This window comes from Lathyrus oleraceus, chromosome 4, assembly GCF_024323335.1.
Source record: "Lathyrus oleraceus cultivar Zhongwan6 chromosome 4, CAAS_Psat_ZW6_1.0, whole genome shotgun sequence".
NCBI lineage: Eukaryota > Viridiplantae > Streptophyta > Magnoliopsida > Fabales > Fabaceae > Lathyrus > Lathyrus oleraceus.
The window spans coordinates 458,684,944-458,757,032 of record NC_066582.1 but is presented as its reverse complement, the minus strand read 5'-3'; the positions used below and the strand labels follow the sequence as shown (position 1 = coordinate 458,757,032).

The 72,089-nt window shown below is 38.4% G+C and overlaps 2 protein-coding genes across 2 annotated transcripts; both read left to right on the top strand.

Moving 5' to 3' along the window:
• Positions 1-34,798: 34,798 nt before the first annotated feature.
• LOC127135656 (uncharacterized) lies at positions 34,799-38,957 on the top strand. The gene is made up of 2 exons (XM_051062313.1): positions 34,799-35,134; positions 37,311-38,957. Exon 2 carries the CDS (start codon positions 37,316-37,318, stop codon positions 38,816-38,818), a length of 1,503 nt encoding a protein of 500 aa, XP_050918270.1. The 5' UTR covers positions 34,799-35,134; positions 37,311-37,315; the 3' UTR covers positions 38,819-38,957.
• Positions 38,958-40,493: 1,536 nt separating this feature from the next.
• Positions 40,494-43,427, top strand: LOC127135655 (uncharacterized; the record flags this gene model as incomplete). The annotated part of the gene is made up of 1 exon (XM_051062311.1): positions 40,494-43,427. A coding segment is annotated over exon 1 (2,934 nt), but the record flags the coding sequence as incomplete, so codon positions are not given.
• Between the last annotated feature and the right edge of the window lie 28,662 nt (positions 43,428-72,089).

Here is a 72,089-nt window from a genome sequence, read left to right as displayed (position 1 = left end):
ATTGATTTTTGACGAGACCGATCATATCAACTGAGAATCAAAGGGTTTGTTGTGAGTCACGAGCATGGAGTTGGGTTAAGAACCATCCCTAAAGGAGTGTACTATGGATCAAAACCTGCAGAGCATGTTCTAAAAAGTTTCTAGAGTCGTGATCCCATCTATCGGATACCATAGGTTTGGATGATTGACTCATTAACCCTTAATATTCTCAAGAGAAACTCGTTTGAGTGTAGTATCGTGTAACAACTGTTATCAAGTCCACACTTGAACAGTCTTCGCACTACGTCCTAAAATAGGCCAAGTTGGGTTATATGTTCTACGGTCCTCATCTTCTCGGACTCCTAGGTCGGAAAAAGAAATGTCTATCTACGACTGACTCATATGACATCAGTAATTCCATGGGGGTCTCCATTGAGTAGATGGGTCTCAAGTTAACTCATTAAGGACTACTCCCCACGAGTCGAACATGACTATAGCATCCGCATATCTTAATTAAACTCAAGTTCAGGTTAGAACTTATCTCACCACTCAGAGATCACCAAGCACAAAAGACATATTATATCACACAAACAATATATTCAAACAAGCAAACATCAAATATCAACAAAATATTGCACATACAAAAGTAGGCTAAACCCACTAAGGACTACTCCCCAGCAGAGTCGCCTCTTTATTTCTGTAGCGGTGCATTCGTGAAAAATCAGAGTCGCCACCGCGCCTTATTTGTTTCCAAAGGAAAAGGGAAAAGTACGATCAAAACCCAAAGATAAGAAGTTTTCAAATCAAAACTAAAAAAATTCTAGAGATTATAGTGTAGCGGGAAATTCATGATCATCAAGCTATTGACAAGCTAGAGATCAATTAACAAGAGTCGCCACCGCGCTTTTATTGTTTCCAAGGGAAAAGGGAAAAAGTACAAATAAAACCTAAATAGTAAGAAGTCTTCAAATAAAAACTAATAAAAGTCAGAGATCACAGGTAAGGGGGTTGGTTACACAGAGGGAAGGTGTTAGCACCCAAAGTGTCCTAGGTACTCCTAGGGAGCCCTTTTTGTGTGCATATGTATTTTGTACAAAGTGATGTTTACAAACAAATAGAATGGGGGGATGAGAAAAGAATTCATTAATTATATTTTTGTGTTTGACAAAACCTTCGGACTTGTGCCTACGTACCAACATAAAAATGAGGGATCAAAACCTCGTAGTTCGTGCTACAAATTTCAAAATGAGTGTGTTGATTTTAACAAAATTTAAGTTTGAAAGGCACAAGGCCTAAAATGATTTGAATGGGTTAGTTCTTTTTGGTTTTTTGAAAGTTTAAGTCAAGTATAGTTAGGTTTATTTACAAGTTTGATTTAAGAAAATATGTTTGAAAATACAATGGCATAAGGCCAAAGTTTTTACCTTTTTTGCAAAAGTGGTCAAAGTTTAGAACAAAAGTAGTTCACACAAAGAAGATTTTGAAAAATGGAGGGGGGAGATTTTGAAATTAAATAAATAGGGATAAGATGAAGATACTATCCTATGCACAAAATTAAATGTTTAGAGTTTTAAAGATCTGACCAAATGGGTAGCAATCCAATAGACAAACATGTCAATAGAAACCCAGAATTCCCTTGGACTTTTAGAATCAAACAACACACAAATGCACACTTATATTACCTTGAAGAGCAAGGCAGCAAATAAAGATGGCCTCATCCAAGCTTATCCACTTCATGATCTTCTTCAAAGTAGCCCATGCAACAGATGAATTCCACAAGTCATAGGTTCAAAATAACAGCTACACCATGATCATGTTGCAGATGAATCTTAGAGAGATCTTCAAAGATGTATCAGATGAATTTCAAATTGCAAGCATTGGGTTCTTCAACAAATTGGCATTGGCCAAGTCCATTAAAATAGGAAGGTTTCCTAGACTCTAAGTCCATTTGCTCAAAATCAAACTAACAGTCCACTCAAAAGTTTTTTAGGGTTTTTTGTTTTTATTATGTACATTAATGGTCAAAGACCACACAAATAAACAAAGTAACACAACCAAAAATATATCACACAATATGGTCCAAATGGAAAACGTGAAAATTACATTAACATAAACAATTAGAATGATATGTACAATGGCAAATGAAATAAAGTGCTAAAAGTAAATTGCATTAAAGTAAAAGCTTGAAATTAAAAGTTAATAGTTAGTAGGTTAGAGGTTAGTTTTGGTTTGCTTTTCAATTCAAGACATTCTTTGGAGAACACTCAACCCACTTATCACAAGCATGGATCCTTGGACCAAAACATCTTCCAAAGGAAGGAAAGAAGGCCAAGTTTCCACACAATACCATGAAAGATGGGAGACTTACAATCTCACTAACTAGAATGCTTATGCCTTTTGGTGTCACAAATTTAGCACTATGTTAAGCAATCGTAATTGGACTTATGTAGAATTCACAACTATTTGAGGTCGGGCAATAGACTTTTGGGGTTAATGCATGTTGGAGACATAGTATTATGAACTATACTCATGAAAGATACCACACACAAAAAATATGTAAAAGGTGTGGCCTAATCTCATCCATACTCATGTCAATTTTTCAATCAACTAGCGTTAGGACTTTGAGATGTCATAGACCAAATGGAAATGAATGGATGAAGAATGGGAATTTGATGAATAGGGAATGGGATGAATGAGATCACAAATTGGTCAAAGGAGGACTTTTACCAAATTAATATCATTCATTCATTTTGGGAGATGGAATGTGCATTCCATCAATCCCCTAAATCCAATGATATTAACTTAAGAAAGTCAAGTCAATCTTAGCCAAGGCCCAACAACAAACACGCAAACTCATATAAGTTAATACAAATGGTCAACACAATTTAAATGGCATTTATTCAATTGTAAATAATAAAATAATGCATTTAATTCAAATATGTTTTGTCCAATTCCTAAAATCTCATCAAAACACCAAAGAAGTAGCCATGAGATTTATCATAGGTCAAACAAGGTCAAAGGACCTTGGAGAAAAATTTCATAATTTTTGGACACTTAAAAATATTTTTAAACAATTAAAAACAAATGCAAAATCAATTAATTCATGAAAAATATTAATAATGATCCAAAAAATAATTTTAATTCAGAATATGAAAGAGAAAAACATTTGAAATTTTTTGGTGAAAGTCCCATATTTTTTGGATCAATATTAAATTTAATATGAATTATTGAAGAAAATGCAATTAAAATAAAATTTCAGAAATTCAAAAATACGTGGACCATCAGATCACCCTCATTAATTGAGGTGGCAGATCAGATGATCCAAAACGCACGTTCCACATGTTTTCTATTCAACCGCCTGGCAAATGAGGTAATCACAAGGGACGATCAAGATTAGAACATGAGACATGGATCCTATGGTTCAGAGGTTGGCCAAGTCATCGCCGGAGCCAGAGCTCCGGTCATCTTCCTCGGTGAACCTCACCGGACTGGTCAACATAAACCATCACAAAAAAACACACAAGGACATGATCTTAAAGAGAAAATGGGACTGAGCTCGAATCTGACCTCCATCCATTCCAATTCCAAATATATTGAGAGATATGTGGAATTGAAATCTGAGGTACATTAACTGAGTTGCTTCGATTTGACCTTAAAGCAACTCAATCTTCTTGCCTACGTTGGTAGGACTTCAGATAACCAAAGAATCAATGGAATTGAGCAAGAATTTAAGAGAATCGAAGAGTTTAAAATTTCTTCAAATTACCTTCAATGGAGGTCTGAACACGATGGATCTTGATTTGGCTTGTGCTTGGACTCACTTCAATTGCTTGCAGGAAGAGAATGGAAAGTTTAGAAGCAATGTATTCCTGGAGAATTGAATTCCAAAACTGTGGAGATTCAAGCTCAAATTCAAAAGAATTTATCAGGTTTATCCTATGAGAGTGAAGGGTTTTCAATGGGGGGATCAAAGTTGGCACAATGGTGTTCTCAATTCAGAGCAATTGAAGCTCTAATATATAGTTGAATCATGTGATATTTCCACACTCTCTTTCACTTTCCAAAATTGGCAAATGATGATGCAATGCTGCATGGGCGTGCATAGGCCCATGAAATGATGGTTTGAAGGTCCAAATGGAAGATCAGATGTGTTGAAGTAGGCTTGGATTGCAAGGAACATGTACATTAGTGTTTGAAGATTGATCCATGCCAAACGATATCAGCATGTTTAAGCCATGTGCAGCCTATGCATTTCAAGTTCAAAATGAATGAATTTGAGCTCTTTGGAAAGGTGAGATTAAGAGGAACAATTTTGATGTCCAACACTTTTTCATTTGGAGCTTCGAACTTGGAGAATTTTGAGGTGGAAGTTAGGAAAATTTTGACATATCAAAATTTTTCTAAGTGTCAAGCCATATGTCTCAATATTCCACCTTGCTTAAATTTTTATAGGAGCTTCAAATGAGAAAAGTGTCTTCATCGAAGTTGTAGATCTCTAAAAGCCATTCAAAATGGTCACATATTTCATATCATTTGGATTTGAAATGATAGAGTTATGCATTTTTGATGTTTGGAAAAATCACTTGATCAATGGTATAGGTCAAAAGTGACCTATAATGTAGCCTCATATCACATGCTCAAAAAAGTTTAATTAGCTCCCACTCCAAACATGAAAGTTGAAGAAGTCACATTGAAATTGATTTTGAAGCTTGGAAATATTTCATCTCATAAAAATTGAGCATGTTATGGACTTGGGAAGTTGACTTTCAAATTAGGGCTTAGACAAAATGACTTATAATGTTTCAACATAGAAAATGATCTTCCAAGAAAAACTGGCTCTAGGTAGCAACATTAAAGTTGTTTATAATGTCATTTAGAGTAAGTTTGATCTTGGAATAATTTCCATATGGTGAAAATTGTAGGAGATAGGATCTAGGGAGACCCAGTTTTGATCAGATGAATTCATCTGGCCAACCGCCATCAACCAACTTGCTAATTTCCAATTCTATTGACATTCTTGGCTCATGGTAGATCATATATGCATAAGATGATGAATTTGAAGTGTCCCTTGAGAAATTTGATTAATTGGTGAGATAGCTTGTTGGAGAAGTTACTCAAGATGCCCAGTGAAACTAGGGTTTCCAAGGCAAATCACCCTCAAACTCTTGAAGAAAACTTGATCAATATAACATGTAGGAGTCAATGAAACTCATATATGATGTTCATAACCATTCATGAATCAATTCTCGGTTGTGCTCTTTGTTCATGAGGGTCTCAAACCCTAGATGTGAACTTGATGAATCAATGAGATCATGCCCTACCTGCAAAAGAGTTAGACAAATACAAAGACATATTTTTGGGTAGTTTGGTTAGTGAAATGATAAGATACAAGTATGATATAATCACAAAATTCTTGGTGATCTCTACCAAAACAAACCCAATGAAAGAGGGGTAAAGAAGATGCCAAGACATGATCCCAATGCTAATGCTTATGATGGAATTGCATAAGGGATCTTAGGGTCAAAATTGGGGTCTTACAGCTGCCCCTATTTAAGGACATTCTAACTGAGGAGGCGAAGGTTAAAATCTTCATGTCAACTCAGTAGAATGGGCTTAAATAACAACATATATAAACAAATTTTGGTCCCTAAGAGACCTCATGATGCATATGGTATGAATGCAAAAGTTAACGCTCTGTGGGGAAATATTGCCACAAAGGAAAAAGAAATCAGAGAGACCGAAAATCTGTAGGAGCATAATGCATTCCGTAAGGAAAACTCGCTGGGGAGACAAAGACTCTGAGGGGATAAAAAGGAGTTATGCGTAGGCCAGACTACGACTTAGAACTGCTGGGGGACTAGAGGGATTCCACATAAAATGGAAGGACTCAGCCGAGGAAACAACAACATCTGCAGGGGATACAAATAAGTCAGGATAAGACTGAGGTAATCGACTCATGCTAGAGAGAAAAAAAAATTCACTAAGGAAATGCGCACTCAACTCAACTGGGGAGAAAACAATATTCAACACAAGAGGAGCAGAAATCTATTATCTACTACATGTTACTGAGTAAGGAGATAATAAAAGTCCGACAGATAGAACATCCGTCATCGGTTAGGATGAACATATCAAGGATGACTCGCTGAGGACCGCCAGGAGGGAGTATTCATTACAGGTTACTGGGTAAGAATAACCTTGCTGGGGAAAACTACAGAAAATAGGATTTACAACTACCAGTTACTGGGAAGAAGACCAAAGGGTGAGAGTATTCGTCATCGATTAGGATGAACATATCAAGGATAAACTCACCAGGGAAGAAAATCTGTCACCGGTTAAGATGAACATATCAAGGATTAACTTTCCTGGGGATGTTAAGGAGGATATCTATCATCGGTTAGGATGAACATATCAAGGATATACCAACTGAACAAAAAGGGTAATTACATCTATCGAAAACTGGATAGAAAACCGTCGAAAAGAGAATCCGTCATCGGTTAGGATAAACATATCAAGGATTAACTCTGCGAGGGGACAAAGCAGGATTTATAACTACCGCTTACTGGGTAGAAGACCAAACAAAGAGAAAATATGTCACCGGTTAAGATGAACATATCAAGGATTGACTCTGAAAAGGGGACACAATAGGGATTACATCTATCAGTTACTGGATAGAATACCAAAGAAGAGAATATCCGTCACTGGTGAAAGTGAACATATCAAGGATAGACTCCACGCAGGGGAAAAAGTAGGATTTACAACTACCGGTTACTAGGTAGAAGACCACAAGGAGAAGAAAACTTGTCATCGACTAAGGTGAACATATCAAGGATTAACGCTTTGGGGAACAAAATGGGGATTACAACTACCTTTTTATTGGGTAGAAAACCAAGGAAGAGAATACCCGTCCCTAGCGAAAGTGAACATATCAAGGATAGACTCATGTGGGGGAAAAAAAGATATTCGTCACTTGTTAAGGTGAACATATCAAGGATATACTTTCAGGGGACTCCACTTAGGAGACCAAAGAGTACTTTTGTTGGGTATTGGGCAAAAAGTAAGAAACTGCAAACTAAGAAGAATATTACTAGTTACTGGGTAATAGACTCTTAGGGGACCAAAGCATCTATATATGTATATATGATGATTATGCTGATAAGACGATCACAAAGGATACAAATGTGGCGCCAAGAAATTGAACCACCGGTACAATCCTCGATCAATCCACAAAATATAGAGACAAACTGCTGGAGAAAAGAGAGACCAACATCCCAAGGGCTCAACCCTGGCTGGGGAAAGAGGAGATCTATTGAGGATAGAACAATATCAACTTTGTGGGGAATTTTAGGTCAACATCATAAAAATGGGAAACAACCCTACATAGAAAATAACAAAAGCTGCTCAGAAACCAGGAGGAAACTCTGACTGGGAGCAAAGATACATGGCGATTGGTAGGGACACCAAAGCGATCCACTGGGTAAGATCAACCATCTCTGATGAAGATCGACCTGTTGAGGAAATACGAACTCCGCTGGGGAAGGCTGAAACTTTGTTGGGGACAAGGACACGCCGTAACTCAGCTGGGGATAAAGAAAGGAGCTCCACTGGGGATCAAATACTCCACCGAGGAACTGAATCAACACAAACTCCTAGGGATACCCGAAGAGTTAACTGCTTAGGGAACCTCTGATGCTTCACACTTAAGGACTTGCTATTTACTGAAATGTTGTTGATATTCTTTTTACTTGCTTTGGGAAAGTTCTTGCTTTCATATTTTAAAGAAAACTTGTTTTTGGTTAAAAAAATTAATTTCAAAATGATCATAATAAAATTTAAAACTATTAGATGAAGTAAAATAAGAGTAGAAACAATTGGATAAAAGCTTAACTTTATTTAATAGAATGGTAGTCTATAAATGACGAGACTCCATAGATTTTACAAAGTTGAAAATGGTAATTTACATAGAAAAGGATTACATTGAATACAAATGATCCTTAATCCCTCTACCAAATCTTGATATCCACTGTGCTCTTGGCCGCTGCTGGAGATGAACTAATGTCAACCCTTGTGCTCAAACAAGTCTTCAAAACACTGAAGATCAGTAGAATGCAGTTACTTGCCATAATCCCTAATTTTTGAATAAGTTGCCCCAAGCTGGGGTACTCAACTTATCGGGAAATTCTTTCTGTTTTTTTATGTCACTAATTTTTGCCTGGATCGCCCTTTCGGGTTTTCAATCCACCGAGACGCTCATTTTTCCCTAAGCCACCCTTTTGGGTTTTCAACTTAGCGAGTTGTTCTTTTCTTTTTTTAGGCGAAGTATTTCTTGACTGCATCTGCATTCACAGGACGAGTGAACTCTTCACCATCCATAGTTGTAAGAATCAATGCACCGCCTGAAAAGGCTCTCTTAACAACATATAGGCCTTCATAATTGGGAGTCCATTTCCCTCTAGAATCTGGCTTAAACGTCAAAATCTTCTTGAGCACAAGGTCACCTTCTCTGAACACACGAGGTTTGACCTTCTTATCAAAAGCTTTCTCCATCCTCTGCTGATACAACTAACCATGACACATGGCAGTTAATCTCTTCTCTTCAATCAAATTCAACTGATCAAACCTGGTCTGGCACCATTCAGCTTCAGTCAACTTGGCTTCCATGAGCACTCTCAATGAAGGAATCTCAACCTCTACGTGGAGTACTGCTTCCATACCATATACAAGAGAGAAAGGGGTTGCCCCTGTTGAAGTGTAGATGGATGTACGATACCCATGCAACGCAAATGGGTGCATCTCATGCCAATCCTTATACGTCACAACCATCTTTTGGATTATCTTCTTGATGTTCTTATTCGCAGCATCAACAACCCCATTCATCTTGGGCCTATAGGGAGAAGAATTATTGTGTGAAATCTTGAAGTCTTTGCAAAGAGCTTCCACCATATTATTATTCAAGTTAGATCCATTATCAGTAATGATCTTACTTGGCACACCATAACGGCATATGATCTGATTCTTGATAAACCTTACAACAACTTGTTTGGTTACATTTGCAAACGATGTCGCTTCAACCCATTTTGTGAAGTAATCAATTGCCACTAAAATGAAACGATGTCCATTCGAAGCTTTGGGTTCAATCATCCCAATCATATCAATTCCCCACATGGAGAAAGGCCATGGGGAAGAGATAACATTCAATAGTGTCAGAGGAACATGAATCTTATCAGCATAAAGTTGACACTTGTGGCACTTCTTCATAAATTTGCAACAGTCAGATTCCATTGTCAGCCAATAGTAACCTGCTCGCAACATCTTCTTCACCATTGCGTGTCCATTGGAATGAGTACCAAAGGAACCTTCATGCACTTCGGTCATCAACAAGTTTGCTTCGTATCTATCCACGCATCTGAGAAAAACCATGTCGAAGTTTCTCTTGTACAGTACATCACCATTCAAGTAGAAGTTACCGACTAATCTTCTCAAAGTCTTCTTATCTTTCAATGATGCCCCAGGCGGGTAAATCTGACTTTGAAGGAAACATTTGATGTCGTAATACCACGGCTTCTCATCTTTGATCTCTTCAACAACAAATACATGAGCTAGCCTATCAAGACGCATCACAGATAAATTGGGAACTTCGTTCCAATACTTTACTACAATCATTTATGCCAATGTTGCAAGACCATCTGCCATCTGGTTCTCATCTCGAGGGATATGATGAAACTCAACCTTTGTAAAGAAAGTTGAAATCCTCATCGCATAATCTCTATAGGGTTTCAAGCCGGGTTGATTCGTCTCTCATTCTACTTTGATTTGATTCACAACCAAAGTCGAATCACCGAAGACATCCGAATACTTGATTCTAAGATTCATGGCCTCTTGAAGCCCCATAATGCAAGCTTCATATTCTGCCATGTTCTTTGTACATTTGAAAGTCAACCTAGCTGTAAATTGTAAGTGCGTGCCTTGAGGAGTAATAATCGCTGCCCCATTGCCATTTCTATATTGATTAACAGCTCCATCAAATACCATGCCCCAACAGGAACCAGGTTCTGGCCCTTCTTCTAGCAATGGTTCATCACAATCTTTTATTTTCAAGTACAAAATCTCTTCATCAGGAAAATCATACTCTACTGACTTATAATCTTCAATTGGTTGGTGGGCCAAATGGTCAGCCAAGATACTACCTTTGAATGCTTTCTGAGACCGGTATTCAATATCATACTCTAATAACAACATCTCCCAACGGGAAATTCTCCCAGTTAAAGCAGGCTTCTCAAATATATACTTGATTGGATCCATCTTGGATATCAGCCAAGTGGTATGATTCAACATATACTGGCGCAGACCCTTAGGAGCCCAAGCCAATGCACAATAAGTCTTCTTAAGCATAGAATACCGAGTCTCACAGTCGGTGAACTTCTTACTGAGGTAGTAAATTGCAAATTCTTTCTTCCCAGTCTCATCTTGCTGGCCAAGAACACAACCCATACTATCTTCGAGCACAGTCAAATACATGATCAACAGTCTTCCTTCAACAGGTGGAGACAAAATCGGAGGCTCAAGCAAATATTCTTTGATACTATCAAATGCTTTCTCGCAATCTTCGGTCCAATCAGAAGACTGATCTTTCCGAAGAAGCTTGAATATAGGCGCCCATGTGGCAGTCATGTGGGAAATGAATCTAGCAATATAATTCAAGCGGCCGAGAAAACCTCTGACTTGCTTCTCAGTTTTGGGCGCAGGCATCTCTTGTATTGCTTTGACCTTGGCAAGATCAACTTCAATACCCTTCTCGCTGACAATAAAGCCCAACAACTTACTAGAACGAACACCAAAAGTACACTTATTGGGATTCAAGCGGAGTTTATACTTCCTCAAACGCTGGAATAACTTCAACAAATGCTCAACATGTTCCTCTTCATCAATTGATTTAACAATCATGTCATCGACATACACTTCAATCTCTTTATGCATCATATCATGAAAAAGAGTAGCCATTGCTCTCTGGTAAGTTGCACCAGCATTCTTTAGACCGAAAGGCATCACTCAATAACAGAATGTTCCCTAGGGTGTAATGAATGTGGTCTCTCCATATCCTCGGGTGCCATCTTGATCTGATTATATCCAGAAAATCCATCCATAAACGAAAAGACTTTGAATTTAGAAGTATTGCCTACCAACATATCAATGTGTGGCAGAGGGAAATCATCTAGATGCGGATACTCAACAGTCACAAGTAAACCGACATCAATCTGCTTTTGCACTTTCTCTTTGATCTTCACAGCCATATCTAGATGCGTTCTTTTCAACTTCTGCTTGACTAGAGGGCATTCTGGCTTCAACGGCAATTTGTGCTCCACAATCTCAGAATCCAATCCAGACATGTCTTAATAGGACTTAACAAACACATCTGAATACTCTCGAAGAAGATCAATCAACCCCATCTTAGCATCTGGACACAATCGAGACCCAATCTTGACTTCCTCAACATCATCATCGGAACCCAAGTTGACTAGCTCAAGTTGTTCTTCAAACGGTTGAATAATCTTTTCATCTTGCTCAAGAAGACAAGACAATTCATCACTCATTTCTACATCACTTTCCTCCTCGGCCTCAAACACAGGGAATTCAAAATTTGGAGAAGGAGAAGGATCATTGTATTCAATGGGGTTAGGAACCAACCTGCATAATGATTTGATATTTTGATTTTAGAGAAGTGAATTTGTGACCAAATATTATGCAGATGGACAATTATATTATTTATTTATGTTTTTTATGATTACCATTTTTAAAATAAAGCAAAAAGTGAAAATAAACATCAAAGATGTGGATGAATAGAACTAATTTTATTGATGATCAATTTAAAATGCCCAACAATGTTCACTTCTCCCTTAGGCATAGGAGAAGGATTTTAAAATATAAAAGCAATTACTTAGATCGATGCAAAATAACAGGAATATCAACATCAGTCCAATTGTCACAATCCTTTCCATGTGTCACAAAATTGATGCAGTCTTCCTCTTCGTCATCCTCTAGCACAACAACTAAGTGTTGTTCATTGCCATGAATGAACCCTCCGCTACGGAAGCTGAGTTGCCTATCTTCAGATCTAACAGTTGACGAGCCTTTCTGGAACCCCAAACCGGTTCTTCCTTTGTTGTATGAGACCTCTACCGTGCGCCCCCACTGATCAACAGGACCTTCTTCTAGAATCTTCTGAGCATCTTTCAACGAGGACATAGGTGCCCCAACTCTCTTCTCAGCAGCAATAGATAAGGCTTGGAACAGAGTCCCAACCTCATCCTTAGATTCCACATACGATAAAGATGACAAATGGCTAAGCAACAGTGCGTTTTCTCCTCCCCCAATCAATAGCTTGCCATTCTTGACAAATTTGAGCTTCTTGTGCAGAGTGGAGGTAATAGCCCCTGCCTCATGAATCCATGGCCTTCCAAATAAACAGCTGTACACCAGGTGGATATCCATTACTTGGAAAGTAATCTGAAAATCACTCGGACCTATCTTAATTGGAAGGTCCACTTCACCAATAACTGTTTCGCGTGAGCCATCAAAGGCTTTGACAATCACACCATTGTACCTCATGGGAGCTCCTTGGTGAGATAACTTTGACAAAGTTGACTTCGGAAGCACATTGAATGACAAACCGGTGTCAACAAGCACATTTGACAAAGCATCTTCCTTACAGTTAATTGAAATATGCAAAGCCAGATTATGATTTCTTCCCTCTTCAGGGAGTTCTTCGTCGCAAAAGCTCAGATTATTGCATGAAGTGATGTTAGCCACGATGTGATCAAACTGATCCACAGTAACATCCTGCTCCACATATGCCTATTCAAGAACTAACTGCAGTGCTTCTCTGTGTGCTTCGGAATTCAAAAGCAGAGACAACACGGAAATATTTGAGGGAGTCTGGAGCAGCTGCTCAACCACATTAAATTCACTCCTTTTAATCAATCGGAGTACCTCATCGTCATCATTGGCTTTCAAGTTGCTGGATTCACCAGACTTATCCTTCGAACACCCAACTGGATCTACATTAGGCACCTCCTCCTTCTTACCACCAATCAATTCTTCTTTACTTTCTGGGGCGACTGGCCCAAACACACGACCACTGAGGGTCACCTTCGTAACATCAACAATGCTCACCACTGAACTAGTCGTAGGTAACGGGACCTCTTGACCATTCTTCAACATTGTAGCATTATACTGGTACGGTACAGCCTTATCATATGAATACGAGACTGGGCCCGCTAACCATATTACCAACTGCGATACTGATCTCTGACCGACGTTCTTGTTACTGCTGCTATCATATTGAATTACCAACCGCTCTTGTTTTTTGAAAACCGGCACTATGACATTGACGTCGTCATCTACATGACGGGATTGAACAATCTGGATCATGCCTTCATCCATCAGACGTTGGATGTCCCTTTTCATCATATCACACCCTCTTGGGTTCACACTACAAACAACACAACCATCATGGTCATGTACACAGTCACTCACCATACAAATATCTTTGTGCATCTGCACCAAAGATATTCGAATAAACCGGACATCAAAAACCATGAATTCACCTGGACAATCGTCCACCATATTCACTGAAGAGTTCCCATGAGCGGGTAAAGGGTTAGCTTTCACATTAGGCGCACGGTCCTCAAAGGACACCATACCACTCTTCATAAGCTTTTGCACCTCATATCTCAATGGATAACAGTTTTCAATATCATGCCCAAGTGCACCCTGATGAAAAGCACATCGAAGCTCAGGTTTATACCACCATGGAAGAGGTTCTGGGATCTGCGGTAGATTCCTCGGTGGAATCAAATTCTTGAGAACTAGCGAGGGATATAACTCTGCATACGAGATAGGAATTGGGTCAAAAATGACCTTCTTCCTCTCGAAATTTTGCTATTGATAATTGTTGTTGCTATTGTTGTTGTTGTAGGTGTTTGTTCTTTGTTGCGGTTGTTGTTGTTGGCGTTGATTTTGTTGTTATTGTTGAATTGGTGTTGTTTGTTGATTAGAAAATACTGGAATAACGGAAGATACTTGATGATGATGATGTTGACGGGGTGGTGGATTTCTTCTTATCTAAGGCCTCCTCTTCCTCCCACTGGAAATTTCATTTGCTTCATTGTCCTTCCTCTTGCTGAAACTACTGCCATACTTCTAGCTCGTTGACGCCTCATCTTTTGACAAACGTCCTTCACGGACCCCCTCTTCAGGTCTCATCTCCGTGTTTACCATTTCGGTAAAATCATTGGGGGCACTGGCGATCATGCGTTCATAATAAAATGAACTTACGGTTTTCAGAAAGATTTTTGTCATCTCTTTCTCCTCCAAAGGAGGAGTGATCTGGGTAGCCAACTCCCTTCATCATTGCGCATACTCCTTGAATATCTCTTTGTCTTTCTGAGACATGGACCTCAACTGGTCTCTATCCGGTGCCATATCCACATTGTACTTTTATTTCTACACAAAAGCCTCACCTAGGTCATTGAAAGCGCGGATGCTTGCACTATTCAACCCCATATACAAATGGAGTGCAACATCAGTCAAGCTATCCTGGAAGTAGTGAATAAGCAATTGGTCATTATCTATCTGAGTTGACATCTTGCGGGCATACATCACAAGATGACTGAGCGGACAAGAGTTTGTAGCACCTCAAATTTGCACCTCCCATTTGTATATACATTTTCATGTTTAGGTCATTAACATTGCATTGTCATTACATAGTCCATCATGTCATCAGTCAAGACTGGTTAGAAGATTCAACTGTGCAAGGCAACAAGAGCATTGTCCATGAGACCAAAGCCTTAGAGTTCGTACATTGGGTTCACATGATTCAAGGATCATTTTGAAGTAGTTTGGGCAAGTATTGGAGGTTCAGAGATCATCAGTCCATGTGCAATTCATCTGAGACCTTGAAAAGTCAACAGAAGTCAACTGTCAATTCAAATATGGATTTGGAGGTGGGAAATGATCAGTAATGCCTCATTCATGTTCAAACAAGTCTCATTTGACATCTTAAACATCAACATTGAAGAATTTGAAGTCAGATCAAGACTTTCCAAAAATAGCAGGTGACCTGTAATTTGAACTTTCCAAAAATGGAAAGGTTTTTGACCAACTTCAACTCAAGATTACATCATCAAGAAAGCTTCAAATGAAATTTTGTCCAACATGAAAGTTGAATATCGTTTTCTCCCATTTCCAAAAAGTCCAAGATCATGAATTTCTCATGTGTGGTTGAGGAGATATGGTCCAATCATGGCAAAGTGTGGTTTAAACTTCAAATAAGCATAACTTTCAAACCAAAAGGCCAATTTGAGTGGTTCTTTTTGCATATTGATCCTTATAACATGTATTTTCCAAGCATATCATCATTTGACATGAATTCTCATTTGCATGGCATTGGCTCATTCATGAAGATTTTGGGAAGAAATTGCATAACTTCATTTTGGTTGAACATATGCATACCAAATCAATTCCAACATGTGCATGAAACCATTTTAAGGCATTTTTGACATTGAACATACACTGTTCACGTGCATGAGGGTGCATGGAGAGAAAATTTCATTTTTGCATAAACATCACAAAGTGATTAAGTTCATTTGCATTTGCCCTAATCCTTGCCTAAACATGATTAGCATTGAGTATAAAGCCTTAATCATAACTGTTTTCATCACAATTACCAATTCTAGATCTAGATTTCACAAATTCTTCAAATTCTTCTCTCACTTTTTCTGCAAAAATCATGCAAACACAAGCACTTTTCCTTGATCCATTCATCATCATGGAGCATATTTGAACACATTTGGACGTGTAAGCAAGAGGAATTGTGGCTGTTTGAGTTGGGCGCAAAGGTCGAAGCATCCATGGCAACTGAAGATTGAGCTTGTTTCGTGCATTGTTGAGCTTCCATTTCCTCATCATTCATCTCAAGAAGTATATTGGAGAAGATCTGAAACATCAAGGACCTTGGAAACACGTCATTTCAGTTGCTGCTCATCAAGAGGTAGGTTTTTTGACCTCCTTAATTCTCCAATTCATTATGCCTATCTTGTAGATCTTTGAATGGTGATAAATCTGAGCTTTGAATGGAGTGAAATGGTGCATTGTACACAAAGATCCATGTGATTAAAGTTTGGATGATGATTTTTATTTCCTTCGATCCATGCGTTTGATGTTGTTTTTGCATAAAATATTCATGGATTCTTGTTGTATGTGACCTGATGAGTGGATTGATATGCTTGATTTTCATTTCTGGATGTTTTGAATTTTTTTGGAAAAATTGGATGAAGATCTTCATCGTGTTCATCATGTTCATGCATTTTCCAGTTTTGCTGGAGATTTTCCTGCGAATTCTGTTGCAAAACGCATAAGGTTTCCTGCAGAACGCATGCATGTTACCTGCGGATTTTTTTGAATCCATGTGAGCGTGCGTTAGGGTTTGTGTGCTGATACTACGTCGTTTTGAGTTGGCGCGCATGTAGTTTCAAATGTGCACATGGATCGATCCTTGGCCAGAACATTTTCCCATTGCCTTTTCATCATTCCATTCATTTCATACCTTTGCTTCATATTTTCTTTTTCAATTTTTCTCAACTTCTAAATTTCACAATAAATTGAAAATTCAACCAAATTCATCCCAATTTTTTGCATTGTGATCCTCATTCTATCTAGTTTTTTATGATCATTAATTTCAAAGTTGTGCCTGGCCTGGAAAATATTTTGCCTAAGGAGTTTGCACATGTATGTATGCTTGACATTGCCTTGTTCATTTGATCATGAAATGCTTGATTCTTATCCAATGAGTGTGAAATTTTGCATGATGAAATTAGACACATTGCTTGACATTTTGGTGTTGATTTGGTATTTTTATCACTTACCATTTCTGTTTTATGATCATGCTAAGTTGGTGTGACAATTTCTGTCACACCTTGTGATGTTCAAATTGAATGATGTGTTTTCCATGCCAAATGATATCCTATGCTCCTGATTTTTTATGTGATGCATGTTATAGATGTTTTGATTGCTCATGATTTTTGTTGGAATTATTGGGATCTTTTCTGATTTAATTGAGATTTTTCATTCTGGTTGGTCACATTTGAGCTTTAAAATTGCCTTGAACTTCATTTGATCATGAAATGCTTGTTCCTTATCTAATGCTTCTGAATTTTTGCGTACAATTTCTAGACATTTTGAGTGTTGTTTTGGCTTTGGTTTGAGGTTTTTACCAATTACCATTTCTGTTTTATTCCTATGCTAACTTGGTGTGACAATTTGTGTCACACATGGGCTTGTTGTGCTTGTCTTGACTTATGCTATGTGATTGCCATGCTTAATGATGTCCAATGCATCTAATTTTTTGTGTGATGATCATGTTGTATGTCCTGTTTACTCATGAATTTTGGCAACATTATTTGAATCATTTTTGATTTAATGTGCATTTATTTCTTCTGATGTCACAATGTGGCCACAATTTGCATACCTTGCCATGTTTGGTTCATGAAATGCTTTTGGTTAATGATATTAATATGGGACCTTTTGAGTTGTGTTCTTGATTGGATAAGGATGATTCATGTTAAATTTCATGTTCTGTTTTGAATGTTTGACTCTCTTTTGACCCTAGGCTTTGACCTAGTGGTTTGGACTCACTGTTTGGATTGTGGATTTCAGGTTAAGAAGCACATTGCCATGGTTGGATTGGTCCACTCATTTGAGTTGATTAATTGGTTGATGATTGGCTAACCTTATGTTGTATTGTAGGTTGATGCCAAGTCATTTATGTTGTGCCTATTGGCTTATGGCTTGCACATTGTTGCCTAATGCCTTATCTGTCTAATTATGTGATTGACTGTTGTCTGTCTAATTGTTTGAAATGTAAACTGATTGGTTTAGATTTTTTCAGGTACCTAAGTTGCTTTGAGTTCTTTTGAACTTGCTTTTGCTTTGCTTGGTTGCTTAACCATTGAGGTATAACTCTCTCACTTCATGTAGTCTGGAAGACCTGTCCTATTATGTGGGCAGGCACCTGTCTGAAGCCCTCCTTAAGAGGCAATGCTTGCGTTTGTTTATCTTTGTGCCAAGCAGGAAAAGTCCTCTTATGAGGCAATTGGCAGATAAAAGAGATGTGTAATTCATCTCCTGCTATTCAGTGTGTCATCCACTTTGCTCACACCATGTGTTAATGCATTGTGGATAATAGCCCAAGATCTTTGTTGTGTCAGTCATCTGTGGAGAAGAGTTCCTACATTCTGAACTCCCATACTTTCATTGTTTGAAGCTCTCCCAGGCCAGGGATAAGAGCTGTGAGGTTTTACCCTCACTTCCCATTTCATCTGCTTCACCCTAACTCTCAATGTTAGGGTTAATAGCTAACTACACCCGATTCCAGTTGGCTTGTGTTGCACAGCCTAACCTTGTATGAGCCCATTTGTTTGCATATAGTGTGTGTGATTGCTTTTCGTGCTTGTATGACTTCCCTTGTGCTGTTTAGGATCTCTTGCTTCCTGTGCAAGTTAGATAGAAACCTTAACATAGGGATGGTATGCATGACAACTTCTAGGCTCAAGTCGTAGTCTCCCTAGTAGTTTGTGTCTCCCTTTGTCTCTGGTTAGGTTAGAAGTTCTTTCCCTGTGTAGGGGAACTACGTCGCCCTGATCCTCATACCAGATGAGGTACGTAGGCAGGAGATGAGCTGATCTCTCTGGGCAACCTTTTTATTTTGTTTGTGTGAGTTGTTTCTCCCTTTCTGGTAGGAGTCTGACGTAAGTCCAGCGATTGGCAGTTGGTTTCCTGTGTCTTGCTTGTTTGTTGGAGTCTGACGTAAGTCCAGCGATTGGCAGTTGGTTTCCTGTGTGTGTTTGTTGGTTCGGAGTCTGACGTAAGTCCAGCGATTGGCATTCGGTTTCCATGTTTTCCTGTTTGTGTGGAGTCTGACGTAAGTCCAGCGATTGGCAGTCGATTTCCTGTCTTTGTTTTGTTTGGTGTGCGTTAGCCGAGCTACGAGTGCTCTGATTCTTCTCCGGTCAGAGAAGATACGTATGCATAGGGTGCGACATCCTAGCGAGCACGTTTCCCCTGTCCCGAACTACGTCGACTCTGATGTCTGTGCCTGACAGACTACGTAGGCCCAGGATGCGATATCCTGCCGAGTTAGTTTCTTTTGTCCGTCTGTGTTTCCTTCCAGCCTTGTGTGGTGTTTGAGCAGTTTCTAGCAACCTTTCTTCTATTCTTTATGAGCGTGGATCCCGTCGAGTACGACGGATGCATAGGGGTGCTAATACCTTTCCTTCGCATAACCGACTCCCGATCCCATCTTTCTCTGGTCGCGAGACCATATCTTTTCCAGGTTTACTTCGAGCGTTTCCTTTCCCTCTTTTGGGATAAATAACGCACGGTGGCGGCTCTGTTGTTTCGTTTTCTCGCCGGTTTTTCGCGTAATGCGACAGAGTTCCCCTTATATTTTTCAAAGTCAGGCACATTGAACTTCACCGGGATTTTAGCATTGGGTACCAAGCACAATTCGGCAGTACTCTTCCCAAACAGATCTTTACCTCTCAGCGTTTTCAATTCCTTGCACAGATCAAGAAATTGGTCTTTCATCTCGTCCATCTTTTCATATACGTCTGGGCCATCAAACAGCTTGGAATGATAGATGGTGTCCTCTACGCGAGGCAAAGTGTGCACAACGGGAGGTGGCACGGACATGACCGGGCTAGATGCCGGCATGGAAGCAAAGGTAGGTGCAAAACCTTATGGCACAAAGTTAGGCGGCATTCCCCACGGGAATCCCACAGGCAGGTTCGGTGTGAAGTGGGCGGTGGCAGCAGGCACGATAGAGGTAACCACTTCTGAAATGACTGTCCTCGCGGCAGGATTTGCAGGCATTGAGGAAGCTTGGTTTTGAGCCGCAAGAACTGACTCCATCATGGCAGTCAGTTGGGAAATTTCGTCCTTCAGCTCTTGGTTCTCTTGCTCAAGGTGTTCCATAATTTTCTGATGATTGGCCCTGATGTTGTACTGGTGAGTCAGCTTGGCTAAAGCACAGAAGAACATCAATCAAACACCTGGCAAAAACCTACTTATGCAAATGATGCATGAAATGCAATGCTTGATTATTTTATTTTTATTTTCAAGGAACTTACTATATCATTTGCAAATATATAATATTTAAATGGCAATTACAACAATTTGATATGACCAAAAATTTCTTTTTATTTATATAAACTGGAAGGATTACACTGAGTACAATTTCAGAAACCAAAATAAAAGATACAAGAGAAAAGGAGACTAGTCATCCTAAGGATCCCTAACAACAATGTCAAAAGATCTAGCTGAAGGCGCGTACTTCCTTCGAATGCGACGAATCTCGGTCTCAAAAGAAGCCTTCATCTGAGTCTTCTCGAGGACAAACTGGTCAACAATATTCTTCCAAGCAACGGAAGGCTGAGGCATGCTAGAATATGAAACCTCTGGCTCTCTATGTCTCTTCGTCACTCAGTCTTCAAGTAGCTCAATCAGTGCATATTTGTCCTTAGACTCCAACTGCAACTCTTCATGCTTCTTGCTCAAAGCATGGAAATGCTCTTACCACATATCCTTCTCTTGCTTCATCTTGATGAGCGCGTCTTCCAACTCCTCTACATCTTGGTTAGGGAGAGTTAATGTCTCAACCACAACCATAGACATAGGTCTTTCACAAGGATAAGGCATCTTCAACTCCATATCTCTCTTCTTCACCCAAAGAGTGTAAGCTTCCAAAGCTACACAATTGCACGAACCAAGCTCGGGTCTTCCTTTCCTATGCACATTATGCCAAGCATGCACAATCTTCTGCTTCAAATGTTGGGGATCTTTACCCTCTTGATAGAAAAGACCTTCTAACAACATGTTATTAGGTTTGTCTCTCAAGGGGAACCCAAGTTGACGACGAGCCAAAGCAGGGTTATAGTTAATTCATCCTTGTGTACCAATGAGAGGCACATTAGAGAATGCACCACAACTATCAATAATCTCCAAACTGCTTAAAGACGGATCATACCAAACTATATCATCATTAGTGAGAGACATAAGTCTATGAGACCACCTTAGACATTGTTTGTTCTCCACAGAAGCAGGTGTCTGAGGCAAGTGCGAAATAAACCACTTGTACAGAAGAGGAACGCAACAGACAAGCGTTCCACCACCCTTAGAATTCCTTAGATGCAAAGAGAAATACATATCACCCCACAAAGTAGGCACAGGATTCCTAATCAAGAAAAGTCTAATGGCGTTAACATCAACAAAACCGTCAATGTTAGGGAACAAAGATAATCCATAGATGAGCAACACAAAGATAGCTTCAAAAGCATCCACACTACCAACTTGAGAAAAAGTGGTAGCTTCCTTGATGATGAAAATAGATGGAAACCTAAATAACCCTCCTTTCTTCACCCAATGAGCCTCTATCTCAGACTTCTTTAAGTGAAGAGCTCCAGCAATAATACTAGATCGGGGAATCTCCTCCAATCCACTAAAAGGCACTCTACTAGAAACAGGTATCCCCAAGAGATGAGAATATTCCTCCAAGGTAGGCATAAGTTGTAAATCTGTGAAAGTGAAAGAATGGTAGAGAGGATCATAGAACTGCACCAATACACTCAAGAGTCCTTCAACCACATCAGTTGACAAGATGGAAAAAAGCTTCCCATGATGTTGTTTGAAGTCCAAGGGATCTAATACAAAAGATGCTAGCTTCCTTAACTCTTTCAAGTCTGGACATCTGAAACTGTACTTCTTAGTGTTCCTTCGTCCACAATCCATGGTCTAAAAATATTTGCATATGATACCTTAGTTCCTTGAAATTTTCGTGTGATGAATGTTATGATGCGCATGAATGCATGAGTGAAACAATCACATATAAGGGATCACACACAAGGCAAACAAAGGTCAAGGGATGAATCAAGTCATTGTCAAGATCAATCATCCATTTTGGTGGATTATGGTTTACACCTTATCAACACCCAAGTTCCATTAATATTGACAAGACTTGATTGGATCAACCAAGAATCAAGGGTTTGTTGCAGGTCATGAGCATGGAGTTTGGGTAAGAACCATCCCAAAGGAGTGAACTAAGGATAAAAGCCTGTAGATCATGTTCTAAAAAGTTCCCAGAGTCTTAATTCCATATATCGGATATTACAGGTTAAGATGACTGACTCGTCGACCTATAATATTCTCAAGTGAAACTCGTCTGAGTGTAGTATCGAGTAACAACTGTTATCAAGTCTACACTTGAATAGTTTTTGCACTACATTCTAAATAGGCCAAGATGGGTTAAATGTTCTAAGGTCCTCAACTTCTCGGACTCAATTAGAAATAGTAATGCCTAACCACAAATACTTGTGTGACCTTTCCAAATCCAAAGGAGTCTCCACTGAGCAGATGGATCTCAAGCCAACTTGTTAAGGACTACTCAACATAAGTCGAAGATGACTATACCATCCTCCTATATTAATTGTACTCAAGTTCGGGTTAGAACTTATCTCACCACTCAGAGATCGCTAAGCACAACAAGCAGATTATATCACACATACACATATACAAACATTACATATATACAAATATATTCACACAAAAAGTAGGCTAAACCCACTGGAAATCGCTTTCCCCAGCAGAGTCGCCACTTAGATTCTGTAGCGGGAAATTCATGATCATCAAGCTATTGACAAGCTAGAGATCAATTAACAAGAGTCGCCACCGCGCTTTTATTGTTTCCAAGGGAAATGGGAAAAAGTATGAACAAAACCTAAATAGTAATAAGTTTTTAAATAAAAACTAATAAAAGTCATAGATCACAGGTAAGGGGGTTGGTTACACAGAGGGAAGGTGTTAGCACCCAAAGTGTCCTAGGTACTCCTAAGGAGCCCTTTTTGTGTGCATATGTATTTTGTACAAAGTGATTTTTAGAAACAAATAGAATGGGGGGATGAGAAAAAGAATTTATTAATTATATTTTTGTGTTTGACAAGACCTTCGGACTTATGCCTACGTACCAACATAAAAATGAGGGATCAAAACCTCGTAGTTCGTGCTACAAATTTCAAAATGAGTGTGTTGATTTTAACAAAATTTAAGTTTGAAAGGCACAAGGCCTAAAATGATTTGAATGGGTTAGGTCTTTTTGGTTTTTTGAAAGTTTAAGTCAAGTATAGTTAGGTTTATTTACAAGTTTGATTTAAGAAAATAAGTTTGAAAATGCAATGGCATAAGGCCAAAGTTTCTACCTTTTTTGCAAAAGTGGTCAAAGTTTAGAACAAAAGTAGTTCACACAAAGAAGATTTTGAAAAATGGAAGGGGGAGATTTTGAAATTAAAGAAATGAGGAGAAGATGAAGAGACTATCATATGCACATAATTAAAAGTTTTGAGTTGAAAAGGTCTGACAAAATGTGTAGCAATCCAATAGACAAGCAGCTCAATAGAAACCCAGAATTCCCTTGGACTTTTAGAATCAAACAACACACAAATGCACAATTATATTATCTTGAAGAGCAAGGCATCAAATAAATATGGCCTCATCCAAGCTTATCCACTTCTTGATATTCTTCAAAGTAGCCCATGCAATAGATGAATTCCATAAGTCACAGGTTCAAAATAACTCCTACACCATGATCATGCTGCAGATGAATCTTAGAGAGATCTTCAAAGATCTATTAGATGAATTTCAAATTGCAAGCACTGGGTTCTTCAACAAATTTGCATTGTCCAAGTCCATTAGCATAGGAAGGTTGCCTAGATTCTAAGTCGATTTGCTCAAAATCAAACCAACAGTCCACTCAAAGGTTTTTTAGGGTTTTTGTTTTTATTATGTACATTAATGGTCAAAGACCCCACAAACAAACAAAGTAACACAACCAAAAATATATCACACAATATGGTCCAAATGGACAAAGAGAAATTTGCATTAACATAAACAATTAGAATGATATGTACAATGGCAAATGAAATAAAGTGCTAAAAGTAAATTGCATTAAAGTAAAAGCTTGAAATTAAAAGTTAATAGTTAGTAGGTCAGAGGTTAGTTTCGCTTTGCTTTTCAATTCAAGACATTCTTTGGAGAACACTCAACCCACTTATCACAAGCATGGATCCTTGAACCAAAATATCTTCCAAAGGAAGGAAAGAAGGCTAATTTTCCATACAATACCATGAAAGATGGGAGACTTACAATCTCACTAACTAGAATGCTTATGCCTTTTGGTGTCACAAATTTAGCGCTATGTTAAGCAATCGTAATTGGACTTATGTAGAAGTCACAACTATTTGAGGCCGAGCAATGGACTTTTGGGGTTAATGCATGTTGGAGACATAGTATTATGAACTATGCTCATGAAATATACGACACACAAAAAAATATGCAAAAGGTATGGCCTAATCTCATCCATACTCATGTCAATTTTTCAATCAACTAGCATTAGGACTTTGAGATGTCATAGGCCAAATGGAAATGAATGGATGAAGAAGGGGAATTAGATGAAGAGGGAGGGGGATGAATGAAATCACAAATTCGTCAAAGGAGGACTTTTACCAAATTAATATCATTCATTCATTTTAGGAGATGGAATTTACATTCCATAAATCTCCTAAATCCAATGATATTAACTTAACAAAGTCAAGTCAACCTTGACCAAGGCCCAACAACAAACAAGAAAACTCATATAAGTCAATACTATAAGACCCCAATTTTGTCCCTAAGATCCCTCATGGCATCATAACATTGCATTGCATAGCCTCAAGGATCTTTAAGCATCTTGGTTCCCTTTGCCTTTTGGGTGGGAGTCCTTGTGAGTGGTTTGAAGATCACCAAGCATGCTTGAATTGTATATCATTGCTTTTCTTATTTTGTTCACTAACCAAAAGCAGAAAAATATGTCACTAACATCTTTTGTGTGTAGCTTGAGCAATCACAAGGTCAAAAGCTTCAAGGAGGTCATTGGTACAAAGACTTGGTCAAGAGGAGATGAAAACAAGCATGGTAATGGTTCCCAAAGCTCTCATCCATCCAATATGCCTCCCTAGTATCTCAACCCATCATTTTGATCAAAGCAAGTCAAAGGGATTGAGGTCTTGTTCTTCAGAGAAACCCTAACTCATCTGTGCATCACAAAGCCTTGCTCTTGAAGCAACCTCAGCCCATGATCAAATACAATCAAGGGAAGTTATTTAATTCATCATTTCATGCATATTTGAACTTATTTGAGTGTCCTCAATCACCAATTCATCAAGATATGAGGCATGAACTTGAGAAGTTGATCAGTCAATTCATCTGACTATTTTGAAATGCACTAAGAGCTAACTTTTTATGTGTTGGTCAAATGGAGATGGTTCCCAAAAAAATGTTCTTAAGGACAATATGAACAACTTTCAGGTTCATCAAAATTTGATTTGAAGCTTGGAAAACCATCTGCCATCCTAATACATTATAGGTCATTTTGACTGAAACCCTAATTTTGGGTCAACTTCCCAAGGACATAACTCATTCAGTTTTTATGAGTTGGAGGTGGGATCAAATGCATTGGAAATCGTCTACTTCAAATGTTATGTTGAACAAAAGTTCAAAATCTCAAAGGAAATACATGTGATATTCCGAGACATTATAGGTCCTTTTTGACCAAATGCATTAAAAGTAAAAAAAGTCCAACTTCAAGTGCCCATAACGTCTTCATCAAAAATCAAATGATGCAAAATTTAAGTCCATTATGATTGTATTGAAAAGACCTACAACTTTGACGTTGGAGGTTTTTTCATTTGAAGCTGGCATCATCAAAAAAGAAGGGCTTGAAAGTTGACCAATTTTAGAAACCTTGCCTTGACATGTTTTGCATATCACACTTTAAACTCAAATTTCATAAATTTCCACATTCCAAATGAGTTTTTGTCCAACATAACATTTGTTCCTCATACAAAGGCCTTTCCAACCATTACCCATATGCCTATGCTTGGATTTTCTAAATGGTACTTTCAAAGAGATGATTGTTTAGGTATAATTGGAGAATTCACTTGAAATCTTGTTACATGAGCATTTGCCTTACAAGCTACACGTCCAATTTCCTTTGGCTATTGCTCAGAGTTCATTTGGCATTGTTTTTGGGCCTTGTGCATGATCATGCAAGCCCCTGCAATGAAGCTTCACATGCCATGCACACGGATCATTCCACACTTTCCTTGCCAATTTCTCTATAAATAGAGACTCCATTTCACACGCCCAATTCAACCTGAAATGTTGTAGGATTCTCTCCTTAACCATCACTAAAGAAGCAAATGCATTTTTCTCAAAAATTTTCAGATCTAGAATTCAGCTTCATCTGGTTGTATTCTTAGATCTAATGCTTCTAGACCTTCATTATACACTTCATTGAACTTCTGTTTTGATAAAGCAAGCAAAGCATCGTGTTGAAATCACCAGAACTCAAGCTTACATTCCAACTGGTATTTTCTTCGATTCTCCTAATCCTTTGACCTATTGGCTTAGATTTTGTGTTGGCTGAAGTCCTCTCAATGGAGGCATCCTGTTTATGCTTTTAATTTTTGAAATTCATTGAGTTCATGATGAACACCAGATTTTTCAACTTCTGATTTCTTAAATCCTAGAGATCAAGAATGAAAATGGATGGTACAGGGATGATGTACATCATCCCATCTTTCTATTGATGTATAGATCGCACGATTTGGTTAAGGTTTGAGTTTCCGCAATTTGGCCGGAAACTGCAAGCTCACCGGAGAAGACGGTGGCTCCGGTGGCTTCATCACCTCCAGTTTAAATCTAGACCGTGTGATGGTGTTTCCAGATTCGATCCCAGGCGTCCATTGTTATGACTTTTATTTCTTTTACATGTGCACGCATTGACTTGGATCCGTGGTAGGCGCGTGCTTCATGGCCTCATGATTTGCCAGCTCAACTAATGAGCTTAGATCAGACGGTCCACGCTTTTTCCAATTTCTATTTTCTGTTTTTATTTTCCTTTTATTTTCATTAATTCCATTTTATTTCAAAAATCAATATCTCTTTCATTTTTTATCCAAAAATTATGGGACCAATCGCATTATTTCCCAAATAAATTCTAGTTTCTATTTCTGATTTTTAATATTTTTTATTTTGCCATTTGATATTTTTTGTGAATTTTCTCTTTTCTGGTTATTTTTAATTCATTTTAAATAGTTTTTGATATTCAATAAATGCAAAAATATTTTCCTAACCTATTTGAATGATGACGGATCTATGAAAAATATTCTCATCAATTTTTGAATTGATTTGAGATTTATTTGAGATTTTAGTTCAATTAGGTTATTTTTATTCATTTTTAATTGATTAAAAATAGTTTCTGACTTTAAAAAATGCTGAAATTTTTTGTCAAACTTTGTTTGACCTTGTTGAACTTAGGATAAATCACTTGGACGTTTCAAGGTTGATTTGAAGTGATTTTGAAGTTTGACCTTTCAATTATTTTAATTCAAATTTAATTTTAAATATTAAAAAATGCCAAAAATATTTTATTCTTTTCTTGACATCCAATCTTCATCTCACTTCTGTTTTTGACTGTTTGACCTTGACTTTCAATGTTATTGGTCAACATATGAGGATTGGTATATGGTACTTCATTTAATACACTTTAATTTTATCATTTCCATTTCTCTTATCCATCTCCTTCTTCTTCCTCTTCTTTTTCTTTTTTGATCAATGAGTTGAAGGTTGATAAGTTAGCATTGATTAGGGAGATTTAATCTTCTTTGATTCAAATCTAATTCATCTTGATCAATTGATCAAGTGAATGGCTTTGCATTAAGGATAGATTATCTTCTAAATCATGCAAAAGGCTTAAACCAATACAAGATCAATTCTCATTTTCTTTTTGGCATGGCAAGTTGTTGGGACTTGGTTCACTAATCAAGACTCCTAACTTGTGTTTGTTGCCTACATTATTATTGACCGGCCTCAGATAGTTGTGACTTCTACATAAGTCCAATTACGATTGCTTAACATAGCGCTAAATTTTTCCTTATGGCATACTAACCATTAACCACTAACAACTAACTTTTACTTTATGCAATTTACTATTCTTGCACATATTATCCATTTGATTTTCTCTTTGCTCATTTGAGCACATGTTTATGTTAATGCCATTTGCCTTTTGCTCACTTGAGCACATAATTGTGTATATACTATTATGCTTGTGTCTTTGTTTTGATTGTTGTGGACCAAAATGCAAAGAAATGGACTTATTTTCTAGGACTTTCCCTATGCAAAGAAATGGAGAATTGGACTTATTTTCTAGGACCTTCCTTATGCAAAATTGGAGTAAAAGGATCTTAATGATGAAGATGGATTAGAAGGACCAAATCTCTAAACTCACTCTTATCCTTTCTTGTTTTACTCCATGAAATTTTTGATGTGTGTGCTTTTGTGCTAGGAGTTTCCATTTGAACGTAGTTGGAGGACCATTGCCATGTTCATCTAAAGAGAGAGATGCAAAAGCCATTAGAGGATTCTTAGAAGCATGACCTTGTGTTTGATTGCTTGAAATATTTGCTTTGTGGTTGCTTTGTTCCAGAGGATGGGAGCTACTTGGATCATCAATATGATCTCAAGAGAGGAACTCCTAGTGTGGTTTCTTTTCTTATCCCTCACCTTTTTTTGTTTTGCTTAGGACTTAGCCATTCTTCTTCTTCCCTCCACTCTAACCCAAGCCAAAACTTTTTGTGCAAACATTTAACCATTGTTTTCAAACATTAGAAACCTAAGCCTTATGCTTTTGATTTTCAAACTTTCTTTTCATAACACTTATTTTGAATTGAATCTTTAAGTCAATTTTGACCATCTTTTGTATAGACTTCTAATTGGTAAATATAACCCATTCAAATGTCTTTTGTGGTTCCAGTGGCCACTTTCTTAATCAAAATCTTTCATAACCTTTAGCTATTAGGTATGAGTTATCCTTGTGGTAGATGTAATACTCACCTATATCCTTAGTGATGGACAATGACTCTTCCATGCTTATTATAGGGTTAACCCCTCACTAGCATGTTGAAGCAATCGTCACATGGTGGATTTGTGGTTCGGTTGAGTTTTCTCCCTTTGATAACAAAAGACCTTAAGGCTTTTGGACCAATTAATTCACCAACTTGTTTTTTGAGATTTTTACCCCGAACTACGAGGTTTTGATCCTATCTTTTTATAAGATGGTACGTAGGCAATGGGTTTATCCATCCAAACACAAATGTAAATAACTTGTATATTCTCCTCTCATCTCTTCAATCATGTTTGCACAAACAAATTTTCACAAAAACAACAACCTTTGCAACAAGTATGGAAAGGGCTCCCTAGGAGTACCTAGGATGTTTTGGGTGCCTAACACCTTCCCATTACATAACCAACCCCCTTGCCCAGATCTCTGTTTTCTTTTACTAGTTTTTGTTAAAACTATTAGGTTTTTGTTCGCTTTCTAACCATTCCTTTGGATAAATAGAAGTGCGGTGGTGACTCGACTTATATGATTTACCTTGGATTTAGTCAATATCTCTAATGGTAACGAATACCCCGCTACAAATACAAATGGTCAACACAATTTAAATGGCATTTATTCAATTGAAAATAATAGAATAATGCATTTAATTCAAATATGTTTTGTCCAATTCCTAAAATCTCATAAAAACACCAAAGAAATAGTCATGAGATTTATGATAGGTCAAACAAGGTCAAAGGACCTTGGAGAAAAAATTTCATAATTTTTGGATACTTAAAAATATTTTTAAACAATTAAAAAAATGCAAAATCAATTAATTCATGAAAAATATTAATAATAATCCAAAAAATAATTTTAATTCAGAATATGAAAGAGAAAAATATTTGAAATTTTTTGGTGAAAGTCCCATATTTTTTGGATCAATATTAAATTTAATATGAATTATTGTAGAATATGCAATTAAAATAAAATTTCAGAAACTCAAAAATACGTGGACCATCAGATCTCCCTCATTAATTGAGATGGCAGATATGATGATCCAAAACGCGCGTTCCACATGTTCTATAGTCAACTGCGTGGCAAATGAGGTAATCACAAGGGACGATCAAGTTTAGAACATGAGACATGGATCCTATGGTTCAGAGGTTGGCCAAGTCATCGCCGGAGCCAGAGCTCCGATCATCTTCTTCGGTGAACCTCACCGGACTGGTCAACATAAACCATCACCAAAAAAAGAAACAAGGACATGATCTTAAAGAGAAAATGGCACTGAGCTCGAATCTGACCTCTATCCATTCCAATTCCAAATATATTGAGAGATATGTGGAATTGAAATCTGAGGTACATTAACTGAGTTGCTTCGATTTGACCTTAAAGCAACTCAATCTTCTTGCCTACATTGGTAGGACTTCAGACAACCAAAGAATCAACGGAATTGAGCAAGAATTTAAAAGAATGGAAGAGTTTAAAATTTCTGTAAATTACTTTCAATGGAGGTTTGGACACGATGGATCTTGATTTGGCTTGTGCTTGGACTCACTTCAATTGCTTGCAGGAAGAGAATGGGAAAGTTTAGAAGCAATGGATTCCTGGAGAATTGAATTCCAACACAGTGGAGATTCAAGCTCAAATTCAAATGAATTTATCAAGTTTATCCTATGCGAGTGAAGGGTTTTCAATGGGGGGGTCAAAGTTGGCGCAATGGTGTTCTTAATTCTGAGCAATTGAAGCTCTATTTATAGTTGAATCATGTGATATTTGCACACTCACTTTCACTTTCCAATATTGGCAAATGATGATGCAATGCTGCATGCGCGCATAGGCCCATCAAATAATGGTTTGAAGGTCCAAATTGAAGATCAGATGTGTTGAAGTAGGCATGGATTGCAAGTCACAGGTACATTGATGTTTGAAGATTGATCCATGCCAAATGATATCATCCTGTTTAAGCCATGCGTAGCCTATACATTTCAAGTCCAAAATGAAATAATTTGAGCTCTTTGGAAAGGTGAGATCAAGAGGAACAATTTTGATGTTTAACACTTTTTCATTTGGAGCTTGGAACTTGGATAATTTTGAGGTGGAAGTTTGGAAAATTTTGACATATCAAAATTTTTCTAAGTGTCAAGCCATATGTCTCAATATTCCACTTTGCTTAACTTTTTATAGGAGCTTCAAATGAGAAAAGTGTCTTCATCGAAGTTGTATCTATCTAAAAGACATTCAAAATAGTCACCAATTTCATATCATTTGGATTTTAAATGATAGAGTTATGCATTTTTGAAGTTTAAAAAATTACTTGATCAATGGTATAGGTCAAAAGTGACATATAATGTAGCCTCATATCACATGCTCAAAAAAGTTTAATTAGCTCCCACTCCAAACATGAAAGTTGAAGAAAACACATTGAATTTGATTGTGCATCTTGGTAATATTTCATCACATAAAAATTGAGCAAGTTATGGACTTGGGAAGTTGACTTTCAAATTAGGGTTTAGACAAAATGACCTATAATGTTTCAACATAGAAAATGATTTTCCAAGCAAAACTAGCTCTAGGTCTCAACATGAAAGTTCTTTATAATGTCATTTAGAGTAATTTTTACTTGGAATCCTTTTCATATGGGGAAAATTGTAGGAGATAGGGTCTAGGGAGACCCAATTTTGATCAGATGAATTCATCTGGCCAACCACCATCAACCAACTTGCTAATTTCCAATTCTCTTGACTTTCTTGGCTCATGGTAGATCATATACGTATAAGATGATGAATTTTTAAGGGTCCCTTGAGAAATTTGATCAATTGGTGAGATAGCTTGTTGGAGAAGTTACTCAAGATGCCTAGTGAAACTAGGGTTTCCAAGGCAAATCACCCTCAAACTCTTGAAGAATACTTGATCAATATAACATGTAGGTGTAAGACCCCAATTTTGACCCTAAGATCCCTCATGGCATCATAACATTGCATTTGCATTGCCTCAAGGATCCTTGGCATCTTGGTTCCCTTTGCCTTTGGGTGGGACTCCTTGTGATTGGTTTGAGATCACCAAGCATGCTTGAATTATACATCATTGTTTCTCTTAATTTTGTTTACTAACCAAAAGCACAAAAATGTGTCACTAACATCTTTTATTTGAAGCTTGAGTATCATCCAAGACACTTTGTGGGTTCTATTTAGATGATCAGTCAACACAAGGGAATGGCTTGAGATACTTCCAACAGGTTCAAATGGGGTCTATTCGTCAGTCAAAACGTTAATCTTGAAGGAGAAAAAGTTTGTTCATGAGCTGTCATGCTCGCTAGGCAAGCAGAATGGGTCGCCTAGCGAGTCCCAAGAAAAGCCACCAGAATCACCTACGCTCAAAGGAATTTCTTGAACTGTCATGCTCGCTAGGCGAAGCCCACGTGTTAAAAAAAAGAACGAAAAACGAAAATAAATAAATAAATAAAAAAAATATAACAGAAAAATTTTGGACTTGGGCCTCTCTCATTTGAGCCCACAGGTCCACAAAAATCAGGTTATAAATTCAGAGTTTCAGTGAAACAAAAGGGAATTCTATTCCTATTACCCTGGCAGGAAAAAGATAGTGAGAGAAGAGCTAACAGAGTTCAGAGCAACCTCCAGAGACTGAAGGGAACTCATCGGTAAAGAACCAATTCCCTCTCATATAAACCCTCAGATTGCTTTGCAAACCCAACCGGGCAATTCAATTTTATTCGATCTCTCCAGTCAGGTTTGCCTTATTCCCATTACTTTATGCTTTTAATTTGAATGCTCTGAATATATGAGGTATTATGGGTGAATTTGATACCCTTTTGATGCATGTGTTTAACAAGAGGTTTAAGCCTCCTACCCTTGGTTGCTTTTTGTGAATTTTAATGGCATGATTCATGTGGTTAAATTTTGATTTGGGGGCAACTCTTGATTACCCTATCTTGTTTCTCTAACCTGTTTGTTGAATTTTGTTTTGTGAGGGCTCATATGACTCTTGCAGAGATGGCTTTCCTGGTGTTCCACTTTATTTGTGGGATACCACCTGGAGGTTTATTCCGATTACCTGTACTGACTCACTTTCTTTGATGGTGATAGCTTGAGAGATCTCTGGGCTTTATAATTGCCTTTGCCTTATCTTGTTCATTAGATGGCTTTGCCTTAGGATTTGAGTTTGATCCTTTTTAGGACATGTTCATGCTTGAATAAATGTGCTTCATGTTGAATATCAACTTCTGTTTTGAGTTTTTACTTCGCCTTTGACCCTAGTCTTTGCACTAGTGGTTTGTACTTACCTTTTGAGCTTTGCATTTCAGGTTCAAGCAATTAGCTCTAATGATTGATGTGATCTCATGACTTGAGATGCAAGTTACTTTGTCCACTAACCTTTGTTTTGTTGTAGGTCCCTTGGTGATGAACTCGCTTGAGTTGTTTCCACTTAGGATTTGCCTTGTGTGCATATTGGTTGTAACACTGTTGAGTGTCTGTTTGATTTGTCTGAATACCATATTGACTTGTTTGATTTTCTTATAGGTACTTTAGTCGCTTTTAGCTCATTGCTTGAGATTTGCTTTGATTATGGTTAGCATACCACCTAGGTAATCATTCTCTAACTCCATGTAGTCTAGAAGCCCTGTTGTCGCACCCCAAAATTTGACTTTGGCTTTGTTGACCACATCTTGATTAATCTCGTTGTCTCGTATTCATCTCAATTTCTTAAACTTCGCGTGACAACTGGTTTGATTAGGTTTTGTGTGTTTTCGTTGCTTACCGTGTTGTATTTCGTTGCTTTAGCAAAACCTGGCCGATATCGTTGCCTCGTATTTATCTCACTTATCTCTGTTGTGCGTGGCATCGCTTCGATTAGGTTTTGTGCGTTTTTATCTATTTAATTGTTTGTTTTTCGGTATTTTGACTGTATTTCGAATATATTAGAGTTTTCGTATTGTCCGATTATTTGTGATTGTGTTTGTGAGCGTTTTCGTGATGTCGTGTTGATTTTATTATTGCCTAGGGTTGTTTATTTAATTACGTGTTGTGCCATGTGATTTAATCGAATCTGTTTCAGTCGTGTTGTTGATTTTACTGGTTTACCGGTTTACTGGTTTATTGGTTTTATCAATTTGTCTGTTTTGCTGTGCAAATTGTCATCGTTTTTATCGCGTTCGTGTCGCTCGATTTTATCGTATTTTAATCGTGTGCCGTTTAATATTATTTGTGCTTAATATTAATTGTGTTTAGTTGTTAATTAGTTTATTTAATTAGGATTAATATTATATTAGTTTATTATTATTATTATTATATAATATATAAATTATATTATTAATTTATGTTAGATATTTTTTAGGTTTCTTATTGTTTAAGTAATCTAAATATTATTATTAATTTATGTTAGATATTTTTTAGGTTTCTTATTGTTTAAGTAATCTAAATATATATTATTAATTTATGTTAGATATTTTTAGGTTTCTTATTGTTTAAGTAATCTAAATATTATATTAATTTATGTTAGATATTTTTAGGTTTCTTATTGTTTAAGTAATCTAAACATATATTATTAATTTATGTTAGATATTTTTTAGGTTTCTTATTGTTTAAGTAATCTAAACATATATTATTAATTTATGTTAGATATTTTTTTAGGTTTCTTATTGTTTAAGTAATCTAAATATATATATATATATATATATATATATATATATATATATATATATATATATATATATATATATATAATATATATATATATATAGATGTGGTTAGTAAGAAAGAGAAAAGAAAGAAAAAGGGGGAGGTGGATCAGTAAGGAAAAAAACGTGTGGTGAGAGAAACAGAGAATTGAAAAGAAATATTTTTCCAAAAGCATTACCGTATTTCACTTGTTCTTCATTTTCGGTAACCCAAAATCGTCCCGATTATTCACCGAAACACAAAACCGATTTCATATCTTTGAAGTTCGTTGAGTCCAGGTCACAAATATCCAAGGTTCATTTCATTCCGGCGTCGTTTCACCGATCAAAAGTGACGTTGAAGTCAGGTACTCACGAAGGCAGCCATCACTGCGTCGGTGACGGTTTCCAGCTTTCGGTCGATCATTTGGACGATCAGAAGTTCATCCTCTTCACACAAGGTAATGTTCTTCACTTATCTCTGAAATCGGCAAAGTTCCGGCTTGCCGACATGTGTTTTAATATATTATTTATCTAAATATATATATATATATATATATATATATAGATATATATATATATATATATATATATATATGTATATATATATATATATATATATATATATATATATATATATATATATATATTATTTTTGTCTATATTATTATTTGTCTAATGTACATATAATTATTTTGTCTACTATATATTTATGTCTAAAATATATATATATCTATATATATATATATATATATTATAATTATATATATATATATATATATTATATATATATATATATATATATATATATATATATATATATATATTATTTTGTCTATTATATATTATTGTCTAAATGTACATATATATTATTTTTGTCTACTATATTTATTGTCTAAAAATATATATATATATATATATATATATAATATAGTATATATAATATATCTATATATTATATATATAATATATATATATATATATAAATATTAATATATATATATATATTATATATTAATATATAATATATATATATATATATATACTTTGTTTACTAATATTGTTTATCTTTTATTATATTTTGCATATATGTTTATTTAAATGTTAGTTAAATTAATTATTTGTTTAAATGTTTATTTTGTCTAAAGTAAATGTTTATATTGTTTTTTTATATTTGTTTATGTTGTTACTAACCGTTTCTGTATTGTGTGTTTAATCGTATTGTTCACGTTTTATGTTAAAAAATCGAAAAATCCAAAAAAAAAAGAAACCCAATGCGATTCCAACGGTCGCCGTTTAAGAAACCCTTTTCACACACTCACAAGCTTACTCTTGGGCTTCCTTATAATGAGCCCATTTATTTATAGTTTCAGGGTTTAGGCTCATTCAAAACTTTTGCCAGCTTTGGCTTTTCAGTTTAAAAACATTTTCAAAAGGACGTGTCAGTCTCGAAGCCTCCCGCCTAGGTCGAGCAAGAGATAGCAAGACACGCCAATCTAAAATCAACAAAACAGACTTTCCCCTTTTCTTTTGGGAGAACTACGTGGATTCTGATTTCTCCATTGCGCCTTGGAGATACGTAGGCATGAAGTCTACGACTTTATCGAGTCCAAAAACAATAAAATCAAATTCTTTTCTCATCTCCCCAATCAAACGATCAAAACGAAAGAAGCAAAGCATTCACATAAGCATAAGCAAAAAGGTTCCTGTGGAGTACCACAGATGTAGAGGGTGCTAATACCTTCCCTTTGCATAACCAACCCCCGAACCCGTAACTCTAAAGGGATTTATCGTTATTTTTCCCTTCCTTTTTAGGATAAAATAAAAGACGGTGGCGACTCTTGCATTTAAAATATTTTTCAAACGGGTTAAGTTCAATCAATACTTAATCTCGTGAAAAATCCCGCCGCGACAGAATGGCGACTCTGTTGGGGAATACATGATTAAACTTATTTGAGGGTTTAGCCTATCTTTGCTTGTTTATATGTTTGCTTTGTGAATATTTGCTAAATTGTATTGTTTGTAATGTTTGTTATTTTGGGTTTTGGGGGATACTTGTGATAAATCCTATACCCGGATTTGGGGCACATTTGAGATAGGATGGATGATAATTCAGGTTGACTTGATAGGAGACAATCCTTACCGAGTTGACTTGAGCCTTTGTCCGCTTGGTGGAGGCCTCTTTGAGGGTGATAGTGCTAAACAAGTCATTTGTGAGGCATTGTTGCTTTCGACGGGCCCGTGAAGCCAAGGACCTTAGTTTACCTTTACCCCATCTTGGCCTTACTTAGGATGTGATGCGGTGACCACTTCGGACCAAAAGTCTGGTTTGGTTGATACGCGATATCACACTCAAGCGAGATTCTTTTGAGAATAATATTGGAAAGCGAGCAGTTGCTTAACCCGGTATTATCCGAAGAAGGATCCATAACCTTGGGAACTTTTAGAACCCGTTTGGCAGGTGAACCTTAGAACTTATCTTGGGGCTTTGTCCTAAACTCCATGCTGGTGATGAACTTTGAGCCTTGTATTGTTTGACCATGTTTGTGTTTGTTGCATTCATGCATGACATGCATTCATTCCCATCATTTCAACCTTTTTCCAAGGAACTTAAAGTGAGGATTGCAAATATTGCAGGAAACATGGATTTTGGACGGAGAAGTGTGAAAAAGTACAATCTCATCAATCCAAAGATAGATGAACTAAAGAAACTGGTTTCTTCGATCGCAGATCCTATTGGTTTCAGAGACAGATATGGGGCACTTATATCTTTATTGACACTTAGGATGGAAGAAGGGTTATTGCAGACATTAGTACAGTTCTATGATCCAGTCTATCACTGTTTCACATTCCCAGACTATCAACTCATGCCTACATTGGAAGAGTATGCCCAATTGCTTCACATCCCAGTTGCTGATACAGTACCTTTCTCTGGTTCAGAAAAGTTACCCGAGCACAGTTCTCTTGCAAAAGTGTTGTACATGAAGAAGTCAGAATTCAAGAATAACTTCACCACCAAAGGAGGACTTCCAGGTTTCACTGCCAAGTTCTTAATGGGGAAGGTTTCTTATTTTGCCAGTCAAGGTTGTGATATTATTGTGGAGCATCTGTTCGCCTTGTTGATCTACGGTTTGTTACTATTTCCTAATATTGAAGGTTTTGTGGATTCATATGCTATACGCATCTTCCTAAGTGGTAATCCTGTTCCAACTTTGCTCGGAGACACCTATCATTCCATCCATTACCGTACTTTGAAAGGAGGAGGAACCATAGTCTGCTGTATACCGTTACTCTACAAATGGTTTGTCTCTCATCTTCCTAAGTCAGCTACTTTTTGGGATCGCAAGTCAGGACTTCAGTGGTCACAGAGGATTATGTCTCTTACCCAGTCAGATATTGCATGGTATAGTAGAGTTTTAGACGATGTGAAGATCATTGATAGTTGCGGGGAGTTCCCCAATGTGCCCCTCATGGGCACAAAGGGAATCATTTCTTATAATCCAGTACTTGCTAGGAGACAACTCGGTTACCCTATGAAGGACAAGCCTCCTAACATTCTTTTAGAAGGTATTTTCTTGAGGGATAACGAGGAGGACCCTACCATGAAAGAGAGAGTAGTAAGAGCTTGGCATCGTGTTTGTCGCAAAGGGAGACTTGAATTGGGTAAGAAAGATTGTACCTCCTATGAGCCGTACCTCCAGTGGATCAGAGCCAGAGCTATACAGTTGAAAATGCCATACCCACATCATGATCCTATCAAACCCGCTCCGTTGAAGACCCCCTACCTTCCGCTAGATGACAAAGAAGAACTCCAAGCCACCTTGGAGAGGGTCGAGAAAGAGAGAGACGCTTGGAAGGATAAGGCCCAGGTGCTCGAAATGGAAAATGAAGAACTTCAGAGACAGTTAAAGGAGCAGAGTGGAGAAGATCGTGCAGGTAAACGTCCAAGGGTGCAAGAGGATTTATTTTCCTCAGGCACAACAGATTACTCCCAGATTCCACAGTCCTCAGGTGCATGGAAAGGTCTTGTAGACAGTTTGGTGAAGGAGAAAGCTTTTATGCAGAAGGCCTATGAAGAAAGAATTGAGAGACTTGAAGGACAACTCCTACTTGTTTATGCTCGTCCTGATGACACATGTCCTTAAATGGTTTTCTTGGTTGTATTTTGGGTTGATAACTTTGTTTTGTTATCAAAAATGTTTGCAATTCTATCTTTTCCTTCACTTAGAGTTCCTTGGAAAATCATTCATTTTGCATATCCATGCATCACGTGCATACAGGGTGTCTGTCTGGGTCCAGTCTTCTAACAGTTGCTTCCCGCCAGCAGATCCATTTCAAGCTGACGCATAATTACAACACAAGAGCCAACTACAAAAGAAGAATGGAGATAACAGATAACGAGAACCGAGAATTGAAAGCTCAGGTTGACCGCCTTTGCTATGGTCGAGACATTGATAGCAAACCAAGCAGCCCAAGCTGCTCAACTTCAAACAGCACAAGCTCAGGTTGCCGAAGCACAAGATGCACAGATCCAGGCGCGGAACACAGGCAGCAGAGATGCGCAACCAAATGTTAACCGCCCGTCTACAAGCAGAGGAAGCCCAGGCTAGGGCTCAAGTTCATAATTCAGGACAGACTTCGGCACAGAATCAACCTCAAATTCATAATCAGACAACAGCAGCACCCGTCACTACAGTCATCGCTTCAGAAATCAATGTTGTCCCAGTCACTTCTGTTACCATCACAACATCCCGTCCTTGGGAAATACCCAGGGATCTTAATCAAGATAGATATCAACAAGAGTTCGTTCCACCAAATACTCCTGTCTTCACTAATGTGCCTCCCGTTGTTCACTATACTCCTCACCTAGGAGAACCTGTCTATCACGGCCCTACCCCAAGTGAGGATCCTGGTCTCAATGATAGAATGGATGAATTCCAGGATCAGTTTGCGGAATTACAAAAAGAGATAAAAGCTCTTCGAGGGAAAGACAGAATGGCGACTGGAGTAGTTATGAAGAACTGGACCGCAGTTGACATCCCACATTGTGTCCACATATCAAAGTAATTAAGCTTTTCAGTTTTCAAAAATCTTCCGCTTTAGCCCAAAGCGCGAAGCATTAATTTTGTAAAATGGGCACTTTTGTCAAAAACGTACTATCCATGAAAAAGATCTTTTGTGTTCCTATACACTTGTGTCCTTTTATCTTTTCAGCTTTTTCGGAAAATGGTAACACAAAAAAAACCTTAAAAAGAACACATTTTTGCATGTCATGGTCAGTCCTCTAAAAACAATTGTTTGTACAGGTTACTTAAACCCGTTGAACACAATGACATCATGCCCTCTCCCAACTTTGAACATTCTGTATTCGAAGCTGAAGAGGAAGAGTGGGATGAGATTCCAGAAGAGGTCGCCCGCCAGCTTGAAAATGAAGAAGACACTATTCAGCCATACAAGGAGCCTTTGGAAACAGTCAACTTGGGTTCGGAAGAAAATGTGAAAGAAGTCAAAATTGGAGCATTGTTATCCCCACAGGTCAAGGAGCAATTGATCAGCCTGTTGAAAGAGTATGTAGATGTGTTTGCTTGGTCTTATCAAGATATGCCTGGTCTCGACACTGACATCGTAGAGCACAAGCTACCTTTGAAGCCAGAATGTCCACCGGTCAAACAGAAATTAAGAAGAACACATCCAGATATGGCCGTCAAAATTAAAGAAGAAGTTCTGAAGCAAATAGATGCTGGTTTTCTTGCCACTTCAGTGTATCCAGAGTGGATAGCAAATATTGTGCCAGTTCCTAAGAAGGACGGGAAGGTACGAATGTGTGTCGACTATCGTGACTTAAATAGAGCAAGCCCAAAGGATGATTTCCCCCTGCCTCACATTGACATGTTGGTAGACAATACAGCAAAGTTTGACATATTCTCCTTCATGGACGGATTCTCCGGGTATAACCAGATCAAAATGGCTCCCGAAGACATGGAAAAAACTACATTCATAACACCATGGGGAACATTCTGTTATCAAGTGATGCCGTTTGGGTTGAAGAACGCAGGTGCTACTTACCAGCGAGCCATGACAACGCTCTTTCACGACATGATGCACAAAGAGATTGAGGTTTATGTGGATGACATGATCGCGAAGTCTCGTTCAGAAGAAGGTCACTTAGTAGATCTATTGAAGCTGTTTCAACGATTGAGGAAGTTCCGTCTTCGCCTCAATCCGAACAAATGCACATTTGGCGTCAGGTCAGGTAAACTCTTGGGCTTCATTGTCAGCCAAAAAGGCATTGAAGTTGATCCAGATAAAGTAAAAGCTATCCAAGAGATGCCCGCACCAAAAACAGAAAGGCAAGTGAGAGGTTTTCTAGGACGATTGAATTACATATCCCGGTTTATTTCTCACATGACTGCCACTTGTGAACCTATCTTCAAATTGCTGAGAAAGAGTCAGAATTGTGTTTGGACAGAGGATTGTCAGAAAGCATTTGACAGTATCAAAGAGTACCTCATGGAGCCTCCTATCTTGTTACCACCTGTTGCTGGAAGACCGTTGGTTATGTATTTGACAGTGCTTGAGAATTCTATGGGCTGTATTCTGGGTCAACAAGACGAAACTGGAAAGAAAGAGCATGCCATTTACTACTTAAGCAAGAAATTTACTGACTGTGAATCACGATACTCCTTACTCGAGAAGACATGTTGTGCATTGGCTTGGGCTGCTAAGAGATTGAGGCAGTATATGTTAAGTCACACCACTTGGTTGATATCCAAAATGGATCCAATCAAGTACATTTTTGAGAAGCCTGCACTCACTGGTAAGATTGCAAGATGGCAGATGCTGTTATCAGAATACGACATTGAGTATCATACCCAGAAAGCTATCAAGAGCAGTGTGTTGGCTGAGTACCTTGCTCACCAACCCGTTGAAGATCACGATGATAATGAGGATGAGTTTCCTGATGAAGATGTCATGTTCCTAAAATCCAGAGATTGTAAAGAGCCACTTCCTGAAGAAGGACCTGAACCAGATTCTCAATGGGGTTTAGTATTTGATGGAGCTTCCAACGTTTATGGACATGGAGTAGGTGCAGTCATTATCACTCCAGAAGGTTCTCATATTCCTTTCACGGCAAGAATTTGCTTTGAATGTACAAACAACATTGCTGAATATGAAGCCTGTATCATGGGTCTTGAAGAAGCCATTGACCTCCGCATCAAAAATCTTACTGTTTATGGTGACTCAGCGTTAGTTATCAATCAGATCAAAGGAGAATGGGAAACACGCCACCCTGGCTTGATCCCATACAAAGACTATGCAAGAAGATTGTTGACTTTCTTCACCAAGGTTGAATTGCATCACATTCCTCGGGATGAGAATCATATGGCGGATGCTCTAGCTACGTTGTCTTCAATGTATCAAGTGGGTTTTCCAAACGAAGTACCCAGAATTGTGATCAAGCGACTTGATAGACCAGCACATGTGTTTACAGCTGAGGCCAGTTTTGATGATAAACCATGGTACCACGATATCAAGCATTTCCTTCAGACTCAGGAGTATCCTCTTGGAGCAACAGAAAAAGATAAAAAGACTTTGAGAAGATTGTCAGGCAGTTTCTTCCTTAATCAGAATGTGCTCTATAAGAGGAATTATGACATGGTCTTACTCAGATGTGTTGACAAAAAGGAAGCAGAAATGTTGATGAAAGAAGTTCACGAAGGGTCCTTTGGTACTCATGCAAACGGCCACTCTATGTCAAGAAAGATGTTGAGAGCTGGTTACTACTGGTTGACCATGGAATCAGATTGCTGCAAATTTGTAAAGAAGTGTCACAAATGTCAGATCTACGCTGATAAGGTTCATGTACCACCAACCTTTTTGAATGTGATTTCTGCTCCTTGGCCATTCTCAATGTGGGGCATTGACATGATCGGTATGATTGAACCCAAAGCTTCCAACGGACACCGTTTCATTCTCGTGGCAATTGATTACTTCACCAAATGGGTGGAAGCAGCTTCGTATGCAAAGGTGACAAAGCAAGTGGTGGTCAGATTCATCAAAAATAATCTCATTTGCCGATATGGCATTCCAAACAAGATCATCACTGACAATGGCTCCAATCTGAACAACAAAATGATGGATGAATTATGTGAAAGTTTCAGGATCGAGCATCACAACTCTTCTCCTTACCGTCCCAAGATGAATGGGGCAGTTGAAGCTGCAAATAAGAATATCAAGAAGATCATTCAAAAGATGGTTGTTACCTACAAAGATTGGCATGAAATGCTGCCTTTTGCACTACACGGATATAGAACATCAGTCCGTACTTCAACTGGGGCAACCCCATTTTCACTTGTATACGGTATGGAAGCTGTGTTACCGATAGAGGTTGAAATTCCATCAATGAGGATACTAATGGAAACTCAGTTGTCAGAGGCTGAATGGTGTCAAAGCAGATACGATCAGTTGAATTTGATTGAAGAAAAAAGAATGACTGCCTTGTGCCATGGACAGTTATATCAAAAGAGAATGAAGCAGGCATTTGATAGGAAGGTTAAGCCGAGAGAATGCAAAGAGGGTGACCTTGTGCTCAAGAAGATGATACTATTTCACAATGATTCTAGGGGCAAGTGGACTCCTAACTATGAAGGACCCTATGTTGTCAAGAAAGCCTTCTCAGGCGGTGCTTTAATTCTTACAAACATGGATGGTGAAGAGCTTCCACGTCCCGTGAATACAGATGCAGTCAAGAAATACTTCGCCTAAAAAATGAAAAGAACAGCTCGCTAAGTTGAAAACCCGAAAGGGCGGCTTAGGCAAAAATGAGCGTCTCGGTGGACTGAAAACCTGAAAGGGCGGTCCAAGCAGAAATTAGAGACATAAAAAAACAAAGAGAATATTATCCCGGTAGATTGAAAACCCGAAAGGGCAATCTAGGCAAAAGTTAGGGATTTCAGGCAAGTAACTGCATAACAGAGATAAGATCATTGAAGTATCAGAATATTTTCAACAGTTCTCCAACTTTCTCAAGGCTGCAATACAGGTCAAAAGTGGAAGAGAGAATGATGTCATTGTAGTTCAACGTACCCTTTTTCCACGAAATTACCATTTTCCAATTTGTAAAGATCTATGGAATCACGCTGTTGGCTGATTACCATCCTATCAAATCAATTTGAGCCTTTCTATATTTCTTGGCACTCTTAATTTTCATTTCAATTTACGAAAGTTCTTTTACTTTGACAGATATGTTTTGAAACAAAAGTTTTGAATTAAAAACAGTTTTTGAAAAATATAAAGATTATTTATTTTGATTTGTGGACATCAATAAAAGGATTGAGACATGTGGTCCCAGTAATTCTGAAATCATGTGATTCCAACTAGACATGTTCATATTACTATCCTTATATGTATATGATGAAAAAATCTCCACAGGTGTCTTGGCAGTAATATTTCTCCAGCAGAGGTTGTGATTCTGGATATCCCCAGCTATGCTTCCTAGTTTTCCTCAAGAGATCATGCAAGAAATATTTCAAGAAGTTTATTCCCTTCACTAGGGGCATGAAGACTCCCCAGTTAATTGATCATGAAGACTCCCCAGTTTAATTGATCATGAAGACTCCCCGGTTAATTGATCATGAAGACTTTGATCCAGGTTTTAAGTTACAGATTTGGCCTATGGGATTACTACAGGTATTTCCCCAGTAATTTATTAAGGCGGGATCAGCAATGTCCCCAGCAGAGGATGAGAAGGAAGATTTGATTTCCCTGAGCAGGAGTAATACAGAGGTCTCCATCCCTCAGCGAGTGAAGAAAGTTGATATTCAGAAACTACAGGGAATCTCCTGTTGTTCTCTGTCCATTCAATAGAAGGATATGTCTCCTCCTCAGTAATGTTTTGTAGTAAAAGAAGAGTGTGTTATGCATTTTAAGCAAATTCAAGAATTGCAGGATTTCTCCTAAATTCTCATTTATATTCAAAGGTCAGACATCACTGTTCCCCGGCAGAGTCTCCTAGAGGAAAGATCTCGTAACCAGATATCAGACACCATAATCCCCTGCAGAGTCTTCAGATACAGAAAGTCTCCATGATAATTAAAGCAAAAAAATCAAGGATAGATTTCCCCTATATTCTTATTCCCTGGAAAGATACCACCTATCCCCAGCGGACTTTATCCCCAGCGGAGTCTTCCAGAAGAATAATCCCTTCTGCATTATCAGCAAATTCAAGAATTGCAGGACTTCTCTTACAATATCATCTTATTTCCAGAGGATAACACCTTGTATCCCCAGCGGAGTCCTCAGAAAGGTCCAATCCTCATATACCTCACAAATGCAAGAACCACAGGGAATCTCCTGCATTTTTGAAGTAGAAGGCATCTCCATTCTTCTACGGAATCCTCAGCAGAGACAGACTTTTAAAGAAACCTGGATATGGTGTTCTTGTACCAATTCCCCAGCAAGTCTTTGTACTACTCCCTAGCGAGTCTCAGTGCAAATCTCCAGCAAGTCCTTATGCAACTGTTAACATTTTTAGTTATTCCTAGTTTTGTTTGTCCATCATGCATTCATTACTAAATATTCATGCATATCTATGACATATCATGCTTGCATTCATATGCACCTTGTTTCCTTGTTTATGTTGTGGGTTGAGTCAATCTCTCCATATAGAGTATCCTCATAAGTAGCAAAATACCTTTTATTGGTCATGTTCCCCACAGAGATCTATGCCTCGTGGAAGATGGTTGTTTCAGTTGTAAATCCTGATGAGTTCATTCCTCTTCAGTTGAAGTCTTGTTTGACCGTTTCATTCTAGTTCTATCCTAGTTTGAACCTCGTGTCTCTAGATAAAGCTCAAAAATTGCCAGTAAAAGAAGGCAACAATATAGTCTTTGTGACTCTCATTCAGTAAAACAGACATGACAAATTGTGTCCAAGTCCTTTATACCTTCATCTTTGAGTTGGTACCCGTTACAAACTTGAGTTACCTACATCCATGAGTGGTAACCTTTGTTATCCCTCAGATAAATTAATTACTATCTCCATCTATGAGTTGATAACATCCTCACAGAAAGTTCCATGGTTCTACCTGCAACTTTGAGCTGGTAGCGTGCTTTCGTCTTTGAGTTTAGCACAGATTCCTTTTGATTCCACCTTCGTCTTTGAGTTGGTGAAGTACCTGCAACTTTGAGCTGGTAATATGCCTTCATCTATGAGTTAGGTACACTTTATCCTGTTACCTTCATCTTTGAGCTGGTAACGTGTTTTCGTCTTTGAGTCAGCACAACTTTCTTATGTTTCCATCTCCGTCTTTGAGTTGATGGAGTACCTTCATCTATGATTTAGGTACATAGTGAGCCCTCATCTATGAGCTGGTAGTATGCATTCATCTTTGAGCTTGCACAATTTTCCTGTGATTCCATCTTCGTCTTTGAGTTGATAGAGTACCTTCATCTAAGAGTAGGGTACGTTTGATCCTTGTTGAACTGATAGTGTGCTTTAATCTTCGAGTCTGCACAGATAACTTCTGATCCCATCTTCGTCTTTGAGATTGATGGAGTACCTTCATCTATGAGTCAGGTACATTTGGTCCTTCCACCGTCATCTTTGAGTCGGTAATGATAAACATCTCCAAGAGAATATGTTCTAAATTCTTTTAAACACCTTTGTCAATGAATCGGTGGTTGCCTTCAACTTTGACTCGGCATTTCTCTGTCTACCTCATCAATGAGTTGGTAGTGTGCATTCAACTGTAAGTCTGCACAATGATCCTTAGATCTGATTCTTCATCTACACCATCATCAATGAGTTGGAATTTGATTTCCCTAGCAGTGTTATTATCAATCTTTTGAAGCTTGCCTTCAACTTTGAGTTGGCATGTCCTGTTTACCTCATCAATGAGTGGGTAGTGAGCTGTCAACCATGAGTTAACGCAGTTCGATTCTTATACCCTTGTTATACCTTCATCCTTGAGTTGGTATTCATCTTTTCTGTTACCTCCATCTTTGAGTTGGTAATGTACTGTCACATCAATACTCTTGTTATATTGATCTTTTCCCACTTTCATCTATGAGATAGTGATGTATCGTCAACATTGAGTCGATATCTCTTTTCCTCCTATTTTCCATCTATGAATAGGTAGTGAATCTTCCCCAGCTGAGTATTCTCAGTGTTTACCTTCATGCATTGAGTCGGTGTATGTCCTTTCCCAGTAGAGTTTGCACTCCTGTGTCTCTGTGTCTGTCTGTCTTTTGCATCATGCATACATGCATTTGCGGTCAAATTTTATGGCGTTTGTCATATTTAATTACCTTACGCCATTCGATAGCCTCCGGCTATCTGGCCTAAGTTAATTAAATAGGGGCATCTGTCGCACCCCAAAATTTGACTTTGGCTTTGTTGATCACATCTTGATTAATCTCGTTGTCTCGTATTCATCTCAATTTCTTAAACTTCGCGTGACAACTGGTTTGATTAGGTTTTGTGTGTTTTCGTTGCTTACCGTGTTGTATTTCGTTGTTTTAGCAAAACCTGGCCGATATCGTTGCCTCGTACTTATCTCGCTTATCTCTGTTGTGCGTGGCATCGCTTCGATTAGGTTTTGTGCGTTTTTATCTATTTAATTGTTTGTTTGTCGGTATTTTGACTGTATTTCGAATATATTAGAGTTTTCGTATTGTCCGATTATTTGTGATTGTGTTTGTCAGCGTTTTCGTGATGTCGTGTTGATTTTATTATTGCCTAGGGTTGTTTATTTAATTACGTGTTGTGCCGTGTGATTTAATCGAATCTGTTTGAGTCGTGTTGTTGATTTTACTGGTTTACCGATTTACTGATTTATTGGTTTTATCAATTTGTCTGTTTTGCTGTGCAAATTGTCATCGTTTTTATCGCGTTCGTGTCGCTCGATTTTATCGTATTTTAATCGTGTGCCATTTAATATTATTTGTGCTTAATATTAATTGTGTTTAGTTGTTAATTAGTTTATTTAATTAAGATTAATATTATATTAGTTTATTATTATTATTATTATATAATATATAAATTATATTATTAATTTATGTTAGATATTTTTTAGGTTTCTTATTGTTTAAGTAATCTAAATATATATTATTAATTTATGTTAGATATTTTTTAGGTTTCTTATTGTTTAAGTAATCTAAATATATATTATTAATTTATGTTAGATATTTTTTAGGTTTCTTATTGTTTAAGTAATCTAAATATATATTATTAATTTATGTTAGATATTTTTTAGGTTTCTTATTATTAAAGTAATCTAAATATATATTATTAATTTATGTTAGATATTTTTTAGGTTTCTTATTGTTTAAGTAATCTAAATATATATTATTAATTTATGTTAGATATTTTTTTAGGTTTCTTATTGTTTAAGTAATCTAAATATATATATATAGATGCGGTTAGTAAGAAAGAGAAAAGAAAGAAAAAGGGGGAGGTGGATCAGTAAGGAAAAAAACGTGTGGTGAGAGAAACAGAGAATTGAAAAGAAATATTTTTCCAAAAGCATTACCGTATTTCACTTGTTCTTCATTTTCGGTAACCCAAAATCGTCCCGATTATTCACCGAAACACAAAACCGATTTCATATCTTTGAAGTTCGTTGAGTCCAGGTCACAAATAACCAAGGTTCATTTCATTCCGGCGTCGTTTCACCGATCAAAAGCGACGTTGAAGTCAGGTACTCACGAAGGCAGCCAGCACTGCGTCGGTGACGGTTTCCAGCTTTCGGTCGATCATTTGGACGATCAGAAGTTCATCCTCTTCACACAAGGTAATGTTCTTCACTTATCTCTGAGATCGGCAAAGTTCCGGCTTGCCGACATGTGTTTAAATATTATTTATCTATATATATAGATATATATATATATATATATATATATATAGATATATATATATATATATATATATATATATATATATAGATAGATATATATATATATATATAATTATATATATATATATATAATATATATAGATATATTATATATATAATTTTGTCTATTATATATTATTGTCTAAATGTACATATATATTATTTTTGTCTACAATATATATTTATTGTCTAATATATATAATATATATATATATAATATATATATATTATATATATAATATATATATATATATATATATATATATATATATAATATATATATATATATATATATAATATATATATTATATATATATATATATATATATATATTATATAATATATATTATATTACTTTTGTTTACTAAATATTGTTTATCTTTTATTATTATTTTGCATATATGTTTTATTTAAATGTTAGTTAAATTAATTATTTGTTTAAATGTTTATTTTGTCTAAAGTAAATGTTTATATTGTTTTTTTATATTTGTTTATGTTGTTACTAACCGTTTCGTTTCAGTTTCAGCTCGATTAACTCCACTAACTATTCGTAATACTAACTATTCATAGCTAACTGTGTTGTAATAATTTACTTTCTCGCATTTTTTTATTTTCTGTATTGTGTGTTTAATCGTATTGTTCACGTTTTATGTTAAAAAATTGAAAAATCCAAAAAAAAAAGAAACCCGATGCGATTCCAACGGTCGCCGTTTAAGAAACCCTTTTCACACACTCACAAGCTTACTCTTGGGCTTCCTTATAATGAGCCCATTTATTTATTGTTTCAGGGTTTAGGCTCATTCAAAACTTTTGCCAGCTTTGGCTTTTCAGTTTAAAAACATTTTCAAAAGGACGTGTCAGTCTCGAAGCCTCCCGCCTAGGTCGAGCAAGAGATGGCAAGACACGCCAATCTAAAATCAACAAAACAGACTTTCCCCTTTTCTTTTGGGAGAACTACGTGGATTCTGATTTCTCCATTGCGCCTTGGAGATACGTAGGCATGAAGTCTACGACTTTATCGAGTCCAAAAACAATAAAATCAAATTCTTTTCTCATCTCCCCAATAAAACGATCAAAACGAAAAAAGCAAAGCATTCACATAAACATAAGCAAAAAGGTTCCTGTGGAGTACCACAGATGTAGAGGGTGCTAATACCTTCCCTTTGCATAACCAACCCCCGAACCCGTAACTCTAAAGGGATTTATCGTTATTTTTCCCTTCCTTTTTTGGATAAAATAAAAGACGGTGGCGACTCTTGCATTTAAAATATTTTTCAAACGGGTTAAGTTCAATCAATACTTAATCTCGTGAAAAATCCCGCCGCGACACCTGTCGTTTCTTTTGGCAGGCATTTGGCTGAAGTCCTCCTTAAGAGGCAATGACTGTGTTTGTTTACTTTTGTGCTAAAGACCTCCTTGTTGAGGCATGATACTTAAGTCCTCCTAAGTGAAGAGGAAATTGACAGATAGAAGGGATTAGCAATCAATCCCCTGTTAGTCGTTGAGTCATTCATTATGCTCGCACTACGTGCTGATGCTCTTGAACCTAACCCAAGATCTTTGTATATAGAGTCAGTCAACTGGAATAGGGTCCCTCATTCTAGATCCCCACGTTTTCATTGATTCAAGCTCACCCAGGCCCGGGTTAAGAGCTATAAGGTCTTATCCTCATTACCTTTCATCTGCTAACCCTGACGGTCAATGTCAGTGGTTAAGAGCCCTCAGATACCCTTCCAGTTGGCTTGTTTGTTGAGGTTGATATGACCCCTTGACTAAAGCCCGACTTGTTTGTCGAGGTTGATATGACCCCTTGACTAAAGCCTCACCCTTGGATGTTTGAGCCCCCTTGTTGGTGTGTTTACTTCATGTTATATGTTTTTGTGTGGTGTGATTGTATCCCCTAGGTTTGCTAGACTTCGTATAGTCTCTCGTTTGCATGTCAATTAAGGTAGCACGGTTCCTTCGTCTAGGACTTCCTTTCTTGCGTGAGCATTCCTAAAACACAAACAAACTTTATCTGCTCTTAAGGACACGTTGACTCCTTCTACTACAGGTGAGTAAGTCTCCCAAGGTCGAGCATCCGGTAGATTGCGTAGTAGCGTCGTTCACCTAAAAAGCACAAAACAAATAGAAATAGTTTAGCCGAACTACGACAACTCTGATTCTCATGTTCATATGAGATACGTAGGCACGAGATGCGATGTCTTGTCGAGTTTGATTGACGACTAACATTTAATCCTTGCTGGTTTTCGCCCTCGTTGCGATTCCTTTCTCCTGCCCTAGTTGCAATCGAGACCCTTCTTCTTTTCGTGTGTGTGTTTTAGGAGTTGGATGTAAGACCATTGATTGGCTATCCGTTTCCTATTTTGTTTTGAGGAGTTAGATGTAAGACCATTGATTGGCTTTCCGTTTCCCATTTGTGTTCGGAGTCGGATATAAGTCCATTTATTGGCATTCTGTTTCCTGTTATGTATTTCTTTTGACGTCTCAGCGTCTTTTCAGCGTTTTGTTTCGGCGTGCGTTAGCCGAGCTACGAGTGCTTTGATTCTTACTCTGGTTAGAGAAGATACGTATGCATAGGATGTGATATCCTAGCGAGCATGTTTCCCATTTCCCCGAACTACGTTGACTCTGATGTTTGTTTCTGACAAACTACGTAGGCCCAGGATGCGACATCCTGCCGAGTCCACTTCCTCCATCTTCTTTCACATGTTTTATTATTCCAGTGTGTGTGCATTCTTTGAGCAGTTTCTTAGCAACCTTATTCTATTCTTTTGAGCGTGGATCCCGTCGAGTACGACGGACGTGAGGGGTGCTAGTACCTTCCCCTTGCGTAACCGACTCCCATACCTAGTAATCTCTGGTCGTAAGACCATTCCTTTCCCTTTTTCAGGTTTACTTTGAGCGTTTCCTTTCCCTCCTTTGGGATAAATAACGCACGGTGGCGGCTCTGTGTCTTTTCCCGCCGGTTGTTTTTCGCGTTGCGACAGCTGGCGACTCTGTTGGGGACTATAAGAAGTTGACCTCTTGTTGGTCCATCTTCCCTAAGCGAGTCAATCCTAGCGCTCTCTAGGATGGTTTTGGTTGCTTTTACTGCTTTATTTATGGCATTTATGATTATTATACGGTGATTGTATATATTTGCATATATGTTTGCATGCATCATATTATCATTATGCTGGATTCTGTACAGGTTTGGTTCCTTTGATTTGGGGTGGGTGTTTTGAGTGGGGCTAAAACCCAGGCCCAAGTATACACCTAGGATTAGCGTGGTCTCACGTTCCTCACATGTTGGGTTGACATGATTGTTGCGACGTGACATACCACAAGCCGGACGAGGTTCTTCTGAGAGGGCTCTTCCTTGTGGAGTTTCCACTATAGTTGAGTTTTATCTCTTTAGAGCTGTTGACTTCGGTGACCGTTCTTTCCCGGATCTTTGGTTTAGACGATCCTATGAGAGCTGCGGCGGCACACCCGAATGGGCAAACCCGTTGAGTATCTTGTCCGATTGTCGAGACCATTATCCGCCTTAGGATGACCTTATTAGAATTCACCTGTGAGGGGAGGGGTTTTATTTCTACAGTACAGGTTCCGTCAGTGATTCTGTGATGGTGACTATGGTTCAGTCGGATTTATGGATCTTTATTTCTGGACGCCGGAGGTTTGTCCGTGGTATTTATCAGCGGGTTCCGTTTATTTCGGATCCCCAGGCTGAATCTGTTGGTACTAGTTCAGACGATGACTTGCTCTGTTGATGATCGTGGGTTCTGATGCCGAAGTTCTGAACCTATGCCTTGTGATCCACAGACAACCTGCCATGGCTTCATCATTTTGCATCATAGCATGTTTATTTTCAAAAAATAATAGTGCATAAAAAAGAAAAAGAGTTAACCCGCATACACATATCCTTTTTCAGGATCATTCATGATAAAACAGCATGCGCATCATACACATATCATTCTTGCATTACGGGTATTCTTGAATAAGATTTCTCATTCCGGTTCCTGTTCTAGGCAGGATTGCTGATCATCGTCCGCACCGGTACGCGACAAGGTTGAATCAATAGAGGAATATGGATCAAGTTCAAGCAGAATTAGTAGAGATGAGGGCTAACATTGCCCAATTTATGAATATGATGCAAGGGGTTGTGCAAGGGCAAGAGCAACTTCGAGCCTTGGCCCAGAGACAAGAAGCTGTGATTCCACCTGTAAGTCGAAATTCGCCGGAAGTAGCCCCTGTTAATGACACTGCTGCTGCGACCATCCCTGTCAATAACTATGCTGTGGGTGATGAATTGAGGGGTATCAGAATCAACGGGCAACCTATCACTGCAGAGACTACTAATGCTCGAGTGGCCCGTGCTCCAGCTCCCCATCCTGCTCATTTGGTTGATAGACAGGAAGATATGTTCACTGTCCTCAGTGATGATGATGAAGTAGGAAGGACTGAAGAGAGGGATAGAAAAGTTGACGCCTTAGCTGAAAAGATCCGAGCCATGGAATGCCAGAATTCTTTGGGCTTTGATGTTACCAATATGGGTCTAATTGATGGATTGAGGATCCCTTACAAATTCAAAGCGCCATCCTTTGACAAATACAATGGCACTTCTTGTCCTCGCACTCATGTTCAGGCTTATTACAGAAAGATCTCCGCATACACTGATGATGAGAAGATATGGATATACTTTTTCCAAGACAGCTTTTCTGGAGCGTCTTTGGACTGGTACATGGACTTGAAGAGAGAATCTGTTAGAAGCTGGAGAGATTTGGGTGAAGCTTTTCTGAGACAATACAAGCACAACATGGATATGGCTCCGAGCAGAACTCAGCTGCAGAGTTTGTTCCAGAAGACTGGTGAGAGCTTCAAAGAGTACGCCTAGAGGTGGCGTGAATTGGCTGCAAGAGTTGAACCTCCGATGATGGAGAGAGAACTGATTGACATGTTCATTGGGACCCTGCAGGGTGTGTTCATGGACCGTATGGGAAGTTGCCCGTTCGGTAGCTTTTCAGATGTTGTAATCTGCGGAGAGAGAACTGAGAGTCTTATCAAAGCAGGGTGAGACAAATGTTGTACACCATCGGAGAAATATGAACAGAGGACAGTATCGTGCTGCTGTGACTATCCCAACAACTCAACCTCAACAACAACAAAGAGGACCCCCACAACAACAACAACAACAACGCCCATTCCAACCTAGACAGAGAATGCCAGAGCGTCGTTTTGATCCGCTGCCAATGACTTATGCTGAATTGCTTCCTGAACTGCTCAGGTTGAAGTTTGTTGAACTTCGCACCATGGCACCGTTAACGAGGATTCCTGCTGGGTATGATGCCAATGTCAGTTGTGATTTTCATTCCGGTGCACAGGGGCATCACATTGAGAACTGTCGGGCTTTTCACCACAAGGTTCAGGATCTGATTGATGCTAAAGCAATTAACTTTGCTCCTGTTCCGAATGTAGTGAATAATCCTATGCCTCAGCATGGTGGGCCTAGAGTGAACAATGTGGAAGATGAGGAAGCTGTGGATTTGGTAGTTGATGTTGATGATGTTCAGACTTCGCTGTTTGTGCTAAAAGAACGTCTGCTGAAAGGGGGAATGTTCCCGGGCTGTGATGAGACTTGTGCAGATTGTGACAATCATGAGAACGGCTGTGGGAAGTTGAGAAGAGGTATTCAGCGATTGATGGATGAGGTTTGCCTACAGTTTGGTCGGGTTGTGAAAGACCATGGAGAGATATCAACTGTTACCATTTACTTCAAACCGTCAGAAGGTCCCGGACGTGCTCCGAGAACTGCTAATGCACCCGTAACTATTGGTACTCCGGTGACCATATATGCACCGGTAACTGTTGGTACTCGTACCACCATTGCTGCTTCTGGTGAAAGACTTGTTGAGAATAGTAGAGCAGTTCCTTGGAAGTATGACAATGCTTTCCGCAGTAACAGAAGGTCAGAGAATCAGATCAGACCGGTAAATCAGGCTCCAGTAACCATTGGTTTGCCAGGTAAAACTCCCGTAACCGTTGGTCCGGCTGTGGATAATGTGGGAGGACCCGGAGGGTTTACAAGAAGCGATCGTTTATTTGCACCATAGACTCTGAGGGATAGCAGTGTTGAGGCTCTTGCGAAAGCAAAAGGGAAGCAAGCTGTGGTGGAAGAAGAATCAGTGCGGAAGGAGGTGCCTGAGGGCTCTTTTGAGAAAGATGTAGAGGAATTCATGAAAATCATCAAGAAAAGTGATTATAAGATTATGGATCAGCTGAACTAGACACCGTCGAAAATCTTTATTCTCTCGTTGTTAATGTGTTCTGAGGCACACCGTAATGCCTTGCTGAAAATGTTGAATTTGGCTTACGTGCCTCAAGAGATTTCGGTCAACCAGCTCGAGGGTGTTATTGCAAATGTTAGCACACGACACGGTTTGGGGTTCACAGATCTGGATCTGACACCTGAGGGTCGCAATCATAATAGAGCCCTACATATCACTATGGAATGCAAAGGCGCAGTGTTGTCATATGTGTTGGTTGACACCGACTCTTCCTTGAATGTGTTGCCCAAGAAGGCTCTGATTAAGCTTGATGTTGAAGGGGTTGTCCTCACCCCAAGTGATCTTGTGGTCCGTGCTTTCGATGGATCCAAGCGATCTGTTTTCGGTGAAGTCACGTTGCCTGTGAAGATTGGCCCAGAGGTGTTTGATATTGTCTTCTATGTGATGGATATTCAACCAGCATATAGTTGTTTGTTGGGGTGTCCCTGGATACATGGGGCCGGAGCAGTTTCGTCAACCCTCCATCAAAAGCTGAAGTATGTGTGGAATGGTCAGGTTGTGACTGTGTGTGGCGAAGAGGACATTCTTGTGAGCCATTTATCCTCTTTCAAGTATGTGGAGATGGATGGCGAAATTCATGAAACTTTGTGCCAAGCCTTTGAGACCATTGATATTGAGAAGGTGGCTTTTGTTGAGCAGAAGAAGCCAAGTGCCTCAATTGCGTCATTCAAGCAAGCCTTGGAGGTCGCTAACTCTGGTAATGCAGAAGGTTGGGGCAAGATGATTGACATGCCCATGAAAGAAGACAAATTTGGCATTGGTTATCAGCCTCTTCAGGCAGAGCAGGGTGTTCAGAAAGGGCCGTGTACCTTCACCAGCGCTGGATTAATGAATCATGGTGATGTCTTTGCAGCAGGCAGTGAAGACGGTGACAGTGATTTCGATATGGACAATTGGGTGCGCCCGTGTGCTCCAGGGGAGATAATCAACAATTGGACAACCGAAGAAATAGTCCAAGTTACTCTTCAGACAGAGTAATTTTCTTTTGTTTTTCATTTTGCACAAAAACCCTATGCTCTGCCCGGGGCGTAATGGTTCATTGTAGGGCCACATCATGTTTGAACTTTCAATGATTATCATTAATAAAGGACGTTTTGCAAACAAATTTGTGCTCACTGTCTTTCTGTTTTTATTTTCATTTTCAAAACAATAAAAATGGCAATGTTTTTTTTTTGTGACTTTCTTGAACTCTTTTCTAAAATAAAGCATTAAACATCGTTCATGCAGAACCGATCTTGCGGAATCCACTAAAAACAGTTTTGTTATGGCTCAGTATGATTTCGATAATCCCATTTACCAAGCCGAAGAGGAGGGTGAAGAAGATTGTGAACTCCCCAAAGAATTGGTCAGACTATTGAAACAGGAGGAAAGGGTCATCCAACCTCATCAGGAAGAGTTGGAGATTATTAACCTTGGTACTGAGGACGCTAGGAAAGAGATCAAGATAGGGGCTGCTTTAAAGGAAAATGTCAAGAGAGGGATGATTGAGATGCTGCGAGAATATGTGGAGATATTCGCATGGTCGTATCAAGATATGCCTGGGTTAGATAATGATATCGTGGTGCACAGGCTACCTCTCAGAGAAGATTGTCCTTCGGTAAAGCAGAAGCTTCGCAGAACAAGTCCTGATATGGCTGTCAAGATCAAAGAGGCGGTTCAGAAGCAGTTGGATGCGGGTTTTCTGGCAGTTACCAACTATCCCCCGTGGGTGGCCAACATCGTAACCGTGCCGAAGAAGGATGGTAAGGTCAGGATGTGTGTCGATTACCGAGATTTAAACAGAGCCAGTCCGAAAGATGACTTCCCATTACCTCACTGTAAGACCCCAATTTTGTCCCTAAGATCCCTCATGGCATCATATCATTTCATTGCATTGCCTCAAGGATCATTGAACACCTTGCTTCCTTCCCTGTGGGTGGGATCTTTCTTGAGAGTGGTTATTGATCACCAAGCATTGCTTGCATTTGTATGTCATTGCTTTTCTTTTTATCACTAACCAAAATGTACAAAAATATGTCATTAACCTTTGTTACTTGCAGCTTAAGCAATCAACAGTCAAGGCAATTCAAGTGAATCTTGTGTGCAAGAGATGAAGTCTCCATTGAGTTATTGGACCATGTGATCATTTCATTGAGCTTATTTGAGCTATAGGTTCATTTTGGAGCAAGTTCCCAAGTGGTTGAGGCCCTAAATTCATCAGAACAATTTCAGGTCATCTAAGGGCCTATGTAGTCAACTGAAAATTCAACAGTGGGTTTTGAGAGTGGGAATTGAGTTTCTTCATCCCATTCATGTCCAAATTATGCTTATTCATCATTTCAAAGATCAAGGTTGAAGAATTTGAAGTCAATTCAAAAGTTTCCAAAAATGGAAAGTGACCTATAATTTCAACTTTCCAAAAATGGCAAGTTTTTGATCCAAATTCAACTCAACTTTCCAAAATCAAAGAAGCTTCAATTTAAATTTTGTCCAACATGAAAGTTGGATATCTCTCTCTCCCATTTCCAAAAAGTCCAAGATCATAAGCATCTGATGAATAGTTGAGGAGATATGATCGAATCATTGCCAAGTGTGCATGGAACTTCAAATGAGCATAACTTTTGAACCAAAGCTCCAAATTGAGTGGTTCTTTTTGCAATATTCTTCTCTTGACCTCTAATTTCCAAATCATGCATCACATTACATAAAATCTCATCACATAATCACTTGCATATCCATGCCTTTTTTGGAGGGAAATTGCAAAATTCAAAAATGGTGCATTGTATGGACTTTCTACCATTGCCAATGTGTTTAAAAGATGATTTTTAAGTGACTTTGATGAAGGAAGTGGTACTGTTCACGTAGGTTTACTACATGCACCATGCAATTTTGATTTTTTGCAAAACACCTTATTTTCATTAACCAAGTTAATTATGGATTAGCAAGTTGATTAAGAAAGCATATATATACTAAATCATAACAGAATTTGAAGGAGGTTAATCACAATTCACCATTTCTAGATCTAGTTTTCATCTCCCTCCAAAATTTTCTTCAAATCAAAATTCAAAATTCTTCAACATAACACCTTGTTTTTGTTGAAGATTCATGATGAGTAACTTGGAGAGAGTGTGAATCAAGTGTTGGTTTGTTGAATTCGTGCAAGATTCAACCATACTTGAAGCTTGAAGGTGTTAATGGAGTTTTCAAATTAAGCTAGATCCACACGTGTTTGAGCTTCAATTTCTTCATCAAACATCATCACAAGCCTTCTGGACTGGATTTGGATCAATACAAGTTGTGGATCGTGCATTTCCAAGATTCTGCTCTTCAAGAGGTCAAGTTTCGAACCTCTTAATTTTGAAATTCATGTACATATTTGTGTAGATCTTGTTTTCCTGATGATTCTGAGCAAAAAATCAATTGAAATGATGTAGTATTGCATGAGATATGTGTGAATAAAGTTTTGTGATCCATTTTTATTTTCCTCGATTCTCTCCATTCTTGATGAATTATGCATAGCCATTGCTTGATTTATGTTCACCATGGAAGGATCTTTGAATTGGTATATTTGTTTTGAATTTCTGGAGAAATTTCTGGAAACGCGTTTGGAGCTTTACTACTGTTCATCTTCTTCATCATGAAGAAGATGAAGTTCATGTGTTAGCGTCGGTTTCTGGTAATTAGCGACGGTTCCTAGTTTATTACACGCTGGCTTAGGGTTTGATTGTGATTGGACCACGTTGTTGCCTAGTAAGCGTTTCCATTGGCTCAGAATGCCTTGACCCTTGCCACATGCGCGTTGACTGCCACCTCTTTTAATGAAACGGTGCGTTTCATTAGAGGCGCGCACTCACATTTGAATTCCTACAGGGTTCGAATCCGGCCTGGCGCAGTTTTTCAAATCATTTCATGTTTTAGTGCTTTCCCTCCACTTTGCCATGCCTTGTTCATGTTTGAATTTCATTTTGTATGCTAACTTGTAAAAATCATATTAAATTTAAAAATGCATCAAATCACTCCCAATTTTTTGCAAAATGATCCTTGTTTTGTCTAGTTTTTTATGATGATAAGTTTGAAAGTTGTGCATGGCTGGAATGTTATTTGCTCTAGGTTGATTGAACACATGTGCATTTGTGACATTGCCTTACTCTTTCTATCATGAAATTATTGATTTTAATCCAATGGACATGAAATTTTACATGATGATTCTAGACACATTGATGGATGTTTTAGGCTTGGTTTGGTATTTTTCTCATTCACCATTTCTGTTTTATGCTTGTGTTTGCATGGTGTGAAATTTTGTGTCACACCTTTGGTTGTTCAACTTGTGCCATTTAATTTCCATGTCAATTGATCTTTGATGCTTCTGATTTTTTGTATGATAATCATGTTGGATGTTTTGAATGCTCATGAATGTTTCCAGAATTATTTGAATCATTTCTGTTTTGTTTTGGAATTTTCATTCATGATGATCATATATGAGCTTTGAAATTGTCTTTGACTTCTTTTGATCATGAAATGCCTTTGATGATTGATTTTGATGTGAGCCTTTTTAGGACATATTAATATGTGTTTGAAATTGCATTGTGTTGAATTTCAGCTCCTGTTTTGAATTTTTCTTCACCTTTGACCCTAGGCTTTGACCTAGTGGTTTGTACTTACATGTGAGATTTGAATTTCAGGTTCAAGCATCCAAATTCCATGGTTAATGTTGCTTCATCATTTAAATGTTGATATTTGCTTTTGATTGCTAACATTTTATGTTTTGTAGGTTGATGATAAGTCACTTGAGTTTGCCTTATGGCTTATGTGTTGTACATTGGGATTGTCTGTTTGTTATTGATTGTTGTCTATTTGTCTGAGTATTATACTGATTTGTTTAATTGTTTACACAGGTACTTAAGTTGCTTTAAGTTCATTTGAACTTTGCTTTGCTTTGCTTGTGGTTGGCATACCACTAATTTATAATCCCTAATCTTCATGTAGTCTGGAAGACCTGTCATGTTACTTTGGCAGGCACCTGTCTGAAGCCCTCCTTAAGAGGCCATGTCTTTGATTGTTTATATTTGTACCAAGCAGGTTAAGTCCTCATAAGAGGAAATTGGTAGATAAAAGGGATGTGTAATCCATCCCCTGCTATTCAGTTGTGTCATTCACTTTGCTCACACCATGTGTTGATGCATTGTGAATAAGAACCCAAGATCTTATAGAGTCAACCATTTGTGGAGAAGAGTTCCTTCATTCTGAACTCCCACACTTTCTATTGTTTAAAGCTCTCCCAGGCCAGGGATAAGAGCCATGAGGCATAACCCTCATCTCCATTTCATCTGCTTCACCCTAACTCTCAATGTTAGGGTTAAGAGCTCCAAAACCCCATTCCAGTTGGCTTGTTTCTAAAAGCCTAACCTTGCTTGAGCCTATTGATTGTGTATAGTGTGTGCTAACTGATTGCTTGATGGCTTAATTGTGCATCTTACATGTTTGCTTTTGCATATCTCCTTGCATCATTCCATGTGCTTGCTTTTTGCTTTTCATAGCATGTTTGTTTATCTGAGGAGTCAGATGTAAGACCATTGATTGGTTATCTGTTTCCTATGATCATTTGTTGTGGAGTCAGGTGTAAGTCCATAGATTGGTTACCTGTTTCCTTGTTTGTTTTGTCCATTGAGGAGTCAATTGTAAGTCCATTTATTGGCAGTTGTTTCCTATGATCTGGTAGGAGTTGGGACTAAGACCATTGATTGGCATCCCATTTCCTGGGAGTCGAGTGTAAGACCATTTATTGGAAACTTGTTTCCTTTTGCTTATTGCATTTGTTTTCTTTGTTTTGTGAGACTAGTGTAAGTCCATTGATTGGCATCTGGTATCCATGTTTTGTTTTGTGAGATTGGTGTAAGTCCATTGATTGGCATCTGGTATCCATGTTTTGTTTTGTGAGATTGGTATAAGTCCATTGATTGGCATCTGGTTTCCAGTTATGTTGGCTTTGCCTGATACTTTGTTTATTTGTTATTTGCTTGTTGCCTTTTCCAAAGGAATCACTTGGATCATCTACATATGATCTCAAGAGGTGAACATCTAAGAAGTTTTACATCCCCTAACCTTCACCCTTTTTGTTCTTTAAACCTCCATTTGCATGTTAACCCAAACCAGAAAAATATTGTGCAAACATTTTCATTTCTTTTCAAATTAGAAACCTAGGCCTTAAGCCTTTGATTTTCAAATTTCATTTTCATAATACTTCTTTTGAATTGAATTCTAATCATACTTTGACCATCTTTTTTCTGTGAATAATTCTAATTGACTAATTACACTCATTCAATTGTTTTGTGGCTCAAGTCCACTTTCTTGATAAGTTTTCATACATTAGCCATAGATCTCAATTATCTTAGTGGTTGATGTAAATCTCATCTTTGTCCTTAGTGATTGAATTGTAAGACTTCCTTGCTTATTATAGGGCATGGTCCCTCACTAGCAAGTTGAAGCTTTTCTCACATGGTGGACTTGTGGTTGTATAGGTTGAGTTTTCTCCCGTGGATAATGAAAGACCTTAGGGATTTTGTTTAAAATCAACCCATTCATATTTTGGAAATCTTTTAGCCGAACTACGAGGTTTTGATCCTGTAAAGGTACGTAGGCAATGGTTATCCATCAAAACACAAAATAATAAAAAATTGTACATTCTTTTCTCATCCTCCCAATCAATGATTGCACAATAAATATTTTCATAAACAATATCTTTTGCAACAATTTGTGAAAAGGGTTCCCTAGGAGTACCTAGGATGCTTTGGGTGCCTAACACCTTCCCTTTGCATAATTACCCCCTTACCCAGATCTCTGACCTTTCATTAGTTTTCTATGTGTAAAACTTCTTAGGCTTTTGTTCGCTTTTTAGCCATTCCTTTGGATAAATAAAAGTGCGGTGGCGATTCTATCTTTGTATGCTTTGCTTTTGATTTAGTCAATAAATCATAAAGTGATGAATACACCGCTACAGAAAAGTGGCGACTCTGCTGGGGAGATCCTTTCCTAGTGGGTTTGCCAACTTTTCACCATTGTTGTGATATATTGTTTATGGCATATTTTTGTAAAATTTGGAATTACTGTATTGCTTGGAATGATTGATTTGCTTGATATATCAATTGCTTGCTTGTTTGGTGATCTGTGAGATGAGTTCTATACCCGAACTCGAGTGTACCCTATGATAGGAGAATGGCATAGTCTCGTCGACTTGTGTGGAGTTATTCCTTAGCAAGTTGACTTGCGAGTCCATTCACTTGGTGGAGGTCATGTTGGATTAATAATGTCACACAAGTTATTTGTGGTTAGGCATTATTCTTTCAACATGTGCCGTAGAACCCAAGGACCTTAGTTTACCAAGCCCATCTTGGCCTATTTTTAGGACGTAGTGCGGAAGTCGTTCAGATGTAAGATCTGATGCGATTGTTACGCGATACTACACGCATAAGAGTCTCTCTTAAGAATATTTTTGGAATACGAGTATTTGTTCCTCCGATAATATTCGAAAGATGGGATGATGACTATGGGAACCTCTGGTAGAACATGTTCGGCAGGTTTAAACCATAGTACACTCCCTTTGGGTGGTTCTTAACCGAGACTCCATGCTCGTGACTCATAACAAACCCGTGATTCATGGTTGATCCGTTCACCCATCGTTAATATCAACGGAACTTGGGTGTTGATAAGGTGCAAACCATAATCCACCAAGATGGATGATTGATATTAAGGATGGTTGAATCGTTCGTATATCGTTAATATCAATGGAACTTGGGTGTCGATAAGGTGAAAACCATAATCCACCAAAATGGATGATTGATATTAAGGATAATACGAGCCATCCCATGACCTTTGTCTGATGTTCTTTGCTTGATCCTTGAGTGTGATTGTTGCATTCATGCATTCATCTGCATCCATATCATCAGATAAAAAGAAAATTTTCAAGGAACTTAAGGGGTTTAATTGCAAAATTTTCAAATATGGAAAGACCAAAAAGGCATACAAAGAAGTACAGCTTTAGACAGCCCGATCTGAAAGAGTTAAGGAATCTGACATCTTATGTATTAGATCCCTTGGGTTTCAAAGCTCGTTATGGGAAGCTTCTGCCTTTGTTGACTACTCAGGTTGATGAGGGATTGATGGGAACTCTGGTTCAGTTCTATGATCCTCTGTATCACTTCTTCTCTTTTCCAGACTTTCAGCTATTGCCTACCCTGGAGGAGTATGCGCATCTTGTGGGTATTCCGATTCTGGATCAGGTGTCGTTCAGTGGCTTAGAGAGTATTCCTACTTCTCGAGAGATCGCAGACTTATTCCACATAGATGAATCCTTGGTTAAGGCTCATATGACTACCAAAGGTGGAATTCAAGGTCTCCCTTCTGAGTTCCTCATCGCTCAAGCTACCGTTTATGGGAAGGCCATGAGTGAGGATGCCTTTGAGGCCATATTTGTGCTTCTCATCTATGGATTGGTATTGTTCCCCAACATCGACAAATTTGTGGATGTGAACGCTATTAGGATCTTCTCGGTTCTTAATCTCGTTCCGACTCTGTTGGGTGATACCTATTTTTCTTTGCATCTGAGGAATGCGAAGGGTAGTGGTGCTATTGTGTGCTGTTTGCCTCTGTTATATAAGTGGTTTATTTCTCACTTACCTCAGACGGTTGCTTTCAAGGAGAACAAGGGATGTCTACGGTGGTCCACGAGACTTATGTCTCTCACTAATGATGATATCTCTTGGTATGATCGTGCATATGATGGTGTCCAGATCATTGATTCTTGTGGTGAATTCTCCAATGTGCCTCTTCATGGTACATGTGGTGGGATTAGCTACAACCCTGCGTTAGCACGTCGTTAGCTTGGGTTCCCCCTAAAGGATAAACCTAATAACATTCTGTTAGAAGGTGTGTTCTTTTAGGAGGGTAAAGATCCCCAAGGTCTGAAAGCCAGGATGGTCCGCGCTTGGCGCAAGATTCACAAGAAGGGTAGAAGTGAATTGGGTCCGAAGAACTGCATAGCTTTGGAGCCATACACTACTTGGGTGAGGAAGAAAGCATCTGAATATCTCATGCCTTATGATTATCCGAGACCTACACCGTTGGTTGTGGCTGGGCCTTTAACCCTCCCTAACCAAGATGTAGATGCTCTGATCGAGTTCCTCGAGCATCAGGTGATTGACGATCCTGATGATACTTGGACTTCTCTACTTTCTCAGTCTTCTAAGTTCTGGAAAAGGAGGTATGACAGACTCGCCAAAGATAAGGCGGATATGGAAGCAGCATATGAGAGAGAGATCAAGAAGCTTCGTGCAGCTTATCTTCCGGCATCCCGAGCTTCTAGGGATCCATAGGATGTTTATTTTCCTTCTCTCTTGTAATATAATTGACAATGCTGTACTTCTTTGTTCATATATATTTGATGAGATATTTTCCATATGCGATTAAAATGATAAATATTCAAAATTGCAAATAATACCCTAAAAGTTCCTTTAAAAATAAAGAAAAATCATGTGCACGAGCATTGCATGCATCATTTTGCATAAGCAGATGTTGTTCTGGTCTTCTTGTCTATGGCCTAACTCTGTGCTCTTCCTTTATTTTGAAGACAAGCTGACTCATCGGTACTACACTAGAGCCAACTCTGCAAGAGTGATGGATCAACTTGAACAAGAGAACCGTGAGCTGAAGGAAGAGGTTGCCAGACTGAGCGCTCTGATGGAGCAGTTTCTATCTGCTCAGAATCAATCGTCTCCACCACCTGCAACTCCTCCCCAGAGGACTGTTATATCAGAGATTGTCTCTTCGACAATGCCAGCTGCTAGTGCCCATTTCATGCCAGCCATGCCAACCGGGTTTCCGTGGGGTATGCCTCCTGGTTTTATGCCTGATATTCCAGCTCCGACGTTTGCTTCCATGTCGGCATCTAGCCCGGTCCTTGCAATGCCTCCTCCTGTCGTGCATACCATTCCTAGGGTAGACGACACCATCTATCATTCTGAGCCGTCTGAGGGCCCAGATGTTAATGAAAAGATGGACGCGATGAATGACCAATTCCTTGAACTCCACAAGGAACTGAAGATCCTTCGAGGGAAAGATTTGTTCGGCAAGTCTGCTGCTGAACTCTGTTTGGTTCCCGGTGTTAAGATACCTGTCAAATTCAAAGTCCCGGTCTTTGAGAAGTACAAGGGGAACACCTGCCCGCTCAGTTACGTGGTTATGTATGCCAGGAAAATGTCTACTCAGACAGATAATGATCAGCTGCTGATTCATTATTTTCAGGATAGTTTGTCCGGTGCAGCTCTTCGGTGGTATATGAGCCTAGATAGCGCAAACATTTGTTCCTTCAACGATCTTGGCGAAGCCTTCGTCAAGCAATACAAATACAATATGGATATGGCTCTTGACCATGATCAACTAAGAGCCATGTCCCAGAAGGACAAAGAGACATTTAAGGAATACGCCCGGAGGTGGCGAGAGCTGGCAGCTCAGATTACTCCTCCGCTGGAAGAGAAGGAGATGATTAAGATCTTTTTGAAGACTCTTAGTTCATTTTACTATGAGCGGATGATCGCTAGTGCTCCCTCTGATTTCACCGAGATGGTGAACATGGGGATGCGATTGGAGGAAGGAGTCCGTGAAGGACGTTTATCCAAGGATGAAGGCTCTTCTAGCAAGCAGTATGGGGCGTTTGCTAAGAAGAAAGATGGGGAGGCACATGCTGTGCAATCCCATGCTAAACCAAGAAGACCCTCTGCCAAGAGGAAGCCTGTGCGTCATGCCAGCAACCAGCATCAGGTGGCTCACATAGCACCTGTCTTCAGAGACAACAATCAGCAATATCAGCATAATCAACAATCTCAACAGTATCAACAACAGCATCGCCCTCAGCAACAGGCTTACCAGCCTCGCAACAGTAATCAGGCTAATTTGAATTATGAGAGGAAGAAGATCACTTTCGATCCGATTCCTTTGTCATACGCTGAGCTATTGTTGGTGTAAGCCCTAGAGGCCAATACTTTTGGTACTTGTATCGAATTATTTATTAATAATAAAAGGCTTTTTCTTTATTACGTTTGTTTAATAAAGTCCCTAGAATAGCTAGTCTGTTTAATGTATCAAGTATGACTTAATCATGAGATCACATTAAACATAAGGACACTATTCTTAAAGTATCCGTAGTCGAGCTTTAGTGTGAAGTGGGATAACATTAAAGCATTAAGACTATTATGTTTGTAGACTGATGGTATGAATATTAGGAGTAATATTTATACCGGATTGACCCGCTATGAGAATGCTATATAGAAAGTTATGCAAGGTGTCATAAGTTATTCTCATGGTGATAATAGTGTATTCCACTCTTCGACCTGAAACCACTATGGATCCTAGATGTAGAGTCGAGTGCTTTATTGCTGATCCAACGTTGTCCGTAACTGGATAACCATAAAGACAGTTGATGGGTACTCCACAAAGCATGCTGAGGGACATGAGTGACCTAGATGGAATCTGCCCATCCTGCGTAACAGGATAAATGTCTATGGGCCCAATATTGAACTGGACAAGGATGACACGGTCTATACCTTGTGTTCAATATAGACATAAGGGCAAAAGGGTAATTATACACATAATTATTATCACAGAAGGTTGTGTCAGATCACTTGACATTTTCGTGTCTTGGGTAGCAGTGATGTGTTGCTAGATACCGCTCACTGTTTATTATGTTAAATACGTGATTTAATATAATTGCCAACGTCACGAAAACCTACAGGGTCACACACAAAGGACGGATTGATGAGAGATAGAGTAACTAAGGAATACCGTAAGGTACGGTGCCCTTAAGTGAATTATAGAACATCGTAAGGTACGGTGTACTTGAGTAGAATACGAAATATGGTAAGGTACCATGGGCTTAAGTGATTTTGGGCATATTATAAGATATGGGCCAAAATACACTTAAGTGGGCCTTTTTGCTTGAAGCCCACACAAGTGGTTCTATAAATAGAACCCTTGTGCAGAAGCATTCATTGCGGTTGCATTCTTTTCGTTTTCACTCTCTCTCTCTCTCACTCAAAGCCTTCATTCGTACCAGCTAGCACTGAGATTGAAGGAACCCGTTCGTGTGGACTGAGTAGAGACGTTGTCATCGTTCAACGTTCGTGATCGTTTCGTGGATCTGCATCAAAGGGTTTTGATCGTTACAAGAGATCTGCACCAAAGGTTTCAACCGTCACAAGAGGTAAATATTCTATCACTGATCATGACCATTCGTAAGGATCTCTAAAGGAGAAATATTTTAATTTCCGCTGCGCTTTGGGTCGCAAATTCTCCTTCAGCTATATCCCTCTTTAATAGAGCGGAAATTGATTACTCCCAGAGAGCCTCCGGCTGTACCTGCTAACCCGCAGTGGTGCTATAAGCCTGACCAGCATTGTGTTTATCATTCCGGTGCTCCGGGTCACAATGTAGAAAATTGCTATCCATTGAAGACTAAGGTTCAAGACCTTATGAGATGCGGCATTCTGAGCTTTGAGGACTCAGGCCCCAATGTTACGAAGAACCCATTGCCCGAGCATGGGATGTCGGTTAATATGGTCCAGGGTTGCCCTGGCAAATACAAAGTCAAATATGTAAGCCATATTCGACAGTCATTGGTTGAGTTGCATCGTCTACTGTGTGATTACAGTCATATGGAGCACAACCATGAAAAATGCCGTATCTGCTCCGTCAATAGATTGGGTTATCGCCAAGTGCGTAAAGAGCTGCAAGAGTTGTTGGATGAGGGGACTATCGAGATTCTTCAAAACAGAAATGTTGATAAAGACGAACCAGAGGTGAATGTGATTTCTCCGGTGTTCAAGATTCCTGAGCCTGTTGTCATCCGATATGATGGTAGCAAGCAGAAGGTTTCTCCTTCGCTGATTATCAAGCCTGCAGGCCCTGTGCCTTATTCTTCAGATAGAGCTGTCCCCTTCCGCTATAATCCTGTTGTTGTGGAAGATGGGAAAGAAGTGCCTTTGCCTTCATCCTCCGTTGTTAATATTGCTGATGTAAGCGGATTGACCCGTAGTGGTCGTGTGTTTTCAGCGCCGAAGCCTCAGGCTAGGGCAGATTCTGATGTTCGTCCGGTGGGGAATGCTGTTAATCCTCCGAACCTGGCACCTGCTGTTAAACCCTCCTTTGTACAAAAAACTCCTACTTCTTCTGTTGGCCCTAGCGGCACTGTGCATGAACACTGTGATGAGATGCTGAGGCTCATCAAGAAGAGTGAGTACAACGTTGTAGACCAGCTTCTACAAACGCCGTCCAAAATCTCCGTGTTATCTTTGCTTCTAAATTCAGAACCCCATAGGGAGGCTCTGCAGAAAGTTTTGGACGTGGCTTATGTTGATCACGATGTCACTATTGAACAATTTGACAACATTGTTGCAAATATTACTGCTTGCAACACTTTGAGTTTCTGTGACGCTGATCTCCCTGAGGAGGGAAGGGACCACAACATGGCTTTACATATTTCCATGAATTGCAAGAACGACGCCATGTCCAATGTATTGGTGGACACTGGGTCATCTTTGAATGTATTGTCGAAGACCACTCTTTCTAGATTGTCGTATCAAGTGCCTCCCATGAGGCAGAGTGGTGTTGTTGTGAAAGCTTTCGATGGGTCACGTAAGACTGTGATTGGGGAAGTTGATCTCCCAATCAAGATTGGACCAAGTGATTTCCAAGTTACCTTTCAGGTTATGGATATCCACCCATCTTATAGATGTCTCCTTGGTAGACCATGGATTCACGAGGCTGGCGCCGTGACATCCACCCTACACCAGAAGCTGAAATTCATCAAGAATAAGAAACTGGTTGTGGTAGGGGGAGAAAAGGCTCTCCTGGTTAGCCACTTATCTTCTTTCTCATATATTAATGCAGAGGATGAAGTTGGAACGCCTTTCCAAGCGTTGTCTATAGCTGAGCCGATTGAGAAGAAGTCTTCTTCATTTGCTTCCTATCGTGATGCAAAACTGGCCATCGAATGTGGTGCAGTTGCTGGTTTAGGAAAGATGATCGAGCTTGAAGATAATAAGTCCCGGGCTGGCATTGGCTATTCTTCTGGGGTCTTCCATGAGAAAGGGTTGTTCAAGAGTGGAGGTTTCATCCACGCCGATCAAGTTGAGGAAGCTGCTGCTATCTTGGAAGAGGATGCAGAGGATACTGGCAACTTTGTTATCCCTGGCGGGATCTGCCACAATTGGGCCGCTGTAGATGTTCCTACAGTCATTCATAGATCAAAGTAATATGTTCACTTTGTTAAAAAACCCTTCTCCCATGCCAAAAGGAGAAGTGATGACATTGTTGGAAGCATTTATACAATGATATTTCATTCAATAAATTCATGTCAAATGTTTGTTTTTCCATTTGTTTTCACTTTTTGCTTTTTTTGCATGAAATCGGTGATCACAAAAAACCCTAAAAACAAGAATAAAAGCAATCTTTTCATCTGCATAATGATTTGTTTGTTTAAATTCTAGAGTTTTTTATTATCCAAAATCATTATGCAGGTTGATTCTAAAACCCATTGAACATAATGATCCAACGCCATCTCCCAATTTTGAATTCCCTGTATTCGAAGCAGAGGAAGATGACGTTGAAGGGATTCCTGATGAGATTAAACATGGGCAAGGCCAAACAGAAAGTCAAACATCACAAGGTCAATCAAATGGCTCAACAATATATTTAAATAATTAAACAATTAAAAATCAATTTTAAAAATGAATTAAAATGCATTTTTAAATGGACTAAACCTCAAATCCCATCAAATCACCAAATAAATGGCCAAGGGATTTATCATAGGTCAAACAAGGTCAAAAGACCTTAGACAAAAAAAATAAAAATTTTTGGAAAGTCAGAAGTATTGAAAAATATTTAAAAATAAGTCAAAAATCATTTAATTCACAAAAAATATCAAAATCAATCCAAAAATGATTTTAATTCAAAATATGGAAGAGGAAAATATTTAAAGATTTTTGGTAAAAGTCTCATATTTTTTGGATTAAAAGTGAAATTTCTATGAATTAAATAAAATAAGCTAATTAAAATATAAAATCAGAAATTTAAATAAATGAGAAAAAACAAGGCCCATCAGATCTCCCTCACTAATTATGGTGGCAGATCTTGGCCACGCATATGGTGTCCACCAAACACACTAGTCAAACGCGCTACAAACAAGGTCATGCAAACCAATGACCATGATTAAAACGTTTAAATATGATCAGATGCTTGTTAAGGTGTCAACACACCACCGGAGCCCTAGCTCCCGTCTTCTTCTACGGTGGACCTCATCGGACTGGTCCACCACCAACCTCTATAAAAATGAAAAGTGAGTTCAATATTTTTAAGGAAAAATCCCAGGAGTCTAAATCTCACCTTAATTTCTTCCAATTTCCAGTATATTGAAAGATACATGGATTTTAAATTTGAGGAGTATGATATGAGTTGCTTCGATTTGACCTCAAAGCAACTCAATGTTGTTGCATACATTGGTAGGACTTCGACCAACCAAAAACCAAGTTAAATGATGGAGAATTGAGGGAGAATCGAAGAAGGAAAGTTTCAATAAATTCACCTTCTGTTTGCAGTGATGAAACTCGATCTGGATCTCAATTTGCTTGGGCCTGCTTCCACTAGCTTGCAGGAGATGAAATGGATGCTCAAATGGTATGGACTCTTGGAGTTTCAATCTCAAAACAGAAGTGAAATTGAAATTTAATTTCAAATAAATCTTCAAGCTTATCCTATCAATGGAGGGTGGGAATGTTGCAGGAGCAAGGCCTGGGCCAGGTGTCCTAGATTCTGAGCAGAATGACTTACATTTATAGGCTTTGCAATTGATTTCCACACACTTCCATTCAAATGCCAAAAATAGTAATTCAAGTGTGCATGTTTGCATGGGCGTGTGATATGCCCATAAAATGATTGGAATTTGTCCAAAGTGATCTGTAAACCAACCTGAAACAATAGCATGAAGTCGTGCATTAGTGAAATGAAAGTTGATCATGGAACTTACCAAATTAAGCCATGCATTACACCCATTCGCAAGTACTTCAAAAATGCTCCAAATTCCATGATCTTGGATGCTTTAGAAAGGTAACATTAAGGGGAACAACTTTAATGTTGAAGACGCTTCCATTTGGAGCTTGGATCATGATAAATTTCGAGGTGGAAGTTGGATAAATCAAACATAGTTGAAAAATTTCTAAGTATAAAGTCAAATGTTCACTTTTTCCACCTTGAATAACTCTTGACATGAGCTTCAAATGAAAATTCTTCCTTCATCGAAGTTGTAAATTGTTCATTACTCTTCAATTTGGTCACAAATTTTACACCATTTAGATCTTTCATGGGGGAGTTATGGATTTTAGAAGTTGAGGAAAATTGCTTGTTCAATGATGATGGCCCAAAATGACCTATAATGTTCCCTCTTGGTACATGCTCTTGAAAGTTGAATTTGACATTTCTCAAATAATAAAAGTTGGATAAGACATCTTTTATTTGATCATGAAACTTTGATGGTATACATATCATAAATATTGAGCAAGTTATGGTCTTTGGAAGTTGACCTCATAACAATGGCATAAACAAAATGACTTATAATCTATCACCATAAAAAATGACTTTCCAAGAAAACTTAGCTCTTGATGTCAACATGAAAGTTGTTTGGAATGTCATAACGAGTAACTTTTCTCTTGAAATCATTTTCATATGATAAAACTTGAAGGAGATAGGGTCTAGGGTACCCTAGATTTGACTAGTTGACTTTCTCTGGTCAATCTTCTTGAACCAACTTGCAAACTTGAAGTTCCTTTGATCTTTGGGGCTCATTGAGAGTAATATATGCATAAGATGGTGTATAATGAAGTATCCCTTTAAATATTTGACTATTTGTTGAAGCAACTTGCTGAGGGAGTCACACAAGATATCCAGATGAATTAGGGTTTCCAAGGCAAACAATCTTCAAATATCTTGATGAATCCTTGATCAAATTGACAAATAAAGAACATAAGGATCCTAATATGATGATTAGAACCATTGTGAACATTTCCTTGATTGATTTCTTTGCATTTAGGGTTTCAAACCCTAGATGTGGGCTCGATGGTACACAAATGAACTCACACACTACCTACAAAAGAAATGAAGCTACACTAGACATAT

Coding starts and splice junctions, on each gene's coding strand:
- LOC127135656 (XM_051062313.1), top strand. CDS start 37,316: ATGGATTTTGGACGGAGAAGTGTGAAAAAGTACAATCTCATCAATCCA.